The 72,089-nt window shown below is 41.8% G+C and overlaps 3 protein-coding genes and 1 long non-coding RNA gene across 5 annotated transcripts in view; 2 read left to right on the plus strand and 2 right to left on the minus strand.

Moving 5' to 3' along the window:
- The first annotated feature begins 5,020 nt into the window (after positions 1 to 5,020).
- On the plus strand, positions 5,021 to 8,487 carry mgat2 (alpha-1,6-mannosyl-glycoprotein 2-beta-N-acetylglucosaminyltransferase). Of its 2 annotated transcripts, none has more exons than XM_079526010.1 (2): positions 5,021 to 5,233; positions 6,561 to 8,487. In XM_079526010.1, exon 2 carries the CDS (start codon positions 6,865 to 6,867, stop codon positions 8,341 to 8,343), a length of 1,479 nt encoding a protein of 492 aa, XP_079382136.1. In that variant the 5' UTR covers positions 5,021 to 5,233; positions 6,561 to 6,864; the 3' UTR covers positions 8,344 to 8,487. The 2 variants fall into 2 exon arrangements, with proteins under 2 accessions (XP_079382136.1, XP_079382135.1); XM_079526009.1 differs by having other exon boundaries at positions 6,829 to 8,487.
- A 10,448-nt stretch (positions 8,488 to 18,935) lies between these two features.
- Positions 18,936 to 33,202, minus strand: LOC306941451 (WD repeat-containing protein 20-like). The gene is made up of 4 exons (XM_079526935.1): positions 32,925 to 33,202; positions 26,054 to 26,236; positions 23,341 to 24,849; positions 18,936 to 22,523 (listed from the first exon to the last, which is right to left on the minus strand). The coding sequence occupies exons 1-4, from the start codon at positions 33,171 to 33,173 to the stop codon at positions 22,464 to 22,466; spliced, it is 2,001 nt and encodes a 666-aa protein (XP_079383061.1). The 5' UTR covers positions 33,174 to 33,202; the 3' UTR covers positions 18,936 to 22,463.
- A 22,683-nt stretch (positions 33,203 to 55,885) lies between these two features.
- LOC306940680 lies at positions 55,886 to 57,556 on the plus strand. The gene is made up of 3 exons (XR_013792034.1): positions 55,886 to 56,074; positions 56,759 to 56,845; positions 57,289 to 57,556. It is a non-coding gene; the product is annotated as an uncharacterized lncRNA (long non-coding RNA).
- Positions 57,557 to 66,549: 8,993 nt separating this feature from the next.
- The window catches only part of LOC306941077 (palmitoyltransferase ZDHHC14-like), a gene marked incomplete at its 3' end in the record, with an annotated part of 33,413 nt that continues 27,873 nt past the window's right edge, over positions 66,550 to 72,089 (minus strand). Inside the window, 3 exon segments of the mRNA XM_079526382.1 lie at positions 66,550 to 67,110; positions 67,806 to 67,911; positions 71,234 to 71,343. Coding sequence (XP_079382508.1) covers positions 66,550 to 67,110; positions 67,806 to 67,911; positions 71,234 to 71,343 — 777 coding nt within the window.

A 72,089-nucleotide genomic window follows, 5' to 3' on the forward strand; every position in this document is an offset into this window, starting at 1 on the left:
AAAATAGCAGATGTACAAGCATGCAAGTGCCATGCTGTGAGCTTTGTAAATTTAAAACAACATATCCGGTTTAAATGGATTTGATAAGTTAGTTAGTTGCTGCGAGGGTGAGGTCTAGCCAACACCAACTCGGGATTCCTGGATCGCTGCCCTCCACAAATTCCTATCCAACATCAGGTTCTTGAGCTCTGCAGTGTTGTTAGCCATGCTGTCACGCTGCAGCACGTCTACATAGGTGGTACGCTTCTTTACGCTCCTGGCTTTGCCCTGGGTTGGCTCCCATAGGGTCAATTTACTTGCCTCAAGTTCTGGATACGTGCCTGATGCAGTGCCCTGCCAGCCTCATCCTTCACTCTCTGACTTTGTCCGTGACCCGTGGTAGGTCCCCATAGAGGTCCACATTTCTGATGCGGTCAATCCATGTGACACCTAGTGCCATTCGTAGCATTCTTGTGTAGACTCCATCCAGGGCTTTTTCCTGTTGTACTGTGAGGGTCCATGTCTCGGCCCCATACAGCAGTACTGACTCCACAGTAGCTATGAACAGCCGCCTCTTAAGGTCTTCTCCCATGTCTGATTTCCACACTCTCCTCATCCCGTGCAAGGCTTTCCAGGCAAGTGCTCTCCGAACCTTCAGATCCTGTTCAGTTTAGGCAGTCCAGGCCCCGAGGTACTTGAAGTCCTCGACTTGCTCGAGCACCGTCCCGTCTGCAGTGGCAATGGATTTGTCCTTGACTGTTGACTGTCATTACCTTTGTTTTCTTGGCATTGAGCTTGAGGCCGATCTTCCTGCACTCCTTTCTACTGCCAGTAGTAGTTCCCCTCCTTTCTCGACTGTATCCGAGTAAGATTAGGGCGATGTTGTCTGCATAGTCGAGGTCTGTGACCATGATGTGTACTCGCCTTGACTTCCTCGGGAGTGGGACCAGGGTTAACCCCAGTGCCTCCTCTCTGCCATTGATTGCAAGTCTCAGTGCATGATCCATCACTACAACGAACAGGAATGGGGAAAGAGTGTCACCCTGTAGGACGCCTGCTAGAATCTCAAATTATTTGGTGTCACCGTCGAGGTTTGGACCTTGGCTCGAGTCTGGCTGTAGCTTGACTCTATCATCTGGACAAACTTTTCTGGAACTCCATAGGCACGTAGAATACTTGACTTCCAAAGCCTTTTGGAAGTCAATGAATGTGATCACCGCTGACAGGTCCCTTACCCCTCCCTTCATTACTGGATCCAGTAATTAGTTGACATTACTGGATTTGATAAAGGAGTAAATAAATCATTGTAATATACAGTTATATGAGTTGTGCGGCTTATGCTGGAAGCCAGTGCATTGGGGGACACAGGACAGGAGGCAGCAGTAGTTGGTTCAGCTCAGTTCAGCTGTGTGTGTCAAGTTAAACTGAAATAAGCTACATTTCCACCGGAAGTGGATGGTTTCTGCCTACAAAATAATTGCTGTTCTTATTTTCAATGGTAGCCTACAGATTCACTGTGTGTGTGTGTGTGTGTGTGTGTGTGTGTGTGTGTGTGTGTGTGTGTGTGTGTGTGAAATGAAATGAAATGAAATCTATATTTACCCAGGGTATCTGGGCTAAGCTCAAGAACTTGTTTCCAGCCAGGCCCTGCTCATAGAACACATTTCATCGTAGTGGTTCAATGCCTTGTTCAAGGGCACTTCAGCGTTGGTAATTTTAACGTGTCGGACGGCTGATTCGAACTAGGAACCTTCCGGTATCAAGACCGCGCCGCTATCCGTTCGGCCACCGCTCGGCCACCGCTGCCACCGTGTGTGTGTGTGTGTGTGTGTGTGTGTGCGTGCGTGCGTGCGTGCATATGTGTGTGCGTTTGTCAATCAATACATTAAAAAATCACACCCGTGTGAACTGAGTGGTGTAAGGTTTTATATAGCATGATCAGCTGTGGTCTGACGTAATGTCTGACGTAATGAAATAAGGTAAGGTATTATGTAGCCTGATCAGCTCTGATCTGACGTAATGAAATCACACCCGGATGTGATTTCACAACTGGCTTTTTTTGTGCAGAGAAAATGACCACGGTTGCTACGGTCATCCAGTTCACCCGGGTGTGATTTAATTACGTCAGAAATTATTTTGAACATAGCAACCATGGTCATTTTTTTATGCACACAAAAGCCAGTTGTAGGAGTGGTTTACACCACTCAAAAAGTATAGTCACATAAGTAAGTGGCTGCCATAATGTTGACAGTGAAAAGTGCAGTAGTATACTACTACATACTGAATATATTGTGAATTTGTGTGTGATTTGATTTATTTGATTTGCACAACAAATGAATCCATTGTGTCATAGAGTGTGTGACTGAATTTGATTTATCTAAATAAATAAGAAAACCACAGGGTTACAGCAGATTCAAGGATAAACACGGTAAAGTCCTAATATACTTATCTCTATTGTGGTCCTGTCACAAGCAAAAATAAGTTAAAAACACATTACAAATCAATGCAAAACAAGTGACATGCAGTAACATACCTACATAAAAACAAGTCACTCCACTATCTTTCTGCTAGCGGCTAGACAAATGATCTTCTATAGGGGGAACTTTTCTAATAGACATGCTCTAGTCTGCTGCTGATTGGTTGTCAGCTTACACTGGTTTTGAGGCTGTTCCGTTGTGTAGCTCCTATGCAAGTAAATGATTCCTTGCAACTTTATTTTTTTAAATCACACCCGTGTGAACTGTGAAGTGCGGGGCGCTCTCTCTGTCTGCTTGCCTCTCTCTGCCTGCCTCTCAGAGGTCTTCTGTTCCTGCTCCTCTCCTTTTGCTGGCTTTTCTTTTATATTGCTTTCCTCTGCTAGTTTTAATTTGTTACTTTTTTCTGTCTTTATTGAAATACTAAAACATATTCTCATAATCTCTGCCTCTAGCTCTGTCTGCCTGCCTCTCTCTTCCTTCCTCTGCCTCTCTCCCTGCTTGTCTCTCTCTGCCCGCCTTTGCCTCTCTCTCCCTGCTTGCCTTTCTCTGCCTGCCTCTCTCTTTGCCCCCCTGTCTCTCTGCTTGTCTCTGCCTGCCTGTCTCTCTTTCTTTCAGTAGACAGCCCCTGATACAGTTATGATATAAAGATCTGTCTTTGTGTATCGTCAACTTGAATTGATTGCCAACTTGAATTGATCGCCAACAAGAATTAGAGGCCTAGTATATACAAGATGTCAATGTGTGTGTCAGGGAATTTGTCATCATGACGTAACATGTCTATTTGCTCAGACACTATGACGTAAATGTCTCCATTCATTGTCAATGGGAATTTAATGTTTATGTAAGACAAAAATAGACACTAATAGCTGATTATCGGAGGGGCTAGGGCCCCTCAAAAATAGGAAGGCTATGGTAGAGTAAACCAGTAAACAGAACAGTCCATTGTTGACGTGCTGTGAATGTAGTCTCACATAGCCAGACAACTATTCCACAATCTCTCTGAACGACAGAAGCATTGGAACATTGTGGGGAGTCAACATTTTGGCTCGAGAGACTAGCATGAATGGAATCTTTGATGTATGATGTTCCTCTAGGCCTTTATTTATATGCTTCTCTGGATGTAGAGCGGTGGTTCTCAAAGTGGGGTCCGGGGCCCCCCAGGGGTCCTTGGGCTTGGGGAGGAGGGGAGGGGGTACCAGGGGGTTAGTTAGTTAATACAGCTTCCACATTTATACATTGGCTATTCAAAAATACCAGATATACAAGCTATATACAAGTATACTGTAAGATATACAAGTGTGTCACTTCGTGGTGTGCTATGAACTTAGGCCTATCAGTTGTGTTTTTTGAAAAATCTTTGTGCTAATTCTTTGTTTTAAAGTGAACACATCTTTGCTTCTGGGGGTCCATGACACAAAAGCTTTTCAAGGCCAAATACATCAATGTGGGAGTCCTTGACATGGCAAAATGTTTATGGGTCACGACTCGTCCCATTTTCTTTTTCTATGTTAATAATATCATCATCAAAAATTGTATATATTTAAAAGAAAGTCAAATAATTTTTAAAACAAACAAAGAAATTCCAAATAACCGATCTACAGCCCAGATCTTGTAGATCTGCTATTTTCACTATATGTTTGGGTCCGGACAATCTCTCGTTTTGGGTCTCGTCTCGACCTGAAAAGTTTGAGAACCACTACTGGTGTAGAGGTCATGGCAGGCGACAGCTCAGGCCTGGTGATTAATTAGGCTACACTCTGTAGAGACATGTTTCATTTATACACTGACTGTCACCTAAAATAGCTCAGCTCATAATGATGCGTCACGCTGTCTGAAAGTCTGACACAATATAAGACCTTATAAACAAAATATCAATGCAAAGCTTTTCACAAGCCTGCTGACAACCTCAAATGTGTTGTAGCCATCACTATCTGTAAAAATGTTTAAAAACATCACACCTGAAGTGAAGTGAGGGGCGCTCTTATCATCATACGTCATCATACATCATCTCATTCTGGACAATCACAATTTGTGTCCTCACTTTTGTCTTCAATGTTTGTGTTTACACAGACCCTCAAAACTGGACATAGGAGGGCCCTCAAAAAAGAAGAGAAAAGAAAGCCATGCATTAATTGGAGCCCCTCCAAATTACATCATATGGAAGCCAAGTCTATGGACCTTTAATGTTTGTTTAGAGCAGACAGACAGACAGACAGACAGACAGACAGACAGACAGACAGACAGACAGACATGAACCAATCCATCAGAACTAAGAATAAAATCATGGTCAGTGGCGAATGTGTGTGTGTAGATAGATAGATAGATAGATAGATAGATAGATAGATAGATAGATAGATAGATAGATAGATAGATAGATAGATAGATAGATAGATAGATAGATAGATAGATAGATAGATAGATAGATAGATAGATAGATAGATAGATAGATAGATAGATAGATAGATAGATAGATAGATAGATAGAGCAATAGAGGCGTCTTAATTTGAAGTCCACTTCGTCGGAAGTGGAGTTCTTATCAGCGGTAAGTTGACGCACCTGGCAGTGCGTATAGCAGCGTACTGTGCGTATGAGGCTGGCTGCTGGCTCGTAGATGGGCTGGCTGGGTAGTTGTTGCTTCATCCGAGCCGCTGCAGACAGACACATAGATAGACAGACAGCGCGACAGGCAGCAGGTAATATGGAGGAGAAAGAGAGTCTCACGTCACCGTACTGATATGATTCTCGTCGAACCTACGGCCGCGTTTCCACCTAAAGAGGTAAATATGGGAATAATAACGGATGCGTTTTCTTTTATTATTATTCAGCTGCAAATGGACGCTTCATGTGCACGGAGGAGGAGGCTGCCTGCTAGCTGCTACCAGCTACTGCATTTAGCATGACGCTGGCTGCTGTATGAATTATTATTTAGTATGTGCACATGCTTCACTGCGTTTCCAGTGTTGTTGTTGACGGATGCGTCGGTGCGTTAACTTGCGTTGTGTGTAAATGAATGCCATGTTTGTAATGCCTAGAAATCATAGTTAAACGTGTTGAAACGCATCAAACCGCTCATCTATATTTCCATAAACTCTGGTAACAGACCAGTAACACATGCACTGTGCGGAATCATGGGTGTTCGTTAATTTTAACTGCGAATGTGAAAAATGTGTACATTTGCAGTTAAATTAACACGTAGGATATTCTTTGCACTGGGATGTTTCAAAAATATATGGCTGTTAGTTTGTAAACCAATACAAAGTGTAAAAACAAAAATCATTGTAATGCTTGCACTTCGCATCATAAAACAAGACACGAGCTACATGTAGCCTATCATGATAATACAGCTGCAGCTGTAATAAACATGAATAATTTATGAACATCAGCAAACATGAACAATTACAGGGATTTCTCTTCCTTTGACTTGTTTCGCTAAACTAAACAGGCAAGTTTAAGTGATATTTTCAGGGGGAAGGTAAATGATGCCACGCCACCATCATGTAAACTAATACAGGTACACGTACCATTTCGGTGGCTGGCTACTGTAGTGTGTGTGCGCACATTATTTGGTCCAGAACTAAGAATTATTGAACTGTTTGTGCCTGATGGAGACTCGAATGTGTCCAGTACAACATCTTTTTTACATATGTTGATGCAATATTATTGATTAGGGTTTGATTCGTGACCGTGGTTGTTGCCAGTGAAAGCCTTAAAGGCTTCTGACATAGTGCTGCAAAGATTAATCAATTAGTTGTCATCTATAATGAATCGCCATTTGCCAAATAGTTTAAATAATATTTTTAAGAAGAACATTTAGGCTATTTCTGTATGAAACGGTTCTTTTAAAAAATAAGTTTCAAACCAGGAAAAGACAACACTATTTCATTAAAATATCCCAACTCCCAGATTATATATATATATGAATATATTGGCAGCGCTACCGTGTCTGTCCATATTTGGAGTTTGGATGTGACTCGAGGTTTCATATGGCGTCATAGATGTCCCCATTTAAAATGCAAAGGATTGCTGTACGTATGCTATAATAATTTTCAAGAAGATTGTAGTTTTAGCTATCTAATTTTCTATACTGTTGTGCTTATTTTACAGTCAGTGGGTTCATTGCACACTCCTCCCCTGCTGTCTCCCAGAAACCAGCATGCCTTATGGAGTATTTACCCCGTTCCACTGACATTCCAGAGGAATCCATGTTTACATTCCAACAGTTTGCATCACCAACTCATCAACTTAATAATAAGCACCCTTTTATAATCGGACCCCTGCACATTCCCCCTGACACCCCCCAAGCACAGCATCACCGCTAACCGCAGAAACCCTGCTTGCTTTTTCTGTTTCTCTACAATCAAAAACTTCTCAGCCCTTTGCACGGAGGACGAGGGGTGACTCGCCTATCATGAGATTCCGAATCTACAAGAGGAAGGTGGTGATACTGACGCTGGTGGTGGTGGTGTGTGGCCTTGCTTTCTGGAGCAGCGGGAGGCAGAAGAAGATCAACAACGGAGGGTCTACTTTCCTCAAGGAGGCGGAGGGGGGCGTGCGGAAAGGAGGAGGCGTCGGCAGCAGCAGTAGTGTCAGCAGCAGCAGTAGCAGCAGCAACAACGGAAACAATAATAACCAGGTGCAGCAGAACACGCCTGCTGCTCCCGCCGTCCCCAGCCGGCTTCCAGTGCCTCCACTCGTCCATGCCTCCGTCATCCAAGCCAACAACAACGATAGTCACGCGGCAGAAAAGGAGAGAGACAAAGAGAAGCCTAATAACAACAAGCCAGAGGTGGATAACACCACGCTGGTCTACCGGGGTATCGTCTTCCAGCTCAACTTCGACCAGACGATAAGGAACGCGGAGCGGTTTAAGGAGGCGCGGCAGAAGGACGACCTGGTGGTGGTCGTGCAGGTGCACAACCGGCCCGACTACCTTAGGCTGCTGGTGGACAGTCTACGCAAGGCCAGAGGCGTGGAGAGCATACTGCTGATATTCAGCCACGACTTCTGGTCCCCGGAGATCAACCAGGTAATCGCCTCGGTGGACTTCTGCCAAGTGCTGCAGATCTTCTTCCCCTTCAGCATCCAACTGTACCCTCAGGAGTTCCCGGGCCACGACCCCAGGGACTGCCCCAGAGACATTTCCCGGAACGACGCCTTAAAGATGGGCTGCATCAACGCCGAGTACCCCGACTCGTTCGGCCACTACCGTGAGGCCAAGTTCTCCCAGACGAAGCACCACTGGTGGTGGAAGCTGCACTTTGTGTTTGACAGGGTCCGGGCCCTGAAGGACCACCGGGGTCAGGTCCTGCTCATCGAGGAGGACCACTACGTGTCGCCGGACTTCCTGCACATGCTGAAGCAGATGCAGGCGCTCAAGAGGGAGCAGTGCCCCGACTGCGACATCCTCTCCCTCGGGAGCTACAGCCACGTCGGCTACTCCGGCAAGGCCAACAAGGTGGAGGTGAAAGCCTGGAAGTCCACCGAGCACAACATGGGCATGGCCCTGAGCCGGGAGACGTACGACCGGCTCCTCCGCTGCACGGACGCCTTCTGCACGTACGACGACTACAACTGGGACTGGTCGCTGCAGTACCTGACCGTGGCCTGCCTGCCCAACTACTGGAAGGTGATGGTGAGCGAGGCGCCGCGTGTCTTCCACGCCGGCGACTGCGGCATGCACCACAAGAAGAGTGCCTGCATGCCCACGAGCCAGAAGACCAAGATCGAGAACGTCCTGCAGAGCAGCGGGAACCAGCTGTTCCCCAAAAACATCCTGATCACAAAGAGACTGAACGGGGCTGGGGGCGTGGCCCCGCACGTCAAAAACGGGGGCTGGGGCGACATCAGGGACCATGAACTCTGCAAGAGTTACCTTCGATTACAGTGACCTTATTGCTACTATTCTATATTACTATCTCTTTTTTGCATCCTGTTTAAAGACGAAAGTGTTTTAAAAAGAAATCTTTATGGACTACTATTCATATTGCCTGTTTTAATGGACTGTTCCAAATAAAAAGAATGTTGGGTTTGAGCTGCTTTGTCACTAGTCTTTACCTTTAAGTTATTTCTATTTCTTTAAGTTTTTTAGGGCTGCAACTATTGAATATCTTGGCGATTATTCTATTGATGAGTTTTTTTGTGATTTTGTTTTTAATTGATAATTATATCTAGTCAAGTTTGGTTTTTGTAATCGACTAAATCAAGTCAAATCAAAGCCCTGTGTTATACTCAGTGAAAATAGCCGATATACAAGCTCACTGTGTCGCCAAACTTGAGACGCGTGATCTTGTAGATCTTCTATTTGGGGTATTTTAGAGAAATTGATTGCATTATTAACCCCAATTATTTTTAATAATGGTTTAAATTGATTAGCTCGAGTCGATTTACTGTTGCACCCCTAATGTATTTCTCACTTAACTACAAGGAAGCATGCTATAGTATTGTTTATAACGCGAGTGTTGAGGGTTTGAATGAATGGAGTTCTATTTCCTAAGCTCTACTGAAGATGTAGCACACACCTTTTACACAGCCGAGATAGCAGTGAGGCTCTCGCCGGGCCGGTCATAAATCTCATGAATCTGTGGATTTAGCAGTCCCCGTGCGCATGCATAATTAATTTGGGAGGTATTTATATCGCAAATTTGCTGAGATGAAAAGAAGATCCCTTGAGACACCTTGTTCCAATTAAATTATCTTCAATTTGGTCCTCAACAGGTTTCTAGCACACTGTGTGTTGTTATTCAGCCACTTTGAACGGTGCACTAAAACACAGCATCAGAAATAACCATGACGATGGCACGACCACAGATGTGCTACTTATGAAGTGAAGTCTAGATGGGCCATGTTTTTTCTCAACCTTTTTCTTTCCATTTCCATTTCAACGACCCCCCCCCAGTTTGGTATCAATTAGACCACATTTGTTTTGCATTGTATACCTATTTGAATGCCTGGCTTTTGAAATTCCGTCATATGGCAGACACGTCTATTATATTATATGGACTTTTTAGTTTGTTTAGGGCAGCAGTTAGACAAAAGTTGACAACGTGAAATGTCTTGTGGCCAATATAAATACATCTTGTGACTGATTTCATTGTACACAATAGCACACTGCATTCATGTCTGCAATGAATGTGGCAGCCACAGTGGGTGCCCCTCACTTCACACGAGTGTGATCTTTTGTAAAACCTCTGGAATCCCAATCTACATTACAGTAAAATCGGCAGTGTTAATTCAAATGAACTCTTATGGGTCCAGTGTTTTAGACTTCATACGATTGGTAAAGAACTAGAAGGGAAATCGCTTTCTGTTGGTAAAGATTGTGCTTAAGCGTAACATTTAGCTTCATTGAATTAGAGGAATTGACGGGTCCACAGGCCTAATCACACCCACCTATGATGTGATTAGGCCTGCGTCCGTTGAGGTGCACTTTTCTGACTGATGCCCCGGCTTAGGCAGAGACTTAAATGTGTCCAGGTAGATGAATGGGAGGCCTCTCTCTCCCTGGGGAGTTCCTCTACTACACACTGATACAAGCACCTCATCCCCTGTTGTCGCTGCAGAGAGTGCATTTACATTTTAAGTGCTTTGAGTGTGGCTCGGGTATTGACAGTTTCCGCCAAGAGCTTGTGGCTTTCTGTGAGGCTGCATTGATTTCCCCACTTCCCCTAAAGGCAAGGCTTTGCAGCCAGAATTGAGCACTGTTCAAAAACCAGGAGGAATTGCCAAGCCATAACTTATAGTTAATATAGTGTGTGTGTCTGTCTGTCTCTCTCTCTCTCTCTATATATATATATATATATATATATATATACACAACACACTAATACTGTATATGTGTATATACTTAATTACTGCCGGGCACAAATATCTCCATATTCTAACCTTTTGTGTTTTTTGGTAAATGAATGCCCTACTTGATCATACCACAGCACCACACACAAAAGCACCAAAAGTAGTCGCTTTTGATGCTTTGCGCCGTGTTTCGAGCTTATTATAGATCTGTTACTTTGTGTGTGTGTGTGTGTGTGTGTGTGTGTGTGTGTGTGTGTGTGTGTGTGTGTATGAATGCATTTAAATGTGACATAACTACAAACATTTGTCTGAAGTGCTCAGCATATTACGGTAGTCACGCACCGACTGAGATGTTCTAGATTAAGTTACCCTGATCAGGCAGAACAGATACTGTTTTTGGGAAGGATTTTGTTTTACTGCAGTATAGATGGGTTACACTACAGCATTTCTGTGGGGTGAAAAAAAAAGTATGCTGCTATCTCCCCAGTCAATCAATTTTATTTTGTGCCAGCAATATTTAGTTTTTTACTGCACAGACTGGAATGCAGGAGGTACACTGGATGCTTAACCCACTTGAACGTTTACAAAGTAATTTACCCCTCCCCGGAGACCAGAACATACTTACTATTATGTATTTATTTACTATAAACACAGTATAGAGCCAGATGAAAGCTAGTTAAAAATAGACATTTTATCCACATCACCTTCATATCCTATAATCCTAACTACAACTATTATACTGTAGTATTAGAATAAAAACACATTTAATAAGCCCAACATTAATAAATGTGTTTTTTATTCTAATACCTGTGTAGCTAAGTGTAGCTTTGTATGCAGACGTGACTGGGCATGCAGCTGCCATGCTGTATGGGTCCTAGCTGTGATGACTGAATAATACAGTTGCTCCCATGGTGGACGAGTCCAATAATTGGTTCTGCTCCACTGGGGGTAGACTGCTCAGATTAGAACAGAACAGAGACGAGATCATTTTAAGGGCCGCCAGTTTGATGATGTTTTAGGCCAGTGGTTCGCGCAACCTTTTCAGGCCCCAAAATAATCACATTTGAACTGGGGACCCCCCCACCCTGACAAGCACTTTGAACATAGTTGAGGCATTCAATTTTGTTTGACTCTGTTCCATAGATAAATGAAAAATCACACTTGTGTGAAGTGAGGGGTGCTCTTATCATACATCATCATACATCAGCCAATCAAATCATCACATTCCGTGCTACACACACACCTACACACAAAGCAACGCTAGCTAGCGTGGCAGCGCCCCTCAAGAATATGAAAATAGCTGATCTACAAGCTCACACCTCCTTTTATTATATTACGGTATTTGATCATCTGGCCAATGTTTGACCACAAAATGCCTCAAATCTTGAACACAGCGTGTAATTTCCGTGTAATTATGCACGCACATTCCCACTAGGCAGAGGACGAAATGCCACTGAAAAAAATCAAATCAGCCTCATGGTGGCGCTATAACAGGCCAATTTATGTTTTCACCTATAACTGCACCGATCTGTGTACAACTTTGTATGCGCACTCCCTAGAGGCCAAGGAAATGATATGATATATGTCAGTTCACACTGAAAATTGTCTTGCGACCCAGCAGCCAGAAAAACCTTTGCCCTGCATTTTCCACATCTGCCTGCTAAACACATTTAATATATTACTCGTACAGCTATTATCCATACATTACGCAAACACTACCTCTATACTAAGTCATGTGATCAACAAAGATCTGTTTGATTTTTCATATATTACTCCTACACATTTTGTCCAAACATCACAAATGCTATTATCCTGGTGGAGACCTGTGCCCCGAGGGGCATTTTTTCGACACTGCATATTCCTGACCCAACTTTGAGAAACTGTGGATTAGAATAGAACACCTTGAACACAATAGAACACCTTGTCCTGCATGGATGTCTGGTCAATACAGCCATTTCAGAGACTTTGCCCCCCAGGGGGGTCCCCAAATGATTATGGCGGTTCCTCACATGATTAGCTTAATTTGCAGCATGGTCTTCTTAATCAACAGCAAAGAATAACCAACATACAGTAAAGTGTAGGATGGGAGTGATGGGAGAAGTATTTTCTAAACTTCTCTCACTGAACGAACAAAACCCATCCATGCAAATTCCTCATCTGGGAGATCTAACATCCTGAGAGTCTGGGAAAAATAACACATTCCTGAGCACTTTTGTCCTTTAACATTTATTTTAAAAGAAAGCGAGAGAGAGAGAGAGTTGAAGATAAGCTATAAGCCTATACGCACTTCATATTAAAATATTTGTATTTGATGCAACATTTGACTGGGACTGGTTTCAGGCATATTTCAACCAAATTGAATAAAATAATTGATAGTTCAGAGTAAATTTAACTGAATGCAGTCCTGCCACTGCTTGTCTGCAGAGTGGCTTCTAATGTATAAAACAGCTGCCATACACTGTAATGTCCTCAGTGTTAATTTGAACCTTACAGATTAATTTGATTATATCATTTTGTACATCGAGTTAAAATAACACGCAGGATTTTACAGTGCATGTTAGTATGCAAATGTATTCCCTTTCATTTGCTTGCAATATATGCCTTGAGAAGTTCCCCGACTGCATCACTGCTGACTAAAGCATGATTTATGCTTTTGTCATACGACGGTGTCGAGCGCCCAGGAAGAAATGCGCTTCTACAAGCTCACAATGCGTCACAGAACTATTTTGGGTGCACGACACTGTTGTACAACGAAGTATAAATCAGGCTTAAAATACAGTGAGTGGGAGTAGTTGTTCTCCTCATTACAGACTACTGTGCCGTATAATAGAAACTGTACAAAACTACTTTTGTTTCAGGGACAAAGAGTCAAAGTTTGTACAGGGGGTGATATATCCGGTAACCGGAAGGCTCATCCCAAAACACGCTCACCCCCATGTTTTTCGGCCGACCGCACGCTGGGGCGATTCTTGTATTCTTATATTTGTTTTACAGAGGATATGATTAAACACAAGTTCAGGGTTAGGCATAGTTTTACTGTCGAGGGTACGTTTTATTTTTTTTCCTTTTTTTAAGATATTTTTTGGGCTTTTTCTGCTGGATAGCACTGCTGGATTGGATCCTCTATGGTGACAGGAAATGGGGAAAGAGATGGGGGGGTTGACACGCGGCAAAGGTCGTCGTCTCGTCGGGATCGAGACTAGAACCCGCGACACACCGTCAGGCTGGCTTAGCAGCCTAGGTGCCCGGGCCTGATCAAGGATAGTTTAGGAATAGGGTAAGGTTTTGGCACAGTTTAGCTGAGGTAAAGGTTAATAAGGTTAGGTTTAGGCATAGTTTACTGAGGTTTACGTTTAGGAATACCTGCAGGTTAGAGACCGTTCTGAGGTCGATGGATTTGCGCCCGGGGCGACTGTGTTTTGGGGCGAGTGTTTTGGTATTTGGATATCCCATACTCTGAGCTCCCTTTGTTGCCAGTGTTTTGGTATTTGGATATCCCATACTCTGAGCTCCCTTTGTTGCCATATAGTTAGGTTCTCATGGCATCTTTTCAGCCTCATAATTTCCTAGTTTTTTATTTGATTGATATACGTCTTGGTTTATGCCTGCAGATTTCCTAAAGGCAGCCTATATGTAAAAAAAGAAAAAGTGACTGCCATCTACAATACATCACTGAAGTGATGTAAGGTCAATCCACTTCAGTTAGCAAACCACTTCAATTTTCACAAGCCTAATCAATTTTGATGGGCCATTAACCACTTGAACTGTATAGGCTAGCGTCCCTATCCTGGTCATGTCATATAGGTCACCGTTTCTCAACATCGGGTGTAGAGACCACCAGGGGTCCAAAATGGACCCTTGTGGTTCTCCAACTCTCAGAGTTGAATAAGCAGTATCGATTTTGTAGAAGTAGAATAGATTGATTGGGGTCCCAGAGATAAAACGTTGAATGGGGGTCTGTGGCCTAAAGCATATCAAACTGAGGGCCATTCAAATGAAAAAGGTTGAGAATCATAGGCTAGTCATAGGCAAACATTTGGGGAAAATAAGAGAACATATTGGCCAAAGTAGCCAAATCTACAAAACTGGATATTTTTGGTGAAGAATTTTGGTGCAGAGGGAAAAAAGCATATGGAACCAAATAGGCTATAGCAGTTCTCAAACCTTTTTGTGCCAAGGACCCCCAAATTGATATATTTGGCCACGGACCCCCATCTGAAAATATTTTGTGTCAGGAACCTCCAGAAGATAAGATTGTGTGTGTGTGTGTGTGTGTGTGTGTGTGTGTGTGTGTGTGTGTGTGTGTGTGTGTTAAAAAAGAAATATAAAAATAATAATTAATTCAAACACTTTCAAGATTTGTTCTAAAATTACAAAAAAAGGGAGCTTTTATATAGCACTATTTTTAATGAACCATGGTAACATTTAGCTGGAGACCCCCTCCCCGGACCCCACTTTGACAACCACTGGGCTACAGATCCCTGGAGACCCCCTCCCCGGACCCCTGGGGGTCCCCGGACCCCACTTTGACAACCACTGGGCTACAGATCCCTGGGGAACCCCCGGTGCATACATATAGTATAGTGGTGAACGTTTCCATTGGATTCTGTCAGCTGGAACATGGATCTCGTGTTACATGCAGCCATTCATCTTAACGACTACACCCAGGCTTTATGTAATACTATGACATCTCCAGCTTCCCAAGGTCTGAGAGATCTGGTAATTAATCATTTATAGACGTTGCACACGGTTGCTGGGCGAACAAAAACAAAGCGGCGGGTCACTCAGTACAGAGGCACACGTACTCACCAGGGAATTACATCATGGGTAGATGTAGGACCTTACAAAGGAGCAATCTGATTCTCTCTAGTCTCAATCTATTGGATTCCTATCAAAGGAGACCTATTTCCCTAAGCAGTGCTGCATGCAAGATGAATGCAGAGCTGGCGCTGAACTCATTTTAACCTGCAGTGTTTTTATTTGCTAAATATTAGATAACGCATTCATATGAGAGAAAAATACCATGGTGTTAACAGAGGATTAGGACCGCAATTGAGGTACTTTAGACCAGTGGTTCTCAAAGTGGGTTCCGGGGACCACAAGGGGTCCTTGGGGTGGTTCCAGAGGGTCCCCAGCAGCTAAATGTGTTCTTACAGCTTTGAAATCATTTTAACCACTTTATCCATGTATGTTGGCTGTTCGAAAAAAGGAGGAAAAAAAACAGCACAAAACATATTCAGATGGGGCCCGCAGACATGTAGATGCATATCAATTTGGGGGTCCTTGACATGAGACAGTTTGAGAACTTTTCTGCGCTAGAGTGTAGCCCAGTAGTTCTCAAACTGTTTGGACCAGGGGTGCCCAAAAGGTAGATGTGATCTACCAATAGATCACAAGGGCTGTGCAGGTACATCACATTACATGCCCCTAAAAAATATATATTTAATTTAAATTTTGCCACTTGAATTAAGGTGACTTGATTGACATTTAGAAGGGCCTGTCAGCTCAAACCCACAATGTATTACTTTGTTTTAGCATTACAAAGTGATATACTGTGGAGTAAGGAAACAGCAAGACAGGAGACCTTGGGTGCGTCGAGGTAGTTTACTCACTTTCCACATACAAAATATTACAGTACACACTGTCGGTAGAAAGAAAAACCCTACCAATTCCATTTTCCTTCTATTTCCCATTCCAAGTGTGTTTGTCTTATGTCTTATTGTAGCCTAAACTATTTTCAGCAATGGTACACTTATTTTTTCAGTGGGTATATCTTGTTGAGCTGGTCATTTTGAAAGTAGATCTCACGTCATAAATGTGTGGGCACCCCTGGTTTAGACCCTCTCTGTCTTAGGGCTGCAACTATACATTATTTATTTTCTTCGTGATTATTCCATCAATTCCTTTTTTTGATTAATTTCTCATTTCACAAGTTTTCAAATGTATAATGATCTTTTGACACTAAATACTCCAGTAAAAAGTAGGCATACCACAAAATTGTACCTATTATAAATAATCGCAAAAATGTAGGCCTACTTTGTTACTTGGGGCTGTACTTATGTTTTTGTATGCGAGTCATCTCCACCCAGCGAGCACCAATGCAGAGTTACACTTGCTCAGCATAATGTAACATTGATTTGTGAGTGTCCCCCAGAGGGGATGGATGGAGCCATCACCAGCCTGTCAGATAGACAGCCTCCGCGCTGCTGCATGGGATGACTGACTACTTACCTCAGATAGACAGCCTCCGCGCTGCTGCATGGGATGACTGACTACTGTCAGATAGACAGCCTCCGCGCTGCTGCATGGGATGACTGACTACTGTCAGATAGACAGCCTCCGCGCTGCTGCATGGGATGACTGACTACTTACCTACCGCCTAAAGGACTTCCGATAGACAGCCTCCGCGCTGCTGCATGGGATGACTGACTACTTACCTACCGCCTAAAGGACTTCAGATAGACAGCCTCCGCGCTGCTGCATGGGATGACTGACTACTGTCAGATAGACAGCCTCTGCGTTGCTGCATGGGATGACTGACTACTGTCAGATAGACAGCCTCCGCGCTGCTGCATGGGATGACTGACTACTTACCTACCGCCTAAAGGACTTCAGTGTTGCCAGACTTTGCTAGAGAAAGAAGCAACCACGCAGGCCTAGGAAAAACAACCACAAAAGAAGCGACTATAGGGCTATATTATCGGAGGCAAATATACTTTTACTCCACTACAATTATTTGACAACTTTAGTCACTAGTTACTTACTTTGTAGATTTGAAAATAGCCGATCTTGGCCTGGGCCATGGCTCAGCGGTCCAGGCACCTTGGCTGGTAATCTAGCTGGCAGTGTGCCGTGGGTTCGACTCCCGATCTCTCTCCCCATTTCCTGTCAGCCTACTGTCTGTTCCTCCATAAAAAAAATAAATATATAAAATGAAAGGCGAAAGCCACAACATAAAAAAAAAATAGCCTCACAATGCGTTCCGTTGTGAGCTTGTAGATCAGTGTTGCATTGTGAGTCTTGTAGATCTCCTATTTTCAAATGATATACCTTATATAACATGTTATACATTTAAGAACTTGTGAAACGAGGACATTCTTCTGCATAACGAGTACTTTTGGTACTTACTTTTAATCAAGTCAATTTTGAATTCCGGAAAAGTATTTCTATATTGAAGTAGCATATTGATTTGATTTTACTTTTTCCACCACATGAGCACTCTAAACCTATAATGTACATCTATAAGCTTTTTTTTTCAAACAAATCTTGTGGAAAAAAGTTAAATATTTTGACATAATTATTTTTACAACATTGTTTTTAAACACGAATCTGGTACAGGGGTTCCTGACACAACTTGTTTATGGGGATACATGAGCAATAGAGCCATTTAATAGAGCTATAGAGACAGGGAGACCATTACTGATTCTATATAGCAATGATTCATATATTATCGAAATACAGAGCAATTTAACACTTTCGTAAAAATAATAAAAAAGCATCACTTATCCCAACTACACTTTAGAAACAAGCCCAAAAACCTGCAACCCGCAACTACCAATAATTTACAAGCGACTTTATGGAAAAAACAAACCCAAGGTCGCTTATAATAAGCAGATATGGCAACAATGGTGATGAGTGACTAGATTGTGCAGAGCTCTCCAACCTGTCAGTCATTCTTCCTATTAGCCTTTGGAAACTCATGGGTTTCAAAACTGATTTTTTTTCTCCCCCTATTAAACAGCTGTAGACTTTTAAAGCCAGTGATACTTTTCTGGAGTTGTGATTTTACTCCACACCCGTGGGACAGAAAGAAACTTTGCATCAATGAATTCCTATAGTTATATGTCTCCCATTTTGTAAAGTGATAGCTTTGTCAAATGAAAGCTCACTGCATACAAGGCCCAAGGGTACCTACCTACCTATTATTGTAACAGTTCCGTTTTCTTTCAGAGCAATACTGCCTCCTACTGGGCAGTTTGAAATTCTGATTCTAAACCTCAAGTCAATTACAATTTACACACTGTAGTAGGTGGACCCATTATTCCTCCTAAGTGTGGGGTCTTCGGGTCAACAGTTTTAAGGCCTAGGGCCCCTAAGCTGAGAGAAGGATGAAGCAGGGACCCCCACTACATATGGATTCACGTTACATGTGTATATTCAGACATTTGACCACTTAACTCAATACTTTAAACTTGATCTTTGGCTCTGTATTTGGATATTTTTGGTGAAGAATTTTGGTGCAGAAAATCTGAAAAAGTTTTGTGTCAGGAACCTCCAGAAGAGAAGATTGTGTGTGTTAAAAAGAAAATGTATAAAAATAATTAATTCAAACACGTTCAAGATTTTTTCTAAAATTACAAAAAAAAGGGAGCTTTTATAGCACTATTTTTAATTAACCATGGTAACATTTAGCTGGAGACCCCCCTCCCCGGACCCCACTTTGACAACCACTGGGCTAGTCCAATTTTTACAAACACTGCCAAAATAAACATAACTGTTCCAGGCCGAAATTAAAGTAATAGAAAGTGTGAATATGCAAAATCTATGTCTATTGTTACGATTATTTTTGGATAGTTTTTTTGTTTCACCGATTGTGTCACTGACTTGGCCTTTGCTTATTATTGTAAACGAAAGAGAAGGCTTCTACAGAAAAGCAAAGGACAGGAAGAAAAGACAGTGACAGGCATCTGGTCAAAGCTGTTTTAATAGTTGTCACATGGAGTAAAAGGCTCCCACTGTTAGAATCCTCAATCTTTATGTGGGTGCTTCAAGAACTCGCTCCCCTCAAGCACACATACCACCACCATCATCATCATCATCAAGTATTGACATGTATCATCAATTGATCAACACAGTGTCGTTTGTCTTTTTCACAAGGTCAGCATCAAGTCCAGTCATTCATGTCTCAACAATTACCAGAGGAAGTTATAGGGTGTGTTTTACCCAGCCACAAATTTAAACCAACCATCTCTCAGTCTGGTTACGTTAGTTCGTTGTAGTCTGGCGAGCCAGACCTCACACAAATTTCAAAATGTTTCAGTTTCAGAGATTGTGGAATAGTTGTCTGGCTACGCGAGACGACTGAGATGTTAGTTTGAGAGTTAAATTAACACAGATGGTGACTGATGGGACAATGTGTCGATAGGGTGAACGAGCTATGCCAGCTAAAAGTTAAGTTTTCCTGTGGTATACCTGAGCTCTGAATGATGGCTGAATTAGACTATGTTCACACTAGGCAGCCCAAATCCGGCCTATTCAGAGATTTCAGACTGAGAACTAGACCGGTTTTAATGAAGTCTTTCTGAACAGCCAAAAAGTAAGAAGAGACAGACCTGGATTTTCTTTTTGTGAATTCAGATCTGGTCGACATTCCTATGTGGTTTGAAATGAGATTCAAATCCCATTTATAAAGATGTGTCTCGGTCCGTACTTCATCATACACCAGGCTCGCCAAAAATAATTGCTGATCTACAAGCTCACAACACATTGTGACACAAACGTGTTGAGAGTTTGTAGATCAGGCTTTATTTTTGCCAATGTCTGAATACCCAAATCTGACCTGATCACTTGCCAATTGTCTGTCAGGAGGAAACCTCACATGTCCAAAATTGTTACTTTTTAGAATTCAAAAAGTAACTTCTCGCCGTGTTTCGAGCTTGCAGATCTGCTACTTTTGATGCTTGTGTGACGCTGCAGTATGGCAAGTAGGGCTTAATGTATGACAAAAAAAAACACAAGTTAAAATATGGAGATACGGTTTCTGCCCAACAGCAACAAAATAACAGTGTGACAGTCAGTCCTTAAAAGATGAGATTTGAGAAAACAAAACCAGATTTGCCTGCAGTGTGAGCAAGGCCTCAGACCGCTGCGTCTCTGCCTACCAGCATGTAACGTCAGAAAAATGATTGCGCAGCGGCGCGTTTAGCTAGCGTCAAACATAAGGAGGATTTTTTTTCATAGATGTTTTTTCCTATACCAAACATTTCATTAAGAAAAATACACCTGAATTCTCTTTTTTATGTACAACAGAAAAACAAAACATTAACCTGCATAATTCCAAGATTCATTTGAACATTATGTATATATATTTTTTGTTTCTGTAATTAGAAATATCACTATTTTCTGAAATAAGGAGAACCTCGAACTAGTGTAATAATCATGATCATATCACCCATAAATCATTGAAGTACAATATTTACATATATAATACAGAGCCCATTTCATTCGAAACAATATTAAAATAATTGTTCAATAGATACAAAGGTTCTTATTATTATATTTTTTTCCTTTTTTTCGTTTTAAATTCCATTCATATTTCAACAACCTTGTCAGGGAGACCTTACACACTCCCAATTGTAAAGCCGTTGTCCTCTTAACAAACTATGTAAGTGCAAACAATTTTCTGTCTATTTTTATAAAAAGAAAAACCAACTATTGCCCGATTTACACTTGGTCGCACGATGGTGTCACTCACATGGAAAATAGCCAATCTACACACGGTGAGCTCAGATGGCCTATTTTCCTTGGTGCGACACTGGCACGCAACTAAGTTTCCACAAGTTTCCTAGGGATCTATGGGCATCAATTCCTGTCATCAGTCATTCAATTCATTTCAGGGATCAAAACGGGCAACAATAATGTAATGTGGGAACATAACCTGACAGATCAATGATTATTATCAAACTAATGATCAATGCTTATCATCAAGCAATATTGCGTCATTCGGTCTATTCAGTGGTTTACCATAGACGGCGCTCTTCGCCAACGTAGGTTGCTAGTAGACAGATACAACCAGAAATGAACTGCAAGTGAAGAAAACAAGAAAAGAAACTGTCCGCCTACATGCTATTAGATATAGTAAATAAATAAACAATAAATGTATTTCGGATTCTTTTCCAGATTGTGTTTTTGGTCAAAACAAGCTATATTCAATGGCCCATAAAGAACTGATGATCGCGTTTACAAAATCCGGGTGGAAAAAATATGATGGCCTGTCCCCTCAAACAGCCTTTGGTATTAATTAATACCTGCCAATCAATGTGTTAACCAGCATCATTCAATCCCCATGCAGAGATTCAGGTGTTACAGCAGCAACAGCAGCCAATCAGAATGAAACATAGGATACGACTCTAATACGTATGAACCGTCAGGTTGTGTTCCCACAGTGTTGACCGACACAGATCACTCAAATTTATCGAAATGACTGACAACAAGAAGTGACGCCCATAATTCACTGGAAACTCAGGGATAAATTAGGCATGTGATTGCAGCATCCAGCGTTGAGACAGGATAATGAGTAGCTATATCCCAAGTGCTTCCAAAGCCATCTTCGGAAAACAAAAAACATTTTTTTTCCTTTTGCATTTGAGTTCTGCCATCATTACAAATTCAAAATGAAGAGGGGGGGTGGGACAAGAGAATACAAATAAAATGAAATAAAATCAGTGCAAAAAAATTCAAAACTGTGATATTTCCAATCAATCAATCAATCAAAAAAAAAGAAGAAAGGCTCTCTTGAACACCCCGGAAGTTGGAGATAACCCCTCCGCCCCAAAACAAACCACTCTATTACACCATCTATGGTCCAAACAAACCAAGAGGACGTGAGCATATCAAATCTGTCTCGAGATCCTTTCTTATAACAAAAGGTTTTAGCTGGAGAGAGACATAGTCATACCGCTTTACATCTCGTCTAGTCTCCTAAGACCTACAGGCACTAAGGATAGGGGGTGGTGGGGGGGAGGGGGGCTTCAGCTTCAGACTAGATGGAAGTATTCAGCCAATCACCTCTCACATAATCTAGTGGCTCCCAACCTTCTCTGGATCAGAGCCCACAAGAAACTCTTGAAAAGCGTTTGTTCGCGGCCCACCCATTTGGCCACTTAACACGGCAGCCAAACGGCTGCCGTGTTAACGTGGTCATGTGGGTGTGCCCGTGCGTGCTTTCAGAGCATGTTTTGGTTTAATAACCAATCGATTGATTGCGTTTCCGGCTTGGATCAACATTGTACTTTATATTGCGAACATTATTCCCAATATAAAGACTTAGGTTTAAAGAAGCATTTTCATTATAATCTTTTATATTAACGTCGTATTATCGTTAAAATTTTAGTGTTTTAGACAATTATTTGGGGGCCCACTGCTCTAATCTAAAGCGGGTTGGGTAGTCCCTGTGGCGTGATGGAGCTGTGGTTAAGCAGCGCCACAGGACCGGGGCTATACGACCGTCCCACTGGGAGAGTTGGCTGCGTTGTTGTTTTGAGACGAGAGCAGTCCCTGTGGAAGGACACACACACACACACACACAAGGACACACACACACACACACACACACACACACACACACACACACACACACACACACACACACACACACACACACACACACACACACACACACACACACACACACACACACACACACACACACACACACACACACACACACACACACACACACACACACACACACACACACACACACACACACACACACACACACACACACACACACACACAGGCACAACAAGACACGGAGACAAAAATGAGACGGCATCTTTAACCACATGAACCCCTAGCGTGTAGCGTCCCCTATTCGGGGCCACATCACCATGGGCGAACGCTTGGCGCGAAAGATACAGCAGAACATTCGGGCGAAAATTGCCGACCTACAGGCGTTGCCTTGTAGATCGGCTATTTTCGGCAGAGATTTTTAGTGTCGAGGGGAAAAACTGAGTGGAGTATAGACCCCAGGTGACCCCCCCGGTCAACAAAGGATACAGGGTTTAAGTGGTTAAAATGTAAGAAGAAAAGAAGCAACATTTTTTTAAGTCTTTTAGTCGTTTTTTTTATCAACCAAAAAAAAAGGGATGTGGCTTTAAGCGTCAACATGCACACAGTGTTGAGGGAACAGTCGTGATCAATGTTTGCTCGTAAACAAAAGAGAGAAAAATGAAGTTTCTGTGGCCTGACAGTAGAAGCCCCTCCCCCTCATCATCATCATCATCATCATCATCGCCTGTGGCTTATTTAGTTTCTCGTTTAGACACAGGCATGGTCACATCATGGTGTCCATGACAGGCCTGTCACTTACCACTTTTCCGGGCCTGGCCCATGTGCAAACGAAGCCCTCCTGACAGGCTGTGACCAGACAGTCCTCCAGGAAAATCAACACAGTGAGTCTCTCGTGTGCAATCTTCTTGCACACCAGCGGCTCCAGCATGGGCACCTCTTCCATGCGCGGGCACAGCAGCGTGCCCAGGGTCTTGGCCGCGTCCGCCTTGGCCGTGCGCGCGGCCGCCGCCGAGCTCAGCTGGTTGAGCTTGTCGCTGCTCTTGCTGCTGATGTGGCCCATGCTGTGGTTGCGCTTGTGCTCCTTCTCGTGGCGCTCCTTGCGCGAGTCGTGCAGCGACAGCGTGGCGAACTTGCTGACGCCCGTGGCGATGAAGGCGCTGTCCATGATGCCCTTGGCGGTGGCGGTGGCGGTAGCGGTGGCGGTAGCGGTGGCGGTGGTGCTGCTGCCACCGCTGCTGCTGTTGTTGCTGCTGCTGCCCGTGTGACTGTTGGGGGTGCTGCCCACCCCACCGCTACCACCCCCCGCTGGGTTGGAGGAGTGCGGCAAGCTGTTGGAACGAGGCAGGGCGGTGGAAGAGGAGGAGGCGGCGGCGGTGGGGGGGATGGAGTTTGCTGGGTTGCCACTGTTGCTGCCGTCACTGTTGCTACCGTTGGTGCCACCGGGGGTAGCAGCAGCAGGGACCGTAGTGGCAGTGGTGGTGGCAGCTTCCCCGGTGGCCGGGGGGTTAGTGGCACTCATAACGTTAGTGTGAGTCCTGGTGCGGGACAAGGGCAGGTGTGGGAAGAGAATGTCCTCGGTGAGGTCCCACAGACACAGCTGGGTGTCCTGCCCCACGGAGCCGAAGCGGTAGGTGACGCTGGCGGGCCTCCCGTCGGTAGAGTTCCTCTTGGAGAGGCGAGACTGGGCGCTGTTGGCCCGGTCTCGGCCTCCAAAGTGCGTCTGCTCGTTGAAGTCCTCGTCGCTGCCGCTGAACTCGGCGGGCGGGTCGGTACCGCTGTCCTCCACGCTGGTGGTGCAGTGGTCAAACGCCACCACGCTCACCCACGACTTGTGTCCGTGGCCGCGCGCGATCACCCGGCAATCCGAGAACGACCACACCGTCACCAGGTCGTCCTCGCCGCCCGCCACGATGTAGCGGCCGTCCGGGCTCCAGCACACGCAGAGCAGGCCGCCGAAGTAGCTCTTCATGGTGCCGTGGAGCTCGGCGGCGTCGAAGCCGAACACGCGCAGGAAGCCGTCCTGGCCGGCGCACGCCAGGAACTTGCCGTCCGGTGAGAAGGCGAACTCGTTGAGCGCACCCTCGCCCACCGTCCAGCGGAGCAGCGGGTTGCGCGCCGACTTGCTCTTGCAGGTGTGCACCGAGTAGCTCTCACCCTGCTTCAGCAGCTGGTAGTGGGGCGGGGTGGTCCCGCAGGTGTGCTCCACGTTGTACAGGTACATGCTGCCGCTGGAGTGGGCCACCAGGAACAGGCTCTCGGAGCCCGGGACCCATCTCACGCACGTCACCCTCGACTTGTCTATCAGCCTCTGGATGGGGAGGAGAGGGAAACACCTGTCAGGGAGTCTCTTTTCTTGGGATGTGTTCAATTTGATCGTTTAGTCCCATTAAACCAGCAATATTTTCATTGATTGAAAAACATTACGTTTAGCTAAACAGAATGAGATTGAGCAGGCCCGCTCTCAAGAGTTAAATTACGGTTAAACACCTGCATTACTTAATTTACAAGAAGTCAACACAATTCATGTAGAATAATTGTTATTTTGATCGTATGCCTGTTATCTCTCCTATGGTACCAAACAAAAAATTCTTAGTCTTTGGTCTGAGAGGCTAAATCTCAACGAATTGTCCGTGGCTCAAATGCTGAATAGATAATGGACCTTGATATGAAATGGTTTGAATCCCCCTGATCTAAATGAAACCAAATACAATTAATGTGTTCACCCTTCAAAGTATCTGCTGTAAAAACGGTCCTTTTATGCCTGTATGTGTGATTGTGTGCCACTCACATTTGTCCACCAGAGGGTGCTTAAAACAACCTTTTAGCCTGGTTGTCTTTCCAGATCATTTTTATGGGACACCTTGTGCAAAGAAGACTAGGGATATCTCGCGCTAATTCATCTAAAAGCGCCAAATTTTGCACAGATATAGCCCAGGCCATGCTTTACTGATTTAGCAAGGGCGCCCGTACTTCAGTACTGTAGTACCACCTGGTATGGATGTTTGTCTGCAGCCCTAAAGTCACAACTGCTGCAACAACAACATTTGTTCAAAGATTGTTGGACAACCACTTCAGAAACTTTATACATCCATGTATAACAGCATCCTACGGTTAGCAAGGAATATCACCTCTAATACTAGCCATGTGTTGTATAATATAGGTTGCTACCTTCAGGAAGGAGATATGGTGTACCAGCATAAAATAAGGTCAGACTAAAGAGGTCCTTTGTCCACCAGTCGACTTTGAGGCTTAATCAGGAGTTGTAGTAGCCATGGGGTAAGCTGGGCGGTGGACATTGCTCTTGTCTTCATGTATGTAATATTGTTTTGTTCTTTGTGCTATGTCAAATGTGTGTTCTGCATACTTGGCTGCTGGGTCGCAAGACAAATTTCAGTGTGAACTGACAATAAAGTACTATATCATATCATTATGCTTTAAGTAGCATGTGATCATGTGTCAAACTACAGGGTTTTCATGATTCTGAATCACTGCTATCAACATCCACCACCCACCTCTTCATTGAAGAGCTTGCTGGTTTCCTTCTTGATGGGGTCGATGAGCTGCACCTGGCCGGCAGAGAAGCCCACCAGCAGCGAGACGCTGTCGGCGGTGGCCGTGAGCGGGTTGAAGTCATGGCACGTAGGCTGTGTTCCTTTGTAGATCCGTTTGTCTATGGGCTTACTGAGGTCTGCAGCCTGGTGGCGGAGCCATGATATGAAAGAAAAATTAATGGCATTTAGGGTATTGATATCATAATCATTCTAAACCCATGTCGCTGCTGCCGGTCTACATACAGCCCAGCAGAATTCGAGGCATCACATTAACCTTTGCTTTTATGACATTTCCGAGGACCCTTCATGCTTATGGAACTATTTTTGTATTGCTAGTTTGATTACTTCAAATACTCTTAATTAACTAATAATGTTTCGAATTTCAACTGACTATACTATTTATGAAAACATATATTTCGTTGCATGCTGTCTGGCAGAAACATCTCCACCCTGAAAAGTAACAGTTTTGGATATACTGTATCTGCTCCAACTCCAGGTAAAGTACTTCACTGGGCACTTCTTTCACATCTATAATAGGACAAGACTCTGGGGATTTTCCTTACAGGAACCATTAAAAAAACTGTTTTACTTGCTCCAATCTCAAGGTGAAATATATTGCACAACGTTTCAACTTAAACAGGCGGGCTACATCGGATAAATGTCACCTTGGGAGAAGGTAAAACAGTGTGCTATGTATATTCTAGATTTCCTCTCAGTATTAATACAATAATCTTCAAAGATTTTCTACAAGCTCACAACATGTCACATTGTGAGCTTGTAGATCAGCTATTTGTAATAGAACTAAGTAGGTTAAACCATTAAAGGGGAATACCACTCATTTAACATTGAACTGTCATTAATATAACTTGTGTGGAAATAATAAAATACCCCTCTGTTAAGCATAGAACTGGAGGTCTAGAACTTGGGATCATGAGTACACCGTTGTGATGTCACTGATCACATCAGTCTGTAAAGGAAAATTCATGACATAGTTCAATGTTGAAACTCTGTCACTTCTTAAAATATATACAGTAACACCAGCTAGTTCTTTCAAACTAGACCTGAAGTAATCTTTTCCAGAAACACACTGGCAAAAGTCTAACTTTTAGTCAAAAACATCACCCGACAGTTGACACACCCACTACAGAGAGGCTAACATCTGAGAAGTACAATGGAACATGTTTTGATTGCATTGACTGCATTGTATCAAACTAGATAGAGAGCAAGAAACCCAAGTCATGTCTCCTCAGGTTTGCAAAAGTACTCGTCAGGCCAGTAAAACAGATTGCGATTCTAAAACTGAAATAATGTTGCCAGGGGGATGAATATAAATGAGCGTATACGCAGCCAGGCTGTGATAGGCGTCTGGCGGGTGCCTCGAGTCGACTGGGTTAAAAGAAACTGGGTGCCAAAAGGCCTAAAGGCCCTGGGTGCCTGTTGGTTGGTAATGAAGGGGTTAAAAGACACTGCCCTGGGTGCCTGTTGGTAATGAAGTTTGAGTGAAACAATGGAAGTCATTATGCCAGAACACAAGGGCAGGGACAGCAGTTCTAGTTGAGTATCTAGGGTAGAACACAACCAAATGTTGGTTGGCAAATGCGGAACTAGAGCGTTCTTCCGGGTGCTTCAAAACGCCACTGAGCAACTTCCATTGAAATGAATAGCAGGGGGCGGGGCTGCCAGCAACCCTATCTTCCTGCTACAAAAGAAAGCCATAATAATTGTTAAAATTGTTATAAATCAGAATACCTAGCACCAACCAATAAACTCTTTAACAAAACCCTAAAAATGAACACTGCGATTATAATGTATGTATAATGTAAGGCCTACCATAATCTACTTCCACCCTGCATGCAGGAGCTGTTCAACGCACGTGAGACCAAATACGCAGAGGGACAGGTGTATTTAAAAGAACAAACACGAGGACCAACACAAAAGATAGATGTTTATCTGTAAGAGGGGTACGTTTATGGATCAGCTTGGAGAAAGAATTAAAAATGTGATCAGTCACCAAATTCAAAACAATGTACAAAACCAAGGTAATTTATAAATATAAAACATTAGAATAAAGTATCCCTATTATAAATACAAATTAAATATTGTCGAAAAATCGAATGCATAAATATCCCTATAGATATGCATTTATTATTAAATAAATGCACAAATATCAAAAGGTACTATGGTTTGTATGAGTCTCTGTTCTTTGCTATACTATTTATTTATTTAAACAAGTATATACCTATACAGAGGTGAAGTGTAATGTAATTTGGTAGCAGGCGGAAATACTACCACATTGCTACGCTGCGTAGGTCTATATTGACACTGAAATGCAGATTTTCTTAGGTTTTTGTTCTTCTGTTATTTTGCTTTTTGTTCTGTTCTTTCCTACTTGGACTAGCAAACATAATTCGTTTTTCAGTTATTGCTAAATCAAAGTTGAAATGATGTTTATTGATTTTGTAATATTTTATTTTGTAGGCAAAAATAAGCTTTTAGCTTCAGCCTACACCTTTTAGGATTTTTTTTAATTGCCTTTTTGTTATGTACTGTAATACATTGTTTTAAAGGGAAACTTTTGTGTTTGTTTGAATTGCAAAAATAGCTTGAAAAGGTTTTAAAGCTCACAACACAGAGCGTTGTGAGCTTTAAAACGTTAAAGTTTACGTTTATCAGCCAATATCAACCACTAAATCCACCGAGCTCAACAAAGAAGTGTTCAACTCCACTTAACAATACACTGGCCTTAGAGTGACGCTGAATGAGATCACAGGAGAATGACAACAAGATCACGTCATGTAACAATCCCCAGTGGGACCAATACTCATAACATGGCTCACTGAGCTGCCAGTCATATCTCTCTCTCTCTCTCCTAGCTGCTCCGTTGCTTGCTTCGCTGACTTCACACCACAAATAAAAGCCTACTACGGTCAAACTCATCATGGCCCCAATGCGGTGGTACTGGCTATTAGCAGCACTGGCCAATATTATAACGATACGAGACTACCGGTATATATCTTCTGGGATTTTGGATATTGTAATATCACAGCAATTTATAATAAAAAAAAAGATACACTACAAAATAGTGATATTAGATTTTGGCTATGACCTTCACCAACCAGTCTCCATTTAATTTTCCCAAAAAAAAGGCTATAAGCCTTTTTCCACACCCGTAGAAGGCCCATGACATGTGGAGGTCGTCTTCAGGTCTTTTTTAATTGTATAAAACTGGATCGCTAAAATCTATTTTTGACCTTGTGCAGCTCTCTCGTACATGTTTCCTGCATGCGCACAGCCGTTCACTTCCTTGTTTACGGTGCTTTTCAGAGTAAAATCTCCCTCATCTGCTGGGCACTCTAGCGCCTTTATTCTGAAAGATTCTTGGGCAAAAAAAAAAGTATCAACATAAACATTCTAAATGGGTCCAAGTTTATTTCCTGTTGCAGAGCAGGGTTTGTAAATATCAGTAGCTGATACTAGGGAAATAAAATTTGGACCCAAGCTGTCCCCGAGCAAGTAGCAACACAATTCCACTAACATGCTAAAGTACTATCTGTGCTCTAAATTCCACAGCATTACCTTAATACTGTTCAGTATATCTGAGGTCAGTGTAACAAGATTTAATAAATAGGTTTATCAATAAGCTTAACAAAAGAACATATTGAGCAAAGACTAATATCAAACTAATAAAGAAGAGGATCCAAGGCACTCTGTTCCAGTGAGGTGAAAAAGCCTTTATTGTAAGTTAAGGCATGGCAAAGATCATTACACAAAAAGGGAGGACCAACGCGGCTCGGCAATCCGATTGCCGAAACGCTGATTGCCGAAACACGCCGATCTACAAGCTCACAATGCACTGCACTGTTCAGTGCACGACACTGGCGTGCAGCAACTAAATCAGACGTGACTGTATCTGTTTGGAAGAAGACAGTGACAGTCTGCGTCTGACTGACAAAAGGTTAAAGCACTGTGCCCAAAATAACTGATTCAAAACATCGCCTCCATTATCATGATATCATCCCATTTTAATGCCACTGCTAATGTAGTCAAACCTGGCTTCCTGCATGACTCCATCCCTGAGCTTATGCTGCAACACCAGCTGTATCCAAACCCTTACACAGTGACTCACTGAACATACTGTAAATGTCACTATTCACTAAATACACTCACTTTCTCCCAGCACAGTACCTAGAAGAGACTGTGGACAAGACCAGTTCTATGATAAACAGACAAACCGGAACACATAGCTGATGAAATGTTGCCATTATTACCATCTTCTCTGAGGTCCTCCAATACATAATATTCTCAGATATAAATTCTAAACACTCCCTCCTCACTGCCTGTTTGTAGCATAAATCAAATGTAGGTCTGCACACCCTCAAAGATAGTCGTTTGCAGAAACCTATTACCTTCCGTTCATATTTTAACTTTTTTTGTAAATTAATACCCTTCTTGGTTATACTTAACACAAAAGCATTAAAAGTAGCAGATCCACAAGCTTGAAATGCGGTGTGAAGAGACTTGTTTTGAGCTGGTTGTAGATCAGCTACTTTTGGTGCTTTTAAATTTGAATCCTGAAAATCTTTAGGTTTTTGATAAATTTGCTTTCCACCCGACAGAGACGATGTATTAAACTCTTCTTAATGTGTTGTCTACAGCTGGCACACATAAAGAAGAGCTACGCCAATCTACTACAGCATGTATGTATGTCGTCTACATTCCCGTTTCATTTTGTGTTGGTACCTGGGGGCTTCCAATTTGTTTATATTCAGGACCAGACATTTGGAATACAAGGAGTATATAACGGAGATTAATTAAGTAGTAATTATTCACTTTAACGTGATTATGTAATTCTAATCATCACCAGTCCATGATGTGACACATTTGGTAACTTGTTATAACACAATGGGACAGGATGACAACAACCTCTGATGATGACAACCCATTCCTCACAAACTAAAGTCCTGTGTTAATGTATCCCATTGGTAACTCAAAGAGTATACAATAAGGAGTTAAATTAACAGCGAGAATAAAAAGTAAGTTACACACACTCACACATAATCATCCAGGCCAAAACAAACCGTGGCTATACCAGCTCACTATTGCTAGCCTTAAGTTAGCACTGCTCTAGGATGAAGATACCAAGGACAAGACTGTGACGTCACTCAGAAACAAACAGCAGGAAGTGTACAGTCCCATGATTTCATACGTTATACTAGCCTTTGAACAAGAAGCATCAGCTGCTTGGACACTCTCTCCCCAGTTTAGACTTTTAGTCATGCTCTTCTTCTCAAGAGAAAAGGGCTACTGTGTGACTAAACTATAATTAACAGAACAAAAACGGTGAAACCTATGCCGTTTCAAAGACCTTATGACTTGAGTATGAAGAACTTTGTCCCACAATGTTTCAGGGACCGCCAGGAGTCCGTAACCCATTTAGACCTGAGGCCGATTTAAAAAAGAAACCTATGTTTCTATGTCAGTGGTTCTCAACCTTTTCCATGTCAAGGTCCCCCAGAATTATCTGTATTTAGCCTGCGGACCCCCATCTGTAAATATTTTGTTCCAGGGACCCCCAGAAGCAAGATTTGAGTTAAAACGTTCGCTCTGAAAGAATATATATTGAAAGATTTGCACGACATTTTTCAAAAATAGCAGATCTACAAGCTCGTGCCGCGCTACGAGCTTGTAGATCTGCTATTTTTCAATATCTAAAGAATAACATAATGCTTAAAACACCGAAAGGGGTTCCGGTCCATAATGGGTTAAGGGAGTTCCGGGGGTACCCTGCTAAATTGCTAATGAATTCATGTATTGGAACCAAACTGACCACTACAGGTCTGTTAACCGAGGCACAAATGGAACTGGTTCCATTTTGTACACTCCAAGAGTTAAATGGACAGTCAGGACTTCACATTGTTGTTCATCGAGCTCCCATGTCTCAGAGATAAAAACATCATATCGAAAAGATTTTTTTTTAAAGTTGAGCCCCAACTTCCACATAGATCTGTGCTTACTGCTTAGTTGTGAGTGACGCATCCCTGCCTGCCTGGCGTGTTGAATTCATCATATGGCAGTCAGTGATTCTCAAAGTGGGGTCCATGGACTCACAGGGTTCCCCAAGGGGGTAAGGGGTTCTAAATTGACCCTCATAGACTCTGACAATAATGACGCCCTAGTGTAGTGGTTAGAGCATATGCCTTTCATGGGGAAGGTTGTGGGTTCGAACCCTGCTTGGGGTCGGCGTCAGCAAGGGGCATGCAAATCTAGACTGATAGCAATACACAAATGGATGCAAATGAACACTGGTGTGTACATTTGGTACCATTTGTACACTCCGAGTTAAATTAACGATGATTTTACAATATAAATTGGGGTTCCAATGTAAGGCAGAAATGCCATTAAATGGGGGTCCGTAGCCTATAATGCAGGTCAAACTGCCTGGGCGTCCTTGAAATGAACATGGTTGAGAATCATGGCTAGAGTTGTAAAAATCTTCTTATTGGGGGGGGGGGGGTCTCTGGCATATATTTTCAAATGGGGGTACGCGGGCTAATTAGTGCCAATTTGGGGGTCCTTGACATGAAAAAGTTTGGGAACTACTGCTATATAGATGGCGCTTAGTTGTGACGTCACTGACGCATCCCTGGCGTGAGTGTGTGTGCATCCTAGGGTCAGGGTAAAGTGGCCTTCCTCTGGATCACATCATCATCTGCGCACTTCAGCAGAAACAAACAACAACAACCCCAGTTTCAAGTCCCCGTGGGGAGGACGGCCGCACGTTCCCCACGCGTGGGAAAGACACGGCCGTGTGTATTTCACCCCCTTCCTTTACCTTTCTGATGCCTTTGTAGATGTAAAAGTAGAGCTCCCGGCCCACATTGAAGCAGACCCTGTCGCCGTTGCCGGACTGGTCGTTGACGTTGACGAACGAGACCTTGACGGGGTTCGAGCCCTGCGAGTTGAAGGGCACCCGGTTCGGCCGGCTGTACTCGGAGTGCGCGAGGAGCTTGTAGACGCCTTCCCGGGTGGTGAATTGGGTTTTAATCTCGTTCATCTCCTTCCCTCCTCCCTCCGCCGCCATCTTGGAAATTGGCGTTCATCCTTGTACTAAAAGTCCCCCGGATGTCGTTGCGACAGCGCATGCGCGCCCCCCCCCAAAGCAAAGGCTCTGAGCAAAGCAAGCACCAACACGTGACTTGAAGAAGAGTATTATTTTATATTTGCATTGAAGCGGATGGGGATAATCAAATACTTAATATTTTATTATAAAGTATTGTACCGTGAGTTCTAAAAAAAAAATTGTGCACCCACGACACATGCACAGTGCACACGCACGCGCGGCATGACACACGATGCACGCACGCATTTGTCCTCTTTTTGGGAAATGGGAATTCAGAATATGGTAACCGATTTTGAAGGATTTTGGTTCGGGTACTAACGAATAATATGTTTTATTTTTAAACCTAAAATGAAACAACAGAACACAGGCCTGTTTTTCGTTATTCTGACTTATTCTGAATGTCTGTAAACATTGGAAATCACAGGCCTGTGTTCTGTTGTTTCATTTTAGGTTGAATTCTTGTTTTCTCAATTTTATTTTGAAGAGAAAAACAAATTATACGTTAGTACCCTGATTTTACTGTGTAAACTAAGGAGATACGGTTCATTTCCACAATATTTAGCAAACAAGTAGGCCTACCCAATGTCTCCAAATAGACCAAAATCAATATACAAAGAAAATATCATATATTTCAAAAGCACAACATTAATGCCATCTTTTCACCAAGTTGCGCCGGTGTTTCTTTTGGCCACTAGATGGAGTGATTGAGACTCCCAGTCCTTGGTATGCCTCCAAGCAAATGTGTTATGAGAGGCTTTGACTGGAGCGTACACATTTCAAATCTAAATAAAATTAGATTTGAAACAGGACCAAGCAGGAAGGCAACAAGCAATACGAATAATATGCACAATAAGCCATAAAAACATGGAAGATAAGTGAACTTCTGAAAATAAAGACCATGAAATTGTGACAGGGTCACTTTTAAACTTTTAATTGTGTGTGTGTGTGGGGGGGGGGGGGGGGGGGACAGCATTCTCGAAGACTCATATGCTGAGTTGAGATGTGTCCCTAAGGTGAGAGCCCAGCTACCTACTGAGCTAGAGCTATCCGGACACAATCAGTTGTTGTATTGTTAACAGCAAAATCATTCAAGAAGGCAATAAGCAAATATACTTTGAGTACAACGCATAAGTACTCAAACAGATCTACATGTGTAACACCCGGGATTCGATCTCGGGCCTCCCGCGTGAAAACCGATCCGGGTGACGGCACCCATGTCACGGGCCTCCCTCGTAAAAGTCCAACATCTTAACCACTTACTAGACCAAAGGGATATCCCTCTGGACCAGGGGAGATATTAGACTTTTGAGGCCATCATGCAGAGGCTCTGAGCCACTGCTATACACATGCTCATAACACGTCACATCACAGATCAGCTTTGTAACCATTTTTGTAATAACAATAAAATCTGCATGAACGATTACTACAGCTATCAAATGCTGTAATTGTAGTGGGGTATAATACATTAACACCACACCACAATACTCAATACGTGGTGGTCTGGGCTACTTTTAAACAAATTATTTCATCAATGGGGCGTGGCATGGAGATGATAAACTTGTAGCACTGTTGAGGTGTTATGGAAGCCCAGATTTGCTTTGATAGCAGCTATAAACTCATTTGTATTGTTGAATCTATAGTGTCTCACACCTTCCTCTTGACAATAAAACATTCTCTGTGGGGTTCAGGTCAGGCCAGTTGGCAGTAGGCCTACAAGTACACACCAATTACTAGTAGTTTTGATACTGTGGGCAGGTGCCATCTGCCAAATGCTGCTGGAAAAGGAAATCAGTATATCCATAAATCTTGTCAACATATACGGAAGCACACAGTGCTGTGAAATATCCTAATAGATCAATGGTTTTCAACCCTTTTCCTATCAAGGAAAGGAACATTCAGCATTTGAGTCACAGACCACATTTGGTTACCAACTCCATCATTTAGCTGGGGACCACCTGGAACCCCCTCAAGGACCACTGGTGGTCCCAGACCACCGGTTGAAAACCACTCGTTGTGTTGACTCTGGAATTGATTAAACACAGTGATGATTTGGGGCCATGACACTGACCGTGAAAACTGTTTCACTGACAGTGACAACTTCACACTGGAGTCAACACATGCCATCTATCATATTTAGAGCACTTTGTGCTTCAGCATGTTGACAAGCTTTATGGAGATGCTGATTTTCCTTTCCGGACAGGCTCAGCTCGGTTTGGCACCTGCCAACAGTTTCAAAACTACTAGTAATTGGTGTACTGTACTGACCATGGTATTACTGTGCTTAACTGACCAGCCAATTGGCCTGACCTGAACCCCACAGAGAATCTAGGTTGTCAAGAGGAAGGTGTGAAACAGTAGATTCAACAATACAAATGAGTTTAAAGCTGCTATCAAAGCAAATTTGGGCTTCCATAACACCTCAACAGTGCCACAGGCTTATCACCTCCATGCCACGCCCCACGCCCCAACAAATAATTTGTTTAAAAGTAGCCCAGACCACATATTGAGTGCATAAAGTAACATACTTTTCAGATGGTCGACATTTCTGTATTATAAATGTTTTTTTAATGGTCTCATAAAATATTTTGAGATAAGATTCTTTTTTCATGAGCTGTAGGCCTATGCCATAATCACCTTGATTAAAGCAAAAAAGGCAAAAAATAGGTTCAAAACATTTAACTTTATGCGCAATTTTTATATATATATATATATATATATATATATATAAAACATATTTTATATATATATAACCTGAATGAGGCCCCTGGCTGGCTGGCTGTGGCCCCTGGCTGGCTGGCTGTGGCTCATACACAGGGAATGAACCAAATTACTGTTTGCAAATTGTCTAACCACAACTACAAGTACAAAATGGGAAACGAAGGATACAGGTCAATAATGGAAGACAAATAACAAAAATAAATAAATAAAATAAAACACTACTATTGTACCCTACAATATATTTTGTAACCTATAGTTTCTGTCTCCCTCACTCTCTTGAATGAATGGTTGTATGGTGTATTCTAAAAGGGATAAAATTATAAGAGGTAGAAGAGGTCAAAAATATTGAAAACTAAATCTATTGTAAAATGTATTTTACTTTTTTGTTTACCTCTACAGTCTACACCAATCCTCTGCTCCAAAAATAGCTGATGTACAAGCTCAAAACGGCTAGCTGCAAGGCGTTGTGAGCTTGTAGATCAGCTATTTTTGGCTAATGTTCCCCTCGGAATAGGGTTAGGGTTCAAGTAAAATGTACTGTACTGTACTTAAATGCAATGGGTTTTTTTTAACTTTACTGGAGTTGATAGATAAATTCTGACATGTTGTTTACACGTCATGTCAAGTTGGTCACTCCATCATATTCTGTTGGTCAACACATATAGAACTTTGGCCCAGACCGTGTTCCATATAGGTCATATTTGGTCATCCTGTCCTTTTTATCATTTTACTCTTAGCCTACTGCCTGTTTACTCCGGGTTGTTCTCCTTATCCTATTTATGTCATGTCACCATCCACGTGCCTAATCATCTCAGCCCTATATTATCCTTTATATTATTTTATCATATTTATATTATGGATTTCCTGACGCCACTTTCAGATTTAATATCATATATCTTGTTGACTCCTTATTCAGTCTCCATACTGTCTGCCTGTAGCCACAAAAGTCACCATACTGAGAGGTCTATTTTGATTTGAGACTACATGCATTTGACCTTGGTGCCCAGTGAGAAAGTAGATAGGAGCATTTCTCTGTTAAAGACTTCACAGCTAGCAGGGAAAGAATGTTATCTTCAGGTTGCCATAGCAACGCCAGCCTCTGTGCTTTCCCGGTCTATGGCCATCAATGACGGAACCAAGGAAGATGTCACGATACCAGTCTCATCATCCATGTGCTGGTCCAATGAGTGCTCGACAACCAGCACCACCGTGGATATTGCGGAAATGAACTATCTATTCAGCCAATGAACGTTTATCAACAACTGACGTCAGATGCAGTATAAGCCAGGAAGATGCTGTGAAGAGGGGCAGTTCGGATCCATATTGGAACAATTGAATACTCTAAATTATAGTGATGTATTGTACTATTATTATTATTATCTGAACCATGTAGCACATTCTCTATGTAAATTGACTTTATTACCTACTAAAAATTACAGTTAAAACCTTAAACTTCCTCTCAGAACTTTATTTCGTCTGTCTCCAATTCGTTTTTAAGGTATCCTTCTAATTTTTTATGGTAGAGTGACTGTCATCCAAGATTTAAAGGGCTACTCACTCATTTTTAAGGTAAATACAGCACGGTATTTGGTCTCCCTGCTGGGTTATTGAAGATATATATATTTACAGTCCTTTCTAATTAGCATTACAGAATAGATATAATTTATTTTTATCCATTAATACGATCCTTGGGGTCGCCGGAATTTTATTTCCATCAGGAGTATTTCCCCTTAGATTAGAACCACTGTTCTGAATCCTAAGAGTTTTATGAAAAAACATATTGCTATAGCGAAAACATAAAATGACAGGTGCATTCCCAATTTCAGTGTGTTCACTGTTGAATATGTTATCTTTAAATTATAGGATCCATTGTGATCCATACTCAATTCATCAATAAACTGAAAGTTTTATTTAAATACAATACACTAACTAGCCTATACCTATAATCCCACAGAAGCTTTTCCATTAGCAAATATTTTGTTTAATGTGAAAAGTCCTCAAATTCAGATGAATCCAGGCTGTATCCTATATTAAAATTGCCTAATAAGTGGATGGTGGGTGGACAACAGCTGGACTTAGTTGCAAGTAACTCCAATGCACACACATTGGGGCACTACAGCAGTGTTACAGCAGTGTTTAACATTTCCATTGGTGGAAAGTAACTAAGAACATTTACTCAAGTAGCCTACTGTATTTATGTAAGTGTAGGTACTTTTACTTTACTGTCTGGAGTATTTGCCATTTTCAATTATTTTACTTCTACTCCACTACATCAAGGTACATACAAGGTTTCTTCGACTATGCATGCACCTCTTGGTGGTATCAGGTATGGTCGCCCCTAAACCATCTCGCCCCTCGATTTTTTTCTGCCAACCTCACGCCGACCACTCGGTGCCGCGGTTCTTGTATTCTTTATTTTACTGAGAATAAGGTTAGAAATAAGTTTAGGCATAGTTTTACTGGGGTTAAGTTTAGGTATATATAGTTTTACTGAGGTTAAGGTTAGGAATAAGGTTTGGTTTAATCGTTTAAGCAGGTTACTTTAGGAATACCAGGCTGCTAATATTTTAGAAATACTGTAGGTCAACAATACAAATGACGCTAGTTTTGTGGATTAATTTACTTTTAATGCGTGGCACCACGGGACTCTGGCAACCACTATGGCAAGTATTTCATATACAGCAATAAGTTAAAAAATTGTGAACTATCCCTTTAATGTCAACGAAGTCCACACCCACAACATCATGCTACTGGTATATTAACTACTTTTGCTGGGTACCCACCTGGAAACAAGCCTGATTGACAGGTGCCTGACTGACTGGACAGTGGACAGTGACACACACCAGCGCACACACCTGCGCGCGCGCGCGCACACACACACACACACACACACACACACACACACACACACACACACACACACACACACACACACACACACACACATTTTTGTATCTTTCATCTCTATTTTTTTTGTAAGATTTTTTTGGGCACTCCTCTGATGTCATAGACATTCTTTACCACAAGGAGGTAGTGTAATAAGCTGAATGCTAACACTACAAGCATAGCATGTGCAGGAGCTTACAGCATGTGAAGTAACTGTAAGGCATGTGTAGGCTATATATTTGTACATTTGTATGGTGTTTCATACACTAAAGGCAATGTGATTTACAAAAATGCATAAAAGAAGCATTTACAAGACATATTAGACATTTAAAATCAACAAAAAAATGAAAGTGGCCTAGAATAATGCCATGTCATTTTTCCTCACTAGAATGGAAAAGCCATCATGCAATATAGTGCTTCTCAACTAGGTGGTCCAGGGACCACCAGGGGTCCATGTGGGTCTGTAACTCAGAGAGAGTACGTAACCAACTGGACCCTTATACAGGTCAATTTGGTAACATTTGTACCCTAAATAAATAATAATAATAATAATAAAATAATGATTGGGATCCCCGAGATAAAAGAAAAATCATATTAAATGGGGGTACGTCGTCTAATCAATCAATGCATATCAAACTGGGGGTCCTTGAAATGAAAAGGGATGAGAATCTCTGAATCCTTGATCGTCCCTGTCGGGCAGAAACCTTGCAAATTTCAAATTCATTTGTAAATGAATGCCCTACTTCTTTGTGCTTGGAGATCTGCTATGTCGTTGCTGTTTTTGAAACATTATCGTTGCTGTCGGGCAGAAACCTCTTGGCTCCATATTCTAGCTTTTTGTGTTTTTTTCCGTAAATGAACACCCTGCTTGATCACACTACAGCGTCACACAAAAGCATCAAAAGTAGCAGATCCGGAAGCTCGAAACGTGGTGCCAAGCTTCGCGTTTTGAGCTTGTAGATCTGTTAGTTTTGCCAATTTTGATTTTGAATTCTGAAAAGCAACAGTTGAACATTTGTTACTAAATAATAACTATATTGGATCCATTGGAACACAAGGTTATTTTTCTTTCGATTTCCTGAAAAGTAGCAGTGTTGGGCATACAAGTTTTCCACCCGACAGCGACGGTATAATAGTTGATTGGAACTGGAACAGGCTAAATAATTGTTACTGACTATAATGTACATATTTTGTATTGTTCATATAATTGGGATTTGGGATTGTTTTTGCACAAGTTGGTTAACTCACTTTGAGCAGTGGTTCTCAATGTGGGGTCCGGGGACCCCCAGGGGTTCTTGAGGGGGTTTCAGGGAGTCGTCCAGCAGCATTAGTTTAACCACTTTAACCCTTGTCTGGCTGGTAGAAACCAACGCATTGTGAGCTTGTAGATCTGCTGTTTTCAAAGAATCTTGAAAAAACATGAGAAAATCTTCGGATGTTTGTGAGACATTTCTCAAGTCTTGTGGGGAGTCCCTCAGACTATATTGTCCGATGCTGGGCAGTGGCCAAATGCATGTTCATTTCGGGGGCCTAGACACGAAAGGCTTGAGATCCACTTACATAAGGGAGACACGCAACTTAAACTGCTCCTAAAAATGGTTACTCTGCAAAGCAAACTTTTTTCCCTACAGTTCTTGAAGAGGGGATGGCGTGACAGGTGAAATTCCAGACTCAAACCTGTGACATGAAAGTCTGCACAAGTACAACCAGCCAATTTGATCATAATATTTATAGGGGTAGTTCACCAAAAGGTTAGTTTTTCTCACATTCCTGATGTAATATTCCAATATTTAATGAATTAAGTAGGAGGCCAATTTGAATGGTTTCATGACATTCATTTTCATTTATTTTTTATTTTTTGTTTTTGTTTTAGGTTTTATTACCTCAATTACACCCACACAACCTGAATTTTGAACATTCAGTGGCTTTTTTGTGGTTCTGGCGTTTTCTGTGTGTTCTGAAGCCTTTTGAGCTGCAATGAAAACAGGCAAACAGGCCTCAACAGTGACATCTGCTGGCAAATTCCTATGTCATATATGGGACTATTACCTCACGCTAGGCAAATCAGAGCACTTGTTTGAGCCAGAAAACCACAGAAAATCTACTGAATGTTACAAGTTCAGGTTTTTGGGTGCAATTGAGCTCAGAAAACATTAAAAAAAAACTTTTTTGTATGTTACAATCCCTTTAAGATTTAAATGACCACTTCTAACCTGGACAGTAGTTGTTTTGGATTGTTTTTTAAATATAATTTAGTCTTGGCCTCTGCTATTTACTTAAAATACTTGAATATTGGAATATTTTTGTGGGTGAATTACCCATATAACCACTTGAACCCTGCATGGCATCCCTACATATTCTCGGGCAAACGTTGATATGTAAACTATTTTTGGTGAAGCTATTTAGTTCATAGGGAAAAAAGAGGGTTCCTACCCCTGGGGGACTCCATCTCCGGTCATCTCGGCGTGCCGTATTTGAAGTGGTTAAATTGCAATACTGTGATGATTTCAATGACACTGCAATTGATTGTCATTGTCAATCCATCGGTCGTACAAGATATGTAAAGGTATTTGCTCTAAAGTAAATTTTGCACAAAATGAATTTAGAGAAAATGTTTGATTTAGCTTTTTTCCCCCTGCGGAGAACAATTTTGGGCACAGTTTGAGTTCAGCCTACCAGCTCAGTGGCCTTGTGGTTAGTTAGAGTGTCCACCCTGCATGAGACAGGGAGGTCAGAATTCGATCCCCGGCCGGGTCAACCGAATGGACTGTTGCAGGTCTGTTCCATTTGTACGACACAGAGTTAAATGAAGCCTGAGGGGTTTACAATACAGTGTAGTTTGGGGGTCCCAGAGATACATTTTGGTATCAAAAGGGTGTTCACGGTCTAACACATATCAATCTGGGGGTTCGGGAAATGAAAAGGGTCGAGGATCACTGGCCTAAAATGGCTGTTCTATACGGGCCTAAAAGGCTGTTTTATACTCGTAAGGCAAGTGTCTCGTCAACAACGTCAACCGACGGGGAATAATGTGTTCTCAAACGGAAGAAGAGTCGACGCTAAACTGACAAAACGCGGCCTGAGTTGCAGTGGAAAACCTTGAGAGGAACGCCATGTCTGTTTGTGACTGCTCCATAATAATCCCTCTAATACCATCATGTCTGTCCTAAACTCAGCACTCAACAGAGATTATTTTACTGTTTTTTGTTTCCCTAATTACACTCTGGACAAAAGGTGAATTAAAAGAAAATACAATCTGCCATAAAAGCAATACTTGTTTTTGGAACCGTTTGTATTAGTTCTGTTTTTTGTTTGTTTTTTCTTCTTTTCTTTTCATTCACACCTTGGTTCGTCAGAAGAGGTTGAAATGCAAATAGGCCTATGTGGTTTACATTTTCCCTGTCGCTCTTTTGTTACAGAATATTCTCTAATGCGATGGCATTGACCTGTACAGCAGCAGCAGCAGTGATGTATATTACATTCTGAGATCTGACTCCAGCCTGGAAATGAATTCTGTAATATTTCATTAGAGCATGGGTAACCCTATTTTAAATGAATTCTGTAATATTTTACATTTCATTAGAGCATGGGTAACCCTATTTTACATTTCATTAGAGCATGGGTAACCCTATTTTCGGCAAAGAGGTTTGGGGTAGAAGGAAAAGATACAGAGCTAAAGCCAAGGTCAAGTTTGCTAAGTATTAAGTACGGATTAAGTGGCTAAATGTCTGAAAATACACATTAACATGAATCCAACATATTAATAGAACAGATCATGTTTAAAATAAACACTGATGACAGTGCTGTCAAACACATTTATAAAGCCATCTATGAAATGAAAAAGATGAATTTGCAACACAATTTTATTCAATGTTGTGGAGGTCCCTGCTTCATCTCTCTCAGATAAGTGCCTGAAAAACATGCTTTAAAAATAGAATGGGTGGAAGGTGGGAACACAACATGCATCTCGTATCATTGTGCACAGATGTCAGGTGGCACAACAAGTGTTGGATGGCCATGGAGTCTAGTTGTATCAGTAGTGCTTACTGTATGCAGATGAGAGGGATTCAATATGTGTGTTTACTGCAGGTCAAGCAGATAAATGTCACTCCTATATAATCTTATAATAATAAGATAACACACACACACACACACACACACACTAATCATAAGACCGGAGAGGAGAGCCCAGGGAATGCACGCTCCTACTACATGATGTCTACAATACATGACGCTGATAATTCATTCAATATTTTGAGCAAGGTCTTATACAGTACCTACTGTAGCTGGCGGTCTAATGGTGGGAGTTATACACCACCAGGGGTCTTCTGTGTTTTTCAGACCAAGGTCCCATTGGCTGAGAGAGATGAAGCAGGGTACCCCACTACATATTGTATAAAAGTATGTTGCAGATTGAACATCTTCATAGATTTCATAGATAGATTCATAGACTTGTTTGATGACACTATCATCAAATTAACGTTTGTCTGTTTATTTGTTCACACATTGTATTCTATTAAAATGGGTATTTTCAGACATTTAAACACTTAACCTCTCACACTTTGTAAGCTTGACCTTTGGCTCTGTACTTGATCTGATCTCTCTTGCCTCTATACTCCAAAGCTCTTTGCCGAAAATAGCCGATCTACAAGCCCAGAACACAGCAAATGTTCCCCACATATAGGGGGCATATTGAGTGGTTTACACCACTCAATATGCACACAAAAGCCAGTTGTAGGAGTGGTTTACACCACTCAAAAATTGTGAACTATCCCTTTAATGTCAACGAAGTCCACACCCACAACATCATGCTACTGGTATATTAACTACTTTTGCTGGGTACCCACCTGGAAACAAGCCTGATTGACAGGTGCCTGACTGACTGGACAGTGGACAGTGACACACACCAGCGCACACACCTGCGCGCACGCGCGCGCACACACATATACACACACACACACACACACACACACACACACACACGTGCACACACACACACACACACACACACACACACACACACACACACACACACACACACACACACACACACACACACACACACACACACACACACACACACACACACACACGTGCACACACACACACACACACACACACACACACACACACACACACACACACACACACACACACACACACACACACACACACACACACACACACACACACACACACACACACACACACACATTTTTTTATCTTTCATCTCTATTTTTTTTGTAAGATTTATTTGGGCACTCCTCTGATGTCATAGACATTCTTTACCACAAGGAGGTAGTGTAATAAGCTGAATGCTAACACTACAAGCATAGCATGTGCAGGAGCTTACAGCATGTGAAGTAACTGTAAGGCATGTGTAGGCTATATATTTGTACATTTGTATGGTGTTTCATACACTAAAGGCAATGTGATTTACAAAAATGCATAAAAGAAGCATTTACAAGACATATTAGACATTTAAAATCAACAAAAAAATTAAAGTGGCCTAGAATAATGCCATGTCATTTTTCCTCACTAGAATGGAAAAGCCATCATGCAATATAGTGCTTCTCAACTAGGTGGTCCAGGGACCACCAGGGGTCCATGTGGGTCTGTAACTCAGAGAGAGTACGTAACCAACTGGACCCTTATACAGGTCAATTTGGTAACATTTGTACCCTAAATAAATAATAATAATAAAATAATGATTGGGATCACCGAGATAAAAGAAAAATCATATTAAATGGGGGTACGTCGTCTAATCAATCAATGCATATCAAACTGGGGGTCCTTGAAATGAAAAGGGATGAGAATCTCTGAATCCTTGATCGTCCCTGTCGGGCAGAAACCTTGCAAATTTCAAATTCATTTGTAAATGAATGCCCTACTTCTTTGTGCTTGGAGATCTGCTATGTCGTTGCTGTTTTTGAAACATTATCGTTGCTGTCGGGCAGAAACCTCTTGGCTCCATATTCTAGCTTTTTGTGTTTTTTTTCGTAAATGAACGCCCTGCTTGATCACACTACAGCGTCACACAAAAGCATCAAAAGTAGCAGATCCGGAAGCTCGAAATGTGGTGCCAAGCTACGCGTTTTGAGCTTGTAGATCTGTTAGTTTTGCCAATTTTGATTTTGAATTCTGAAAAGCAACAGTTGAACATTTGTTACTAAATAATAACTATGTTGGATCCATTGGAACACAAGGTTATTTTTCTTTCGATTTCCTGAAAAGTAGCAGTGTTGGGCATACAAGTTTTCCACCCGACAGCGACGGTATAATAGTTGATTGGAACTGGAACAGGCTAAATAATTGTTACTGACTATAATGTACATACTTTGTATTGTTCATATAATTGGGATTGTTTTTGCACAAGTTGGTTAACTCACTTTGAGCAGTGGTTCTCAATGTGGGGTCCGGGGACCCCCAGGGGTTCTTGGGGGGGTTTCAGGGAGTCGTCCAGGAGCATTAGTTTAACCACTTTAACCCTTGTCTGGCTGGTAGAAACCAACGCATTGTGAGCTTGTAGATCTGCTGTTTTCAAAGAATCTTGAAAAAACATGAGAAAATCTTCGGATGTTTGTGAGACATTTCTCAAGTCTTGTGGGGAGTCCCTCAGACTATATTGTCCGATGCTGGGCAGTGGCCAAATGCATGTTCATTTCGGGGGCCTAGACACGAAAGGCTTGAGATCCACTTACATAAGGGAGACACGCAACTTAAACTGCTCCTAAAAATGGTTACTCTGCAAAGCAAACTTTTTTCCCTACAGTTCTTGAAGAGGGGATGGCGTGACAGGTGAAATTCCAGACTCAAACCTGTGACATGAAAGTCTGCACAAGTACAACCAGCCAATTTGATCATAATATTTATAGGGGTAGTTCACCCAAAGGTTAGTTTTTCTCACATTCCTGATGTAATATTCCAATATTTAATGAATTAAGTAGGAGGCCAATTTGAATGGTTTCATGACATTCATTTTCATTTATTTTTTATTTTTTGTTTTTGTTTTAGGTTTTATTACCTCAATTACACCCACACAACCTGAATTTTGAACATTCAGTGGCTTTTTTGTGGTTCTGGCGTTTTCTGTGTGTTCTGAAGCCTTTTGAGCTGCAATGAAAACAGGCAAACAGGCCTCAACAGTGACATCTGCTGGCAAATTCCTATGTCATATATGGGACTATTACCTCACGCTAGGCAAATCAGAGCACTTGTTTGAGCCAGAAAACCACAGAAAATCTACTGAATGTTACAAGTTCAGGTTTTTGGGTGCAATTGAGCTCAGAAAACATAAAAAAAAAACTTTTTTGTATGTTACAATCCCTTTAAGATTTAAATGACCACTTCTAACCTGGACAGTAGTTGTTTTGGATTGTTTTTAAAATATAATTTAGTCTTGGCCTCTGCTATTTACTTAAAATACTTGAATATTGGAATATTTTTGTGGGTGAATTACCCATATAACCACTTGAACCCTGCATGGCATCCCTACATATTCTCGGGCAAACGTTGATATGTAAACTATTTTTGGTGAAGCTATTTAGTTCATAGGGAAAAAAGAGGGTTCCTACCCCTGGGGGACTCCATCTCCGGTCATCTCGGCGTGCCGTATTTGAAGTGGTTAAATTGCAATACTGTGATGATTTCAATGACACTGCAATTGATTGTCATTGTCAATCCATCGGTCGTACAAGATATGTAAAGGTATTTGCTCTAAAGTAAATTTTGCACAAAATGAATTTAGACAAAATGTTTGATTTAGCTTTTTTCCCCCTGCGGAGAACAATTTTGGGCACAGTTTGAGTTCAGCCTACCAGCTCAGTGGCCTTGTGGTTAGTTAGAGTGTCCATCCTGCATGAGACAGGGAGGTCAGAATTCGATCCCCGGCCGGGTCAACCGAATGGACTGTTGCAGGTCTGTTCCATTTGTACGACACAGAGTTAAATGAAGCCTGAGGGGTTTACAATACAGTGTAGTTTGGGGGTCCCAGAGATACATTTTGGTATCAAAAGGGTGTTCACGGTCTAACACATATCAATCTGGGGGTTCGGGAAATGAAAAGGGTCGAGGATCACTGGCCTAAAATGGCTGTTCTATACGGGCCTAAAAGGCTGTTTTATACTCGTAAGGCAAGTGTCTCGTCAACAACGTCAACCGACGGGGAATAATGTGTTCTCAAACGGAAGAAGAGTCGACGCTAAACTGACAAAACGCGGCCTGAGTTGCAGTGGAAAACCTTGAGAGGAACGCCATGTCTGTTTGTGACTGCTCCATAATAATCCCTCTAATACCATCATGTCTGTCCTAAACTCAGCACTCAACAGAGATTATTTTACTGTTTTTTGTTTCCCTAATTACACTCTGGACAAAAGGTGAATTAAAAGAAAATACAATCTGCCATAAAAGCAATACTTGTTTTTGGAACCGTTTGTATTAGTTCTGTTTTTTGTTTGTTTTTTCTTCTTTTCTTTTCATTCACACCTTGGTTCGTCAGAAGAGGTTGAAATGCAAATAGGCCTATGTGGTTTACATTTTCCCTGTCGCTCTTTTGTTACAGAATATTCTCTAATGCGATGGCATTGACCTGTACAGCAGCAGCAGCAGCAGCATGTACAATACATTCTGAGATCTGACTCCAGCCTGGAAATGAATTCTGTAATATTTCATTAGAGCATGGGTAACCCTATTTTAAATGAATTCTGTAATATTTTACATTTCATTAGAGCATGGGTAACCCTATTTTACATTTCATTAGAGCATGGGTAACCCTATTTTCGGCAAAGAGGTTTGGGGTAGAAGGAAAAGATACAGAGCTAAAGCCAAGGTCAAGTTTGCTAAGTATTAAGTACGGATTAAGTGGCTAAATGTCTGAAAATACACATTAACATGAATCCAACATATTAATAGAACAGATCATGTTTAAAATAAACACTGATGACAGTGCTGTCAAACACATTTATAAAGCCATCTATGAAATGAAAAAGATGAATTTGCAACACAATTTTATTCAATGTTGTGGAGGTCCCTGCTTCATCTCTCTCAGATAAGTGCCTGAAAAACATGCTTTAAAAATAGAATGGGTGGAAGGTGGGAACACAACATGCATCTCGTATCATTGTGCACAGATGTCAGGTGGCACAACAAGTGTTGGATGGCCATGGAGTCTAGTTGTATCAGTAGTGCTTACTGTATGCAGATGAGAGGGATTCAATATGTGTGTTTACTGCAGGTCAAGCAGATAAATGTCACTCCTATATAATCTTATAATAATAAGATAACACACACACACACACACACACACACACACACACACACACACACACACACACACACACAATAATCATAAGACCGGAGAGGAGAGCCCAGGGAATGCACGCTCCTACTACATGATGTCTACAATACATGACGCTGATAATTCATTCAATATTTTGAGCAAGGTCTTATACAGTACCTACTGTAGCTGGCGGTCTAATGGTGGGAGTTATACACCACCAGGGGTCTTCTGTGTTTTTCAGACCAAGGTCCCATTGGCTGAGAGAGATGAAGCAGGGTACCCCACTACATATTGTATAAAAGTATGTTGCAGATTGAACATCTTCATAGATTTCATAGATAGATTCATAGACTTGTTTGATGACACTATCATCAAATTAACGTTTGTCTGTTTATTTGTTCACACATTGTATTCTATTAAAATGGGTATTTTCAGACATTTAAACACTTAACCTCTCACACTTTGTAAGCTTGACCTTTGGCTCTGTACTTGATCTGATCTCTCTTGCCTCTATACTCCAAAGCTCTTTGCCGAAAATAGCCGATCTACAAGCCCAGAACACAGCAAATGTTCCCCACATATAGGGGGCATATTGAGTGGTTTACACCACTCAATATGCACACAAAAGCCAGTTGTAGGAGTGGTTTACACCACTCAAAAATTGTGAACTATCCCTTTAATGTCAACGAAGTCCACACCCACAACATCATGCTACTGGTATATTAACTACTTTTGCTGGGTACCCACCTGGAAACAAGCCTGATTGACAGGTGCCTGACTGACTGGACAGTGGACAGTGACACACACCAGCGCACACACCTGCGCGCACGCGCGCGCACACACATATACACACACACACACACACACACACACACACACACACGTGCACACACACACACACACACACACACACACACACACACACACACACACACACACACACACACACACACACACACACACACACACACACACACACACACACACACACGTGCACACACACACACACACACACACACACACACACACACACACACACACACACACACACACACACACACACACACACACACACACACACACACACACACACACACACACACACACACATTTTTTTATCTTTCATCTCTATTTTTTTTGTAAGATTTATTTGGGCACTCCTCTGATGTCATAGACATTCTTTACCACAAGGAGGTAGTGTAATAAGCTGAATGCTAACACTACAAGCATAGCATGTGCAGGAGCTTACAGCATGTGAAGTAACTGTAAGGCATGTGTAGGCTATATATTTGTACATTTGTATGGTGTTTCATACACTAAAGGCAATGTGATTTACAAAAATGCATAAAAGAAGCATTTACAAGACATATTAGACATTTAAAATCAACAAAAAAATTAAAGTGGCCTAGAATAATGCCATGTCATTTTTCCTCACTAGAATGGAAAAGCCATCATGCAATATAGTGCTTCTCAACTAGGTGGTCCAGGGACCACCAGGGGTCCATGTGGGTCTGTAACTCAGAGAGAGTACGTAACCAACTGGACCCTTATACAGGTCAATTTGGTAACATTTGTACCCTAAATAAATAATAATAATAAAATAATGATTGGGATCACCGAGATAAAAGAAAAATCATATTAAATGGGGGTACGTCGTCTAATCAATCAATGCATATCAAACTGGGGGTCCTTGAAATGAAAAGGGATGAGAATCTCTGAATCCTTGATCGTCCCTGTCGGGCAGAAACCTTGCAAATTTCAAATTCATTTGTAAATGAATGCCCTACTTCTTTGTGCTTGGAGATCTGCTATGTCGTTGCTGTTTTTGAAACATTATCGTTGCTGTCGGGCAGAAACCTCTTGGCTCCATATTCTAGCTTTTTGTGTTTTTTTTCGTAAATGAACGCCCTGCTTGATCACACTACAGCGTCACACAAAAGCATCAAAAGTAGCAGATCCGGAAGCTCGAAATGTGGTGCCAAGCTACGCGTTTTGAGCTTGTAGATCTGTTAGTTTTGCCAATTTTGATTTTGAATTCTGAAAAGCAACAGTTGAACATTTGTTACTAAATAATAACTATGTTGGATCCATTGGAACACAAGGTTATTTTTCTTTCGATTTCCTGAAAAGTAGCAGTGTTGGGCATACAAGTTTTCCACCCGACAGCGACGGTATAATAGTTGATTGGAACTGGAACAGGCTAAATAATTGTTACTGACTATAATGTACATACTTTGTATTGTTCATATAATTGGGATTGTTTTTGCACAAGTTGGTTAACTCACTTTGAGCAGTGGTTCTCAATGTGGGGTCCGGGGACCCCCAGGGGTTCTTGGGGGGGTTTCAGGGAGTCGTCCAGGAGCATTAGTTTAACCACTTTAACCCTTGTCTGGCTGGTAGAAACCAACGCATTGTGAGCTTGTAGATCTGCTGTTTTCAAAGAATCTTGAAAAAACATGAGAAAATCTTCGGATGTTTGTGAGACATTTCTCAAGTCTTGTGGGGAGTCCCTCAGACTATATTGTCCGATGCTGGGCAGTGGCCAAATGCATGTTCATTTCGGGGGCCTAGACACGAAAGGCTTGAGATCCACTTACATAAGGGAGACACGCAACTTAAACTGCTCCTAAAAATGGTTACTCTGCAAAGCAAACTTTTTTCCCTACAGTTCTTGAAGAGGGGATGGCGTGACAGGTGAAATTCCAGACTCAAACCTGTGACATGAAAGTCTGCACAAGTACAACCAGCCAATTTGATCATAATATTTATAGGGGTAGTTCACCCAAAGGTTAGTTTTTCTCACATTCCTGATGTAATATTCCAATATTTAATGAATTAAGTAGGAGGCCAATTTGAATGGTTTCATGACATTCATTTTCATTTATTTTTTATTTTTTGTTTTTGTTTTAGGTTTTATTACCTCAATTACACCCACACAACCTGAATTTTGAACATTCAGTGGCTTTTTTGTGGTTCTGGCGTTTTCTGTGTGTTCTGAAGCCTTTTGAGCTGCAATGAAAACAGGCAAACAGGCCTCAACAGTGACATCTGCTGGCAAATTCCTATGTCATATATGGGACTATTACCTCACGCTAGGCAAATCAGAGCACTTGTTTGAGCCAGAAAACCACAGAAAATCTACTGAATGTTACAAGTTCAGGTTTTTGGGTGCAATTGAGCTCAGAAAACATAAAAAAAAAACTTTTTTGTATGTTACAATCCCTTTAAGATTTAAATGACCACTTCTAACCTGGACAGTAGTTGTTTTGGATTGTTTTTAAAATATAATTTAGTCTTGGCCTCTGCTATTTACTTAAAATACTTGAATATTGGAATATTTTTGTGGGTGAATTACCCATATAACCACTTGAACCCTGCATGGCATCCCTACATATTCTCGGGCAAACGTTGATATGTAAACTATTTTTGGTGAAGCTATTTAGTTCATAGGGAAAAAAGAGGGTTCCTACCCCTGGGGGACTCCATCTCCGGTCATCTCGGCGTGCCGTATTTGAAGTGGTTAAATTGCAATACTGTGATGATTTCAATGACACTGCAATTGATTGTCATTGTCAATCCATCGGTCGTACAAGATATGTAAAGGTATTTGCTCTAAAGTAAATTTTGCACAAAATGAATTTAGACAAAATGTTTGATTTAGCTTTTTTCCCCCTGCGGAGAACAATTTTGGGCACAGTTTGAGTTCAGCCTACCAGCTCAGTGGCCTTGTGGTTAGTTAGAGTGTCCATCCTGCATGAGACAGGGAGGTCAGAATTCGATCCCCGGCCGGGTCAACCGAATGGACTGTTGCAGGTCTGTTCCATTTGTACGACACAGAGTTAAATGAAGCCTGAGGGGTTTACAATACAGTGTAGTTTGGGGGTCCCAGAGATACATTTTGGTATCAAAAGGGTGTTCACGGTCTAACACATATCAATCTGGGGGTTCGGGAAATGAAAAGGGTCGAGGATCACTGGCCTAAAATGGCTGTTCTATACGGGCCTAAAAGGCTGTTTTATACTCGTAAGGCAAGTGTCTCGTCAACAACGTCAACCGACGGGGAATAATGTGTTCTCAAACGGAAGAAGAGTCGACGCTAAACTGACAAAACGCGGCCTGAGTTGCAGTGGAAAACCTTGAGAGGAACGCCATGTCTGTTTGTGACTGCTCCATAATAATCCCTCTAATACCATCATGTCTGTCCTAAACTCAGCACTCAACAGAGATTATTTTACTGTTTTTTGTTTCCCTAATTACACTCTGGACAAAAGGTGAATTAAAAGAAAATACAATCTGCCATAAAAGCAATACTTGTTTTTGGAACCGTTTGTATTAGTTCTGTTTTTTGTTTGTTTTTTCTTCTTTTCTTTTCATTCACACCTTGGTTCGTCAGAAGAGGTTGAAATGCAAATAGGCCTATGTGGTTTACATTTTCCCTGTCGCTCTTTTGTTACAGAATATTCTCTAATGCGATGGCATTGACCTGTACAGCAGCAGCAGCAGCAGCATGTACAATACATTCTGAGATCTGACTCCAGCCTGGAAATGAATTCTGTAATATTTCATTAGAGCATGGGTAACCCTATTTTAAATGAATTCTGTAATATTTTACATTTCATTAGAGCATGGGTAACCCTATTTTACATTTCATTAGAGCATGGGTAACCCTATTTTCGGCAAAGAGGTTTGGGGTAGAAGGAAAAGATACAGAGCTAAAGCCAAGGTCAAGTTTGCTAAGTATTAAGTACGGATTAAGTGGCTAAATGTCTGAAAATACACATTAACATGAATCCAACATATTAATAGAACAGATCATGTTTAAAATAAACACTGATGACAGTGCTGTCAAACACATTTATAAAGCCATCTATGAAATGAAAAAGATGAATTTGCAACACAATTTTATTCAATGTTGTGGAGGTCCCTGCTTCATCTCTCTCAGATAAGTGCCTGAAAAACATGCTTTAAAAATAGAATGGGTGGAAGGTGGGAACACAACATGCATCTCGTATCATTGTGCACAGATGTCAGGTGGCACAACAAGTGTTGGATGGCCATGGAGTCTAGTTGTATCAGTAGTGCTTACTGTATGCAGATGAGAGGGATTCAATATGTGTGTTTACTGCAGGTCAAGCAGATAAATGTCACTCCTATATAATCTTATAATAATAAGATAACACACACACACACACACACACACACACACACACACACACACACACACACACACACAATAATCATAAGACCGGAGAGGAGAGCCCAGGGAATGCACGCTCCTACTACATGATGTCTACAATACATGACGCTGATAATTCATTCAATATTTTGAGCAAGGTCTTATACAGTACCTACTGTAGCTGGCGGTCTAATGGTGGGAGTTATACACCACCAGGGGTCTTCTGTGTTTTTCAGACCAAGGTCCCATTGGCTGAGAGAGATGAAGCAGGGAACCCCACTACATATTGTATAAAAGTATGTTGCAGATTGAACATCTTCATAGATTTCATAGATAGATTCATAGACTTGTTTGATGACACTATCATCAAATTAACGTTTGTCTGTTTATTTGTTCACACATTGTATTCTATTAAAATGGGTATTTTCAGACATTTAAACACTTAACCTCTCACACTTTGTAAACTTGACCTTTGGCTATATCTGTACTTGATCTGATCTCTCTTGCCTCTATACTCCAAAGCTCTTTGCCGAAAATAGCCGATCTACAAGCCCAGAACACAGCAAATGTTCCCCACATATAGGGGGCAAAAGAAAAAGTTCCTTTCACACAAAAACTTGGCAGCCGCCGTGTCCCGGACCCCCTGTTGAAGACCCATGTATGATACACTACGACTTATTCATGATCTTATATTTCAAATAACTCATCAACGATTATTTATCAACTCATTTATGATTATTAGCCTACTATGGTTATTGATGACTGGCTTGTATCATTTTGATCCCCTCTCTGGAATGTGCGGTGCCCTACACACACACGTGCATGGTGTGCGTGTCTGACTAGGCAGTGGTGGAAAAAGTACTCAATTGTTTTACTTAAGTATCAATACTGAAATATAGAAATACTCAGTTACAAAAATAAAACTTAGTAAAAGTACAAAAGTATTGGTATCAAAATGTACTTAAAGTACCAAAAGTAAAAGTACTCATTGTGCACAATGTTCCGTTTCAAGTTTTCAAATGTATAATTTTTTTGGGAAAATAGCAGATATACAAGCTCACAATGTATCGCATCGCGACGCATTGTGAGCTTATTGATCGGCTATATTTTCAAATGGCCGAAATGTATATAGGGCTGGTGGTTAGTGGTTAATAATATATGTTTTGTAATAATAATCAAAATCTACAAAGTAACTAGTAACTAAAGTTTTCAAATAAGTGTGTGTAAAAGTACAATATTTGCCTCTGAGATGTAGTGGAGTAGAAGTATTGGAAATTGTAAATGCTCAAGTAAAGTACAAATACCTCAAAATTATATCTAAGTACAGTAAATGTACTTAGTTACTTTCCACCACTGCATATTGGCGACCCACTGTCTCAAGTTCACACAGTGTATAGTCGACTATCACTGACCACATGATCAAACTGTACTCTGACCTTATGAATAGACTGATCCTGTAACTGAGTCTAAACATCATGGTCATGGTGACAGCCAGGGGCCACACAAGGCCAACACGCGCACACATTTAGGGCTATATCTTGCCCCTTATCCCTAAACTTATTTTCCATTTTTCACTATTTTGAAAAGCATTTTAAAATAGCTAATCTACAAGCTCACAATGTGTCAATGTAAATTGGCTACTTGAACTATTTTAAAATGTCTAGAATCATGTGATCAAGATGCATCAGTCAGATGTTTTATAATTAATATTCCATTCTGGTTAGCTATGGTTGGCTTCTAAACATTGTGTCAAGGGCCTGTTTAGCAAAGGAATGGCATCATGAATGCAGCGTCCTATATCTGCCCCAAATGTGGATCACACGAGGGCTTCTTAATTCTCTAAACCAGTCGCAACATTTTTGACTCAGGGCACCCCTGTAAATAACTTTTTCATCCACGACACAATCTTTCCCCCTAAAATACAATGTCACAGAGACATTTAGATTGTGTCAAAGTCAAAGGTCATATGTCTCATCTAGACACAGGATCTGACACAAATTATGACCTGAAGGTCAAGATTCAATTGATCCCCTGAGCAAGCAGGCAGACACTCTTAACTTAATGGTAAGATGTTCAGCTCAGGAAACTGTTCAAATCCGGGCTAGAAGAGACAAGTTACATACTGTAGTGCTGCTTTAGCCTATGTAAATATGGATTTTATGGCTTCATATCAGCAGTGTTGTGAATTAAATCTTGTTTGTTTGTTTGTTTGTTTGTTTGTTTATACATTATCTTTGCTGTTATTATGTTGTAATTAATTAACCCGGCAAGCGCCGGATATATTTCTACTTGCAAAAAGAGATTTCGACCTTACTATTACTTTGTACTACTAGTACTTTGCAGAGGAAAATATACATATATAAAAAATGTTTTATGCAAATTGTATTCACATTTATAATAATTACCCCCCCTATTATGCCCTATATGGGGTCCCGGACCCCCTGTTGAAGAGCCATGGATTACGTGGTATAGTTTTTTCAGAACATTACTGTAGCCAGTTGGAGGACGGACGGACGCACATGGGTTTTCCCACAAACACTGATAGAAGTTGTGTACAACATTAAACATTCATGACCTTGTGCTGAGCTGAGCTATAAAGGCTGAACCATCCTGACCTGTCTGCTACATTTACTCATCGACCTCAGGAGCAAGTGTGACAGTTTAGGATGAAGGCTGCTGTTACTCTGCTGCTCCACCTGGTGGTGCTATTGTGTTTGTCTAAGACAGCGGTTCAGGAGCCAGTTTCAGAAGAGGATCATCCGACTCTAGAAGAGGATCATCTGAAACTGCGTAACGAAGTTGAAGGTAACATAAACTTTAATATATGTTTTCACTGAGAAGATAATGAATGTCAATCCAATTGTTTGAATTTTCGATGATCGACCTCAACCTGTTATATTCACTATGATCTCTGTTGGGTGGAAAGTAAACTATAGGCCTATAGCTACTAACCTAATAGACTCTGACTCTCGTATATGTATTTTATCGTGTCAGAATCGATAAAATACATAAATGGTAAATGGTGCATTTATATAGCGCCTTTATCCAAGGCGCTTTACATAGATTGTGCATTACATTTACCCATTCACACACACATTCATACACCGATGGCGGCGGAAGCCATGCAAGGTACCAACCAGCACATCGGGAGCAATTTGGGGTTCAGTGTCTTGCCCAAGGACACTTCGACATGTAGACAGGAGGAGCCCCATACATCTTAGGCTAGGTGGAAACCTCATACGTCCAAAACAGGTTTTTTAAAAAACTGATTACAGTTACAAGTACAACGTCACTGATTACATGATTTAATGACAAAGTGTTGGACCTGCAGAACAATAAAGTTGAATTAATCTCACATAAACTTTAATAGATGCTTCTGTTCTGTTCTAGACTAGGCCTATGTGTAGCGAGTCTTTTTTGACATGTGACTATTTATAAATATAATAGTGTTATATTATTGTAAATGTTTCGTTTAATGTGTCATTACAGATTTGCGGGGTGTGGTGATGACACTCGCGAGACTCGCGACGGTGACCACAACTGTAACAACACAATTTACAGGCGGCGCTACAGCAGGTGAATTAATCTCACGTAAACTCTAAACTTGAATAGGTCTGCTGTGCTGAGGATATCATCCTGTGTATCCAGTCTTTTTGCATGTGACCTCACCTCACTATTTAATATTAAATATTATCTACGTCCTCTATCCAGCATGAACTGATGCACTGTGAGCTTGTAGGCCAGGCCATATGCTATTGAGAACCACTGTTCTAAATAACATAAATGAAAGTTTTATGAAAACGTATGGTGTGTGTGTGTGTGTGTGTGCGTGCGTGCGTGCGTGCGTGTGTGTGTGTGTGTGTGTATATATATATATATATATATATATATATATATATATATATATATATATATATATATATATACACATATATTAACACACATTTATATATATATGATAACATACTTTCCCGGTTAAATATTTTACTTAAGACTGATTTATTTTTGTTTTATTTCAGGTTGGGAGTCACGTTGCGAGTCCTGGCATAAATGGTGTAATAATGCTGACCCGCACAATGTTTACTGTATGGTCTGCTACATGCATGAATGGTTCTGGCAGCGGTACTACAGAATAAACTGAGTGGGATGAAGATGCCCCTTCATTGACTGTACCCTGTACTGTACCAATATACTGTTTGCAAATTGTCAAAATGGGAAAATAATGGAAGACAAATGACAACAAAAATAAATAAATAAAATAAAACACTACTATTGTACCCTACAATATATTTTGTAACCTATAGTTTCTGTCTCCCCCACTCTCTTGAATGAATGGTTGTATGGTGTATTCTAAAAGGGAAAAAATTATAATGGTAGCAGAAGAGGTCAACAATATTGAAAACTAAATCTATTGTAAAATGTATTTTACTTTTTTGTTTACCTCTACACCAATCCTCTGCTCCAAAAATAGCTGATCTACAAGCTCAAAACGCCTAGCTGCAAGGCGTTGTGAGCTTGTAGATCAGCTATTTTGGCTAATGTTCCCCTCAGAATAGGGATATAGGGTTCAAGTTAGTATTTCCCCTTAGATTAGAACCACTGTTCTGAATCCTAAGAGTTTTATGAAAAAACATATTGTAGCTATATAGCTAAAATGACAGATGCATTCCCAATTTTAGTGTTGAATATGTTACTTTAAATTATAGGGGGCTTGTTTCTGCATTGTGATCCATACTCAATTCATCAATAAACAAAAAGTTTTATTTAAATACAGTATACTAACTAGTAACTAGCCTATAATCCCACTCCACACTCCAATCCACACACATTGGGCCCTATACAGCAGTGTTTAACATATCCAGTGGTGGAAAGTAACTAAGAACATTTACTCAAGTACTGTATTTATGTACATGTATATGAGGTACTTTTACTTTACTGTCTGGAGTATTTGCCATTTTCAATTATTTTACTTCTCCACTATGCATGCACCTCTTGGTGGTATCAGGTACGCTCGCCCATACATTTTTTCTGCCGAATAAGGTTAGAAATAAGTTTAGGGTTGGTTAGGCATAGTTTTACTGGGGTTACGTTAAAAAAACTGTTACTTTTCAAGTTTAGCAATCTAGGTACCCATTGGCAAAACAGCACCCTCTTTTCCATTGAGACACAAACTGGTGACGCAAGGTTACAAGCTTAGTTACAAGACCTGCTATTTTGGATACTTTTGTGTGACGCTGTCGTATGATCAAGTAGGGCGTCTAAACAAAAAGTTAGAATATAAAGAGGTTTAAGAGGTTTCTGCTCGACAGCAACAATATTGTACACTGTTTCAACGTTTACACAACCCCATCAGTTTCCAGGACTTCCAGCAAACTTGCAGCACCAAACCAAGCTAATCATCATACACTGAGTTGGCAGTGCCCAGATTTGAACCCATGACCTTGTGTTCTAAAGGAATCATTCAGTGTTTGTGATGACATATGTGTGTCCTGACCTGGTCCATTATTCATTACTAGAGAGTGTGTTCGCTGTTCATGTTTTTTTAAGGCTGGTTTCAGTGCTATTTGGCATGACCCTATACCTATACCATACTGTAAATTTGCAAAAGCATATGACGCTGCATGTATGTATTAGGGACAAAAGAAGAATTTTCACAAAACGGCAATTTTCATTGGCTCAAAAAACATTTTTTTCACTTCCTGGGAGGAGATGCATTTTAATTGATTATCATAGAATTAAAAATGGCGGGTGATCTAGAGGTCAGAGGTCAAAAGTAAGAGCACGAAACTTGTTCGGCATGAGGAGACGCATATGTGTATCGAAGATTCATTGCCGACGGTCAAACGGTTCATGACCTATGTGTGGTCAAAGTTTGCATTTTCAATTGAGTGCTATAGCGCCACCCTTTGGCCAATGGTTGTGGGCTTCGCATCCTCACCGTTTGGCATGGCCCTCCACCATATTTCAAAATTTCACGAAAACAGACGGTTCAGCCAGAGCTGCTATTTTTGGCGGAAGGAGAAGGAGATCAAGGAGGAGAAGAAAAAAAAACTAACAACAATAAAGGACCAAGTCCTTTCAGGACTGCTTGGTCCTTTAATAAAATAAATAGAATGAGTTTGACTCTTAATTATGGATGCATTTTAATCAGTGTGTGCTCGCCATTCGACAAGCCTTTAAACACCAATAGCAGAGAATCAGAGACATGAAAAAGGCATCCATGAATTAATCTGTCCTCCTGCAGTTAAATTCATGAAGGAAGTTACACATCATGACATTTTCTTACGTAATGTTCGAGATATTCTTTTTTCTTTTTTAATATATATTTTTAAAACACAATTCTTCTCTTCTGGGGTTCACTGGCACAAAACATTTTCAGATGAGGTTGAGAAAAGTTGGAGAACCACTGCCTGAGGATGGTGCCACTGCCAACTTCCACCCTAGTGTATTGTCTTCAAGTAGGCCTAAGTACATCCTTTAAATTACTACAGTGCAATAGAGAAATTAAACAACTTAATTCTTTATTACCTGTTTATTATTATCATGGTTTCTGGTTTTATTATTGTTGCTTTTGTTGTTGTCTTCTTCTTTTGTGAGGGAACCAGGGAGGTTGGGGTATATGTAGCGTTGTCTATCAAAATTGAAAATCCTATAAATAAAGTTATAAAAAAAGAAAAGAAATCACACCCGTGTGAAGGGAGTGGTGCAACTCCGTGTGGGGGTTTCCGGAGGGGGGGTTCCAGACCCCCAGGAATGCGCCCAGGGGGCCGGGCCGGTTCCGGCGTGCCGCCCCGTGTCCGAAATGGTTGAGAAATTACAGTTACCGTGCGGCAGTCCCTCTACTGTACCCTCTACTGTACTGTACTGTACTGTCACTGTACTGGCACACCCGAAAGCATCATATATACAGTTCATATGTGCATGTGTGTTTGTGTGTGCGTTAGGTTGCGCACAGGTGGTGAAAAACAACCATGTTGTTTTCGTGCTCATACCCAGCCAGCCAGCTACCCAGCTACCCAGCCACCCACCCACACACATAAGGGAGTGGTTGCACCACTCAAAAAACAACTTAATTAATTCATCAGTTGTGAAGATTTGTTAGACCAGCAATCCATCGTTGAAGAGGAAGCTGGAGCTGTTGCTTGATCTCATAGACATTCAATAGCTGAGTTAAGCTAGGCTAAGCTCACATTCGACAAACCTTTGAACTGCAAGCAGAGACATGAAATAAGAAGCCTAACCCTGATTAACGCTGGCACAAATCCTCTGAGTCACTCCCCGTATCTAAACACAGGAGTTCACGGAAATGCTAATAAACAGCTGAAATTGAGGAAAAGTGAAAAACCCGCTCCCCACTAGGCTATATCACACAGTATGCCAATTGTCAATGCAGATGTGCAATTGAAAGTTTGATTGGTCTGGTACTGATGGGATGAAGAGAGACAGACAGAAGAATAAGACAAGGAGACTGGAGAAATACCAGGCCAATTTACAGTATGCCTACAGAGCCAATACAATAGTCAACAGTTCTCAAACGTTTTCATGCCATATATATCTCCGTTGCTGTCGGGAGGAAACCACCCAACTCCATTTTTTGGGTTTTAGATTTTACTCATGCAAGTAAAACCAACTTTGATGTGGCAGTGTTGCTTTGTTTTCAAAATATAAGGTTTTCTTAATTTCCTGAAAAATATATATTTTTCATTTCCTGAAAAATGAATTTGGAGTTGGGTGGTTTCTTCACGACATACGAGATATCTGCTATTTTTTTAAATAGCCGGGGATTTAGCTAATTTAGTTGGGGACCTCGTGGAACGCCTCCAAGGATTCCTTGCGGTCACCCAGACCCTGACTTCAGAACCACAGAGCTAAGTTACAATATGTAAATGAACCAGAGTCTTGCAACATTTGTAGATAAAAAGTAGTGAATTTATTGACATCCACACGGTGCGTATAGTAACAGCCGGAAGTCAATGAGTTTCTTGGCACGTCATCATGATTTGGCATCATCACATTTTATAGACTGCGGTACAAAGTGTGGCACTGGTTGGACAGACTCGGCCTCCAAACAGCATCCAGATGTTCTCTGAAAAGCGCAAAGGCTTAATGTCCGTTTACTAAGATGGAGCGTCCTCAGAAATATATCGTTGCTGCCGGGCAGAAACCTCTCATGTCCACGTTTTAACTTTTTGTGTTTTTTCATAAATTAACGCCCTACTTGATCGTACTACAGCATGAAAATCATGAAATGTAGCAGATATAGGCTACAAGAAACGTGGCGCAAAGTGACATGTTTTGAGCTTGTAGATCTGCTACCTTTTCCCCCCTAAATCCTGAAATGACATAATGAGGTTTCAACCCGACAGAGACGATAGGCTATGTTCACACTGACAGCCCAAATCCGGATTGGAATCAGATTGGTTTGTATCTGAAGTCTGAACACCATAAAACTAACATGGAAACTGCTTTTTAAAAATATATATATATGAACCACATTCCTAGGTGGTTTGAAATGTGATTAAAATCTTATTTAAATAATCGCGTGTCTCAGTCTGGACACTATTTGGACACTGAAGCCCGATTTATACTTTGCTGTCCGACAGTATCTCTCATCAAAAGTAGCCAATCTACAGTCTCACAAAGCGTTGCGATTGCGAGCATTGCGAGTAAACATCCAATCTGATTGCAAATAACAGTGTGGGCAGTCATCTGATCTGATCTTTAGGAGATCAGATTTGATATTCTGCAGTCTGAACTGAACAAGGCCTTAGAATAATACGACACGCAAACCGGTAACATCAGCATTCTAAGGCTGATGGGATTATTTATCAAATGGGACCTCTTGAAAAGGGACTATTTTTTCTACTTCTTCTTTTCATTTACAGTGGAACCACGATATAAACAACACACAAGCCAACCTGCGTTCTCATACAGTGCATAATGTTTAGAATGCATTGCCCCTGCAGAAATGAAACTCTTCTGAACTCTGGCAGTATTTAGCGTGACGCTGTACCTATTAGAGCAGCAGTCCCCAAACCTTTTTGGCCGTGCACCCCCTGTTACTTATTGACATAGCTGGCGCGCACCCCAATGCTCTTGTTGTATTTGGCCGTAAATTATACATTTTTTTTAATATGATTATGGCAAATAATCACAGAATGTCACTGTACTGAGAGACATGCAGCTGCTGTACTCTTCTACATGCAGCTTCTTACAACAGTGTTTTACATGATTTTGGCGTTAGTGTTAAATAACACCATAAAAAACGCCATTACTCTGTCACGCACCCCTAGAGGGCATCCGCACCACAAGGGGTGCACACAACACAGTTTGGGAACCCCTGTATTAGCGCAACACAGCATGGAACCAGCGAACCCTGTTGCGTTAGTGAAAGTTAGACTCAATGAAGTGGAATGCTATAACCAAGATTAGGGTGGATTAAATTAGCGTTTCCAGCTCAAATCTTCTGCAGAGCCGAGCCAATCAAACAAAGCTATGGGAAACGAGAACGGGAACAGGAAATGGCTAGCCTCCACCTTCTGGAAACCCTACAGTTTGAGGACTACACTTATGCAGAGTCAATTGAATGGATTCGTCATCATCATTTAAAGCAGCACTATATAGTTTGGGATATCAGTGGTCACTTAGTTTGGACACAAAGAGTCTCTCTCTGCAAGCATGTCCAGCAGTTCTGTCTTGGTGCCTTGGCAAATGCCAGGATGAAACTCATTGTATCCCCTATATATAGTAATACAGTCAAGCCCTAGCGGGGACCCCCCTGAGTCTATACATGTATGGTGAATGCCACAGACGAATAACAGTCTAAGTCCACACTATTGATCCATAATGTATAAATGATAGATAAGGGTTCAGGACAACGAGGCCTTTTCGTGGAGGGGTCAGTCTGAAATTTGGACTTAGACTGTTTTTCGTCTGTGGTACTCGAATGATGATTGTTATTGCTTAAACCTGTAACTTCATAAATTTGTGGGACACAGTATGATATAAATATATATATATATATATAGTATACTAAAAAGTTATAGTGGTGCTTTACACTGGTCTTATACATTTAATTAAGGAAAACTATGTCCTTTGTTTGCACAATATCATGTTTTCCTATTTATGGCACATTGTATCAGACACTGTCAACAGAAAACATTTCCAAAATACTTTCTCAAGTACATTTTAAGTACGTACGTATGTCTTGATGTGTTCGGACTTCGGAGGCATAGCATATACTAACTAGACCATTATCATCAAGCCTCATGTGGGAGCTTAGTTTAACCACTTAAGCCCTATATACTTTGTCGTCATCTACAAGCTATGAGTTTGTAGATCAACTGTCTTCGCAACATAAAATTCGGTGCCGTGCAGGCGCACATCAAATGGCGTATGGTAAAATGAACGGACCAGGAAACTAGTGCCCCTGACCGGAAATCGTAATCCGCCATGTTCGTGCCACCGGAGGGCTCCTTCGGTGCTGCTGGAAAGGCTAGTATGCTAACCGCGAGGCAGGGGAGACTTGAGAAAAGATTCAGAGGAAAAACGCCGCTACAGAGCGTGCTTATATCAGGAGTGAATGGAGGGGGAAAATGTAAGCGCCCACCATAGCGGAATGAAATAGTCTCCTACCCCCAGGGGGGTCCCCACATGATTTTGAGGTGTCTCCAGATCACAGTGAAGTGACAACTTAATAATAATAATAATACAAAAGAAAGAAAATAAAACATCAAAGGTAATCAACAAATTACTATACTATAAAAACTGGTCAAACATTGGCCATGCTGTCAAATCTTCACAATATTTTGAGCTTGTAGATCTGCTATTTTCACAATATTTATCCGTGGAACCGAGTCAAACTATATGTAATGCCTCGACTCCTACAATTCCAAGTGCTTGTCAGGGTAGGGGTCCCCGGTTGAAATGGGATTATTTTGTGGGGGCACGGCCTCAAAAGGTTGAGAACCACTGCTGTAACTGAAAGATCACAAGTTCGAACCTTCATGATTGCACTGTGATTGATGTCCAGCGTTAGCATGTTGCTAATCTCATACTTGTTTTGCTTGAAGCTCTGGCTAGGAGGAGCATCAGCTAAATAAAGGTAAAAGGTAAGGTTTATTTGGCACTGCAGTATGTTATTTGGCACAGGCTGTGTATGGGTGGACCAAAAAAACTCAACCTGAATCAGCATTTTTTTGTAACTGTCAACCAGCTATAAGAGTCTGAAAAGAGAGAGAGGCTGGAGGTGATGCCGTATAGTATATCCTGGCAACTGTTGTGACACAGATGGAGAGTCATTTATAAAAACATGAGTCAATGGAGTGCTGAAGTTTGTAGTCCCAAAACCCCCGGAAATTAATTAATTTGTTTGTTTTGAATGTTTGGTTAAATGCCTGAAATCAGGTCTGTGGTTATAAGACAAGCTTTTCACGTTTTGTTCTACGACATGAAGTAAAAAATCCCAATCAAGTTTTTACGAGTCTTAAGTCGGGGACATTACACGTCTTGAACACACACGCAGCGGTGGTGACGTTCAAGACAAGGAACCGAGTCGTAGTTTGCTCATAAAGCGCTAACATTAGCTTTTCACTTCGTGGTGATTGAATTTAAGCCTCGAAATTCATATAACGGGCGTTCCTTTGTGAAGATAATGTTGCGGAACAAAACGTGTACTTGTAAACCATTATTTACCAGAGAGCTGATTTTCCGGAAATAATCAAAAATCCATTGCAGAAAAGAAAAAGAAAATCACATTGACTTTTGTTCTGACTACAGAGATACATCATCCTTGGACCACTCTATAGTGGAAGTGGATATCTGTAAGGGAGGAGGCTTATATAGGGAGTAGTGTGGGTGATGAGTCCTTTTAGGACTGTGGAGTCTGTCTGCCATCTTTCATTCTGTGTATGTATGTATCCCAAGGAGTTCAGTTTAACATCCATGACCAATAGTTTATCAACTAAATATGTTCATTACTATACTTGTGAGGGTCTAATGAAGTGCAGTAGAATTTCAGAAAGGAGAACAATGTACCTGGTCCTCACAAGAGAAATGTTTTTTTTACGGTTAAAAAAAAAGGTTTGGGGAGTTAGGCTGACAATTACGGTTGGGTTTGGTTCACAGTTAGAGATCCTGTCTGCGTCGATCACAGTGAGGCCTCATACACACAATATCAAACGCATGTTCTGTGGTTTGACCAAACATTTGTGTTTGATGGGGGGAGGGGGGCAGCAATCAAACTCAAATGTTTGGTCAAACCATGTGACTCCCATTGGAAAAGCATTGAGGCGGCCATCAAACACAGACAGAACACAGAACATGCGTTCTGTACGTGTGTATGAGGCCTGAGAACTATGACTATAACGATAACTACATCGTTCAGCATTGTATATTTGTTTTATAGTCGGTGTGAACTCTGCCATCCACTTGACTTGGAACCATTTTTTAAACTACATTTGTATAGTTATAGTGCTTAGTGTGAACGGCCCTTTATACTTACAGTAGTTGACACTGAACCTAGCCGATCAGTGAGCTTGTAGGTCGGCTATTTTCGGTGCGCGTCACCGGCACGGGACTGCACATTAGTCCGACATCCCGTTAGTCCGACTACGACGTAGCCGGTTAAAACAGCTTTATTGCCGAACTAGTCAAAATAAGAAGTTACGTTGCCTGCCGATGTTTACAGCTACCTTTGAGGAGTCAATGTGTCGTAATTCTACCTCCTTATTATGAAAGTCCGGCTGAAAATAGTCCTGCGGTTTGTTATTGAGCCGACACATAAGCCACTTCCGCGATCCGACTCACAGACAAAGAGCAAAGCGAGCTAAGATTGTCCTACACCCTCGCTCACTTTGCATTGCACTTTGCAAGACAGGTAGATTTCCGGTTACGTCATCATAACGCGTCAGCCTCGTCACGATGTCCACGACAAAGCCGGATTTCTATTATAATTATTAAACAAATACAATGGAATAAAACGCGGGTTTAACGGGTTTAACATTAATCAATGTAGTCAATGTGTTTAACACTAACCCCGTGGCGTCCGTGTGCGGTTATGGTTAGGGGTCGGACTAATGAGCGGTCGGATATATATATATATATATATACATATTAAGGTTCAAAATGGTTAAGGTTCAAAATGGCAAAAAAAATATCCTCAAATCTAGTAATGTGTGTGTGTGTGTGTGTGTGTGTGTGTGTGTGTGTGTGCGTGTGTGTGCACGTGTCGTGAACACACACACACATGTCTGACACATGTCTGACGGACGCCACGTCCGTCAGACAGAGCTCAGTTTGACCAGTCCTCGGACAGAGTCTTCGTGCAGCGAGTCCTGACTGGCCGGGTCGTACAGGACGTGCGGCGGGAGGGGCGGCATGTGGGCGTGGCCACACGGCTGCATGAGGCCCGGCGGCAGGGGCGGCGGTGGGCCCTGTGGCGGCGAGGTGGGCGTGTCCTCGGGGCTGCTGACAAAGTGGTGGTGGAGGAGGTGGTGGTGGTGCAGGTGGTGGTGGTGACAGTGTGTCGCCATCAGCTCCGCCTCTCGCAGCGACATCATGTCGCCTCCTCCTCCTCCCCCGCCGCCGCGGCCGCCTCCTCCTCCTCCTCCGCCGCAGTTGAGCGTGGGCATGGAGGCGGGCAGCGAGGGCTGGTGGTGCAGGCCCCCGGGGGCCACCAGGTACGCACAGGGGCCCCCCAGGGAGGTGGGCTTGTTGTTGGCGGCGGGGGCAGGGGCCCCTCCTCCTCCTCCCAGGGCAGAGGAGGGCTCGCTGTGGAGGAGAGGAGTGGCGGCCGCCTGCAGCACAAACTTTGTGCTCTGAATGCACTGGTCCTGATCACACTGTGTGAGAGGGAGGGAGAGAGAGAGAGTTTATATTCAATATTTATATGTAAATACACGTTTCTTGTTCCACTTTTGCTTTGGCAATGTAAACGCACATTTTCTCATGCCAATAAAGCTCCTTTGAATTAATTTAGAGAGTGTGAGAGAGAGAGAGAGAGAGAGAGAGAGAGAGAGAGAGAGAGAGGGAGGGAGGGCTCAAATCACCCGTTGCTCCCGACATGCGTTGGTCCAACATGCGTTGAAATATACAAAGAAATTACTAAGTAAAAAGTAAAGAAGAAAAGAAAATGTAAAAAAGAAAAGAAAAAAAGAAACAAGAAAAGATCAGACATTTCCGCTATTTTCTAATGTATGAAAACATTTTGACATGAAAATAATTGCGATTATATGTAATAATTGTGACAGGCCTAACTGGAGGCAGGCCTCCCACAGTCAGCAGGTGTTCTGCAATACGCACCATGTGTGTGTGGAGCTGTGTGGAGGTAGAGATGCTGCAATACGCACCATGTGTGTGTGGAGCTGTGTGGAGGTAGAGATGCTGCAATACGCACCATGTGTGTGTGGAGCTGTGTGGAGGTAGAGATGCTGCAATACGCACCATGTGTGTGTGGAGCTGTGTGGAGGTAGAGATGCTGCAATACGCACCATGTGTGTGTGGAGCTGTGTGGAGGTAGATATGCTGCAATACGCACCATGTGTGTGTGGAGCTGTGTGGAGGTAGAGATGCTGCTCCCGTTGGAGTGGGAGGTGATGGGCTGGGGCGTGTCTGGCTGGATCAGACCTCTCCTGTCAATCAGACTGAAGACGCACGCGCGCACACGCACACGCACACGCACACACACACACACACAGATTTAGTCTTGTGTGGCCAGACAACTATTCCACAATCACCGAATGCTATATAGTCTGGAACTACACCTCCCGAAAGCCGAGACAGGAAGCCGTCATCTGTCATTTCCGTTCACGAAAAGATATCTTTAGAAGATTATATATATATATATATATATATATATATGCTTCAAATAATTAGACTTACAGTAGGACAAAATGTACGGGACTTCAAAGACTATACAGAGACTGCTTGGATCTTTTTCAGACTGTGTACAAACTACAGACTGTCTGTCGGAGGCAAAAGTCTGACTCGAGAGACAAGAGCTTAAAAGGCTAAAAAGGCTAAAAAGCCCTATTTTAATATACGACTATTTTGAGACGTGTCAATGGCATGCCCAAAACATGGACGGCATGTTGAAAGTTATTATTAAGGAAGATTTTCCTGCCTGGAATACATGATTTTTGTTGATTTGGGGTCAATTTCTACGTTTCCTTGGATATGCTGCAACGTGTGGACTGTGGACCGATTCCTCTATTCCACAAAGTCAGGCTCATGTACAGTATGTAGACGGATGGACAGTTCCCAGGTGAGAATGCATGTACTGTGAAGGTCCCTGCAGACAAAAACTGCGGAAAATTGCCAAATAATGCATCAGCCTGCAAGGACCATAAGTGTAATGTGATGGATGGACAGACAGACAGACAGACAGACAGACAGACAGACAGACAGACGGACGGACGGACAGACGGACGGACGGACGGACAGACGGACGGACGGACGGACGGACAGACAGACAGACAGACAGACAGACAGACAACAGACAGACAGTTCCCAGGTGAAAATGCATGCATTGTACGTGTAATGTGATGGATGATGATGCCTGAAGAAGCATGTCCACTCAGCAAAACTCCACACACACACACACACACACACACACACACACACACACACACACACACACACACACACACACACACACACACACACACACACACACACACACACACACACACACACACACACACACACACACACACACACACACACACACACACACACACACACGCATACTGTATGTAGAGGCTGAGGAGCATATGGAGGATGCTCTTATTATTACTGACACATCACACACTCTGTTTCACTCAACCAGAAACCTCTTATCTGAATCATTGTGTGTCCTTTTCGTAAATGATCCTACATCCTACTTGATCGTACTACAGCGTCACACAAAAGTAGCAGATCCACAAGCTCAAAACTTGGCGCGAAGTGACACGTTTGAGCTTAAAGATCTGTTTTTGAATTTGAATCCTGAAAAGTAACAGTTTTGAACATATGAGGTTTCCACCCGACAGAGACAATATACTATATACACGTGTATGTTGAGTGCCTGTGTGTGTGTGTGTGTGTGTGTGTGTGTGTGTGTGTGTGTGTGTGTGTGTGTGTGGGTGTGTGTGTGTGTGTGTGTACTAGCACCTCCTCTTTCCATCTTTTGAATGAGCTCACAAGACCTTCAATCTCTTGAAAACACAGTGACTGTTTTTGTTTTCGTATGACAAATTATAACATATCTTTATAGATCTTAAAGGAATAGTTCACCTAATGATGCCTTGAATTTGTGGGCGATCTTTACGTTTTTGTCAGATTCCTAAGCCAAAAGTTTCATTTTACAAAAAAAAACTAATAAATCATTCTCCATGAATTCAAGGCTTCATGAGGTGTGTACTAGAAAATAAGTCATTTATTGGGTGACCTACTCCTTTAAGCGGGTAACGGTATCAGACATTTCACCAGTGGCACAAGAAGACACGTGATTGGTTGAATTGTCCCACATGACTCCAGTCAGACAGAGAAGAGTGTAATTACTGCTCACTCTGTCTGAACGAGACCTTGATTGGAAAGTCTTAAACACAGCAGGAACGCTACGATTCACATCAGGGAGTTAGGCTAAGGAGAGGGGGGGAGGGAGAGGGAGGGGGGAGGGAGGGAGAAATGTAGTGGGAGAGAAGAGGCAGAAAGGGATAGAGGGGCGTGGGAGACGGAGGGAGAGAGATTGAGCGCATGAGAGAGAAAGAAAGTCATGGGAGAGGTTCGAGACAGAGAAAAAGAGACAGAGATAAAGAGAGACACGGAAAGAATACAAAGGAGGAGATATTAAAAAGAGAGAGTGAGGCAGAGAGCGGGAGAGAGATCATCCATCACTGTTCCCTAAACAAGAGACTCCGTATTAGCCTCTAATTTACGTAGTAAATGGCACAGATTACTGTAATCCTTCATCATCAGTGTGTGTGTGTGTGTGTCTGCGTCTAGTGAGCGTAAGCACATGCACACGCCCCGCTATACCAGCAGCATCTGTAGCCGATGACCAGCAGAACTAATCTGAAATCATAAATGCGCGGCTGTTCATCTGAACTGAACTGAACTGTGGTTTCATACAGATACGGCTTTATAGATCTTGTGACTCTTAGTCCACGTGCTTATTTATATATATATATATATATATATATATATATATATAGTGCACCTCACGGCTCCCCTCCTTGTGATTTTATGCTACCATTCTTTTACTTCTTTATAACTGCAACACTGATGTAACCTGACTCCGCCAGATGGGGCAGCAGAACACTGGGTTCTCCCCTCCTGCTCCCATCTGGGAACTCTCAGGCAGACTTGATGCCCGGCCACAAAACGGCCTGGCCAATCAGCGGCAGCTAGAGGCGGGATCAAGACAGCACTGTGTATGCCTTGATCCTTGATTAAACGCCATTAACAATAAAGAGACAATATGACGTAAACGACATATTATGACGTAAATTTTCCCTTCATTGTCAATACGTTTACTAAACAAACTTTGAACTAAAGGTGTATATTTAAACCTGTGTATAGGAGGGGCTAGCGCCCCACAAAAAGAGAGAAAAAAATGAATCGTATCGGACAGTTAAGAGGGAATCGTTAAAGAACCGGAATTGCTAAAATGGTAAAAAGGATCCCGACACTAGTCAGAACAGAACATGAAACTGATGACGGTTTGGTTGCTTGGAGACCACAGACATTGTGGTCCGCGCTGATGACGAGATGAAAGGAGAGAGATTAAGAGAGTAAAAATAGCACAAAAGAGAGAGTGATAGATGGAGCGACAGAGTGACAGACATAGAGTGATGGGCACTGATAGATCTGCCACATATATATAAATCAGGCTTAAAGTAGGAGGAGCTGAGACACTGAATGTCAGAAAAAGACACACTCCATATCCCTGGTCTGTGACCCCTTGACCTTTGACCTGACACGTACCTGGGGGGCATGGGTCCGCAGAGTGCAGCGCAGCAGTTGGTGAAGATGTTCCCATAGCTGTACGGATTCCAGTTGTCTTTACCTCGCTTGGTCGACCATGCACCTTTGATCTGGATCACCGCAGGCAGGCAGGCAGGCAAGTAGGCAGGCAGACAGACAGACAGACAGACAGACAGACAGACAGACAGACAGACAGACAGACAGACAGACAGACAGACAGACAGACAGACAGACAGACAGACAGACAGACAGACAGACATGAACCAATCCATCAGAACTAAGAATAAAATCATGGTCAGTGGCGAATGTGTTTTATTATACTAGGTCATGTGTGTCACAGGTGAAAACAAAAACATTGTTTATGTGCGTTGCTATGAGTACGTGTACATGTTCTGTTTTACCTATCGCTGCCAGGCAGAAACATTTTATCTCCTTATTCTAACTTTTTGTGTTTTTTTGTAAATGAACACCATATAGAGCGTCGCAGTCATGACGACACTAGAACCAGAAGTGAATTCCTCGTTCATTTTCCTCATAGACTTTTCAAAAAGTATTTATTTAAAGACGATTCGAGTTGTGACACATCATGACAATAAACACAATTTTTCGCTGATTAAATAATTTGTAAGAAGAAAAACAAAACAAACAGTGTTGTATCCTGCCATGTTTTTCTTCTTACAAATTATTTCATCGGCCCAAAACATTGTGTTTACTGTCATTTGTCGTCACAACTCGAGTTGGCTTTGTCCGCGGTGTAAACGTCTTTATATAAATACTTTTTGAAAAGTCTGAGGAAAATGAACGGGGAATTCACTTCTGGTCCTCGGGAGGGGGCGGGACTGCGAAGCTCTATACT

The sequence above is a fragment of the Electrona antarctica genome, assembly GCF_951216825.1.
Source record: "Electrona antarctica genome assembly, chromosome: 17".
Taxonomy (NCBI): Eukaryota; Metazoa; Chordata; class Actinopteri; order Myctophiformes; family Myctophidae; genus Electrona; species Electrona antarctica.

Coding starts and splice junctions, on each gene's coding strand:
- mgat2 (XM_079526009.1), top strand. CDS start 5,192: ATGATTCTCGTCGAACCTACGGCCGCGTTTCCACCTAAAGAG. Junction 5,234..6,828: donor CCGCGTTTCCACCTAAAGAG/GTAAATATGGGA, acceptor AAAACTTCTCAG/CCCTTTGCACGGAGGACGAG.
- LOC306941451 (XM_079526935.1), bottom strand. CDS start 33,173: ATGGCGGCGGAGGGAGGAGGGAAGGAGATGAACGAGATTAAAACCCAA. Junction 26,237..32,924: donor TCTACAAAGGCATCAGAAAG/GTAAAGGAAGGG, acceptor CTCCGCCACCAG/GCTGCAGACCTCAGTAAGCC. Junction 22,524..23,340: donor GGGCCAGGCCCGGAAAAGTG/GTAAGTGACAGG, acceptor GTCCTTCCACAG/GGACTGCTCTCGTCTCAAAA.